Raw genomic sequence first — 72,089 nt, 5'->3', positions numbered from 1 at the left:
GAAATAAATAACTTCGTATATAAAAAAGTAAGAGATATGTAAGAAAAACATACAAAATGAAAATACATTTTTATTAATGGTAATAAGTAAATAAATATAATTTTAACAAAAAGTGTAAAACAAAAAGGGTAAAATGACAACACGCCCTTTTTGAGTTGTTTTACATAAGCCTTGTTTGGAATAACCCATTCCTTATAATCCACAAAGCCAAACAATTGTAAATGAGCACATAATATGCTCAAAAACATATTAAAAAGGCATGGGTGGAGACACCCCTGGCTGTTTGCATTACAACCTCAGCTCCTTCTTGATCATGCTATGATTTCTCTTAAATGTTTTAAATCTTAATCCCAAGGACTAACTACAGCTGAGTGACACTGTTCAAAATAAGATAAACCCTCTCACCCTATGGTGCTATACAAAACTCCTGAAGGGAACCCACATGGACTGGGCCCACTAAACTTCTCACCTGGGGTGGAGGATATGCTTATGTTCTTACAGATTCTGGACGTCTGTGGATCCCCACTCGGTTAGTGAAGCCATACCATGGCATGGTGGATACCCCCAGGATATCTTCTAGTGAAGCAAGACTTCCAGAGAATGACTCTGAGTGAGCAGCCACTGGCCCCCGTTTTCAAGACGGAAGAAGCCTCTTCATGGACTCCTCATCCTAAAGTCACTATACAAATGCAAGTCCTTGACCCTGATATAACATAGGGAAGCCTTAAATACCTAACCAGGCCAGCGTCCTCTTACAACACAATGGTATTGCATACACCGCTGAGTGTAAATGGCACGTTTCCTTCCCTGTCCATGTATATTTCTTGTACGTCTTTCATAAAACTGTATTATAACGGAAGGGAGGAAGCATCCCTTTCATTATACCCTATTATCTTAATGCAAGCATTTATCTAATAAGTCAAATTAGATAAGCACCTAAGTTTTGCACTGATGCCTGTGACATATAATCTTTGTTGAAAGGCAGATTGAACAGTGACTCAGGCCATTTTTGACATCTCAAATCCATTTAACAAAGTGCCATTTACCCCAGAAGTATCCCACAGTCATAACACTCAAGTAGACATCCTTTCTCAGTTCTTTTGCTTAAAGTAGCTTGTTAGCTTCACTAACCCAACTTACAGTCATTTTCTGCACTAGTGGGAATTTCTACTCAGTTATCCCCAGGCTCATGAGTGGCCCAGGTCTCCACTTAAATAAAAAAGCATGCCTGAAAATAATTTTCCTCCTCTATAATAGTGTCCTCATCAGAGGAATCATCACCCCAGGGATCCCATGTCTCAGGGTTCCAACTCTTCCAAGATACAATAGTTTTCACTTCAGTGTGTGGCAGTCTATGTCCATGCATCTTTGCTATCCCATGTGCCATCCTTCCATTGAATTCTTTGGGACATAATGTCCATATTAGAGTAACATACAGGTTATACACATCCCACTCTAAAATCTATGTTTCTCTGGGCTATTGCAATTTTCTCCTTAGTCATAATTTCATTTTCTACTATCTTTCCCTTACCATTTTGGATAAAATAACTAATAATCTCTTGGGCATTTTTGGCATGTTCTTGTACTCATTCACTAGTCTGGAATGCTTAGCCAAGTCTCCCTGACATGGTGATGGCTGCCCAGCTTAGGATTTCATTCATGGACAATGGAATTTCCCCTGGTATGGTCTTCATTTTCAGTATCCTGACAATTGTTAGAAGCTGAAGGAGAATCAGCCTCCAGCCTGAGAAGGCACTTTAATACCAAAAAAATGAAGAAAGTCACTCCATATTATTTACAGTTTTATTCAGGGTAACTTACTGACAGGGACAATCAGGTGGGTGGACAGATGGCCAGGGCACTACACAGCTGTTCTCTGAGCCTGTTCTCCACCTATTCTCCACAGCTATCTGGACCTTAATCTACAGTTTTTATAAAATGAGGGGCATGGTGGTTATGTCCACAGGGTAGTTATCTAAAGTGCCACCACCTATGAACCAGAGGGGAGAACAAAATGGCAGGGGGGGGCAAAGATGGATTGCTATTGTTGGCACTCCTATGGAGCAAAAAAGAAAATTATCCTATCAATTGAACAAATCACAAAACACTGTGATCCCGGTAGACTATCTCATTATCCAGGTTCTCGTGTTTTCCATTATAAGTTCAAATCAGGGTTTTATGGTGGCCATAATGTAATTTCATCTTTCCCTGTTGTTATCCACAGAATGTCAGTATCCTATTGTTTCATTATGGAGTTGAAGACCCACTTCAAAAAGTCCTGATCAGTCTTTACATGTTCTTTTTGCTCATGTCATTAGCCAGGTTGGTGGTGGACATGATGGCTTAGTGCATAGTGTTGATCATTGGTGATTGAGTGATTTCTAGTTATTGTCATCCAGCAAAACTTGCATGGCTCCCTTACCTGCTAGCCAGATGAACCAACCTTCTATTTCCTAATTGGCATTTTGCCATAATCTCCCTCTAACTGCCCTTTTCCCACTCATTTTAAGAGTGCATCTCATTTCATCTCTGAGTAACGAAACTCTCCTAAATCACTAGGGAGTATTTTATCTGTAGTTACCACCATGGGCCAGAAGGAAATGGGTCTGTTTTCCTGGTAGTACAGAAGGGTGAGCAACAACCACAGATTTTAAAACTTTGTGATATCCTTCCTTCTCACCTGTCCTCTATCTCTAGCCATTGATACAACTCAACAGATGTCTCCTGGATGACAGTTAAAAAACACTTGTTTCCTTGCCACTGAACACTTCATCAACTAGATGAAATACTGCTTGCCAGATTCCTATTCCATACCTTGGAAGTATGGAATACTTCCTTTTTACAAAAAGGCACTGTGATCTTTTTCAGCCTTTAAAACTGGGGGTTGAAAATCAAATCTAGCTAACCTATCAGGAGTAGGTGGAGCCAAAGTCTTTCTAATGTGGCCTATTATTGAAACTGAATGGATCAACTTTGCAGAAGTTACAACTTTTCTACCAAGAGAATTCTTTAGTTTGTTAAAGACAGCATTTTTATCTTTGTCAGAGAAATTTAGTGTTCTGAGTCTACCTGTTTTGAGAAATTTTGTGAGTCAAATCAAAGCAGGATCTTGGACTTTTGTGGGGCTTATAAGGTGTTACTACAGATGGGGATCCAAGCCACTAAAATAGATTTTTAAATTGCTAACCAACAAGATATCACTTATAAACTAAAAATTGGGGACATAACAGGAATTTTTTAAAAACACTTCGTAAATGTTTACAGTTAAAACATGTAACATATGAATTCTAATTTTACATTTTTATAATACATATAATTAATCATTTAAGAACCCCATTTACAACATAATTTAACCTATTTTTTCTTTATTACAAAAATTTAACGAAACTCTATTAGCCATTTTTAAACAGAAACATAGACTAATGAGTTTACACAGACACTTCAGGAGTTACTGAGTACCTGCTAGAAAAATATCTTCACAGCTAGAAACTCATGAAATAGGGGTGAGTTGAGGATCAGACAGTTCCTACCAGTTAGTACAACTTTGTATTTACTTTTTTAATTGACATTATTAGTTGCAGGTATACAACATATTGACCCATAATTCTATACATTAATCAATGCTCACCAACCTAAGTGTAGTTATCACACAATGCTATATCAATGGTATTGACTATATTCCCTATGCTGTACTCTCCATCTCTGTGATTTACTATTTATTTTATAACGGGAAGTTTGTATCCCTTAATCCTCTGTATCTATTAACCCATTCCCACATCCACCTTTCCTCTGGCAACAAGTCTATCCTCTGTATTTAAGAGTCAGTTTGTTTGTTTGTTTGCTTTGCTTTGCTTTTTAGATTCCACAAATAAGTGAAATCATCTGGTATTTGTATTTCTCTGATTTATTTCACTTAACATAGTATTTTCTAGGGCCATGCATGTTTTCACAAATGGCAAGATCTCACTCATCTTGCATCTGAGTAATATTCAATTCAAGATATTCAACTCAATTCACATCTTTATCCATTCATCTATCAATGGACACAGGTTGCTTTTATATATTGGTTATTGTAAATAATGCCACAATAGACAGAGGAATGGATATAACTTTTTTGAATTAGTGTTTCCATTTTCTTTGGGTAAATATCCAGTAATAAAATTATTGGACCATATGGCATTTCTTTTATTTAACCATATGTTATTATTTTATTTTATTTTATTTTTATTCCAGTATAGTTAACATACAGTGTCATATTAGTTTCAGGTGTACAATATAATGATTCAACAGTTCCATTCATCACACAGTGCTCATCATGCAAGTGCACTACTTAATACCCATCACCTATTTCACCATTTCCCACCACCCATCAGCCATCTAATAACCATTATATTGTTCTCAATAGTTAAGAGTCTGATCTTGTCCAGAATCTCTTTTTCTTGTTTTTTTTTTCCCCATATGTGGGGTTTTTGCCCTTGGGGAGTCAATAAACCCTCTTCCATATGTACTCCAGGGAAAGGGACAGTTCTCTCCCAATGTGCCTCAGAGATTGCTACACCATGCTATGCACTCCAGGGCCAGCTCCCTCCACTCCAGTGGCATGCACAACAGCTCCCATCTGGAGAAAGTCATGCACTTCCAAAACCTGAGCTGGAGCTCCAAATGTTTGCAAAAAAGAACTGGGACACTCAGTACTTCTCGCTCCCCAGTCTGTGGTCCAGAGAGGTTTTCCTCTTATGCTAACTCAATGCTGCACTTTCTTAATGCCCCCTCTCTCTCCCTTTTGTCTCTCAACAGAAAGTGTTCCCTTCCCTCTGCACCTCTGCCATTTTCCTCCCCCAATTCACATTTATAGACCTATCATCTTTCAATTTGTCTCCCTCCAACTATGTAGATCCTTCTGCCACTCTGAAGATCTATTTCCTGGGTGTTCCAAGTAATCTGACCTCAATACAGTTGTGTTTGATGTACAAGAAAAACCCAGGGATCCCATATTTTCCACCATCTTAACTCCTTCTGTGTTTTTTTTTTTTTAGTTTTATATGAATTCCAGTTAGTTCCCATACAGTGTGATATTAGTTTCAGGTGTACAATATTGTGATTCAATACTTCCATACAACACCTGGTGCTCATCACAAGTGCACTAAAACAGTAGTGACAAAGAAAATAATGTAAAAGTAGCAACAGAATAGAAAACAACTATATACAAGGGAAACCACATAAGGCTAGGAGTGGATTTTTCAGCAGAAACTTTGCAGGACAAAAGTGGCATGTTATATTCAAAGTGCTGAAAAGGAAAAATATGTATCCAAGATTATTCTATCCAGCAAGGCTATCATTCAGATTACAAAGAAACATAAAGATTTCCTCAAACAAAGTTAAAGGAGTTCACAACCACTGAACTAGCCCTACAAGAAATATTAAAGGGGATCTTTGAGTAAAATGGAAAGATCATAAGTCAGAGTATGAAAATTATAAAACAAAAGCAGTAAAAATAATTTTATAAAAATCAGTCAAGGGTTGAAAATATGATGCCATATTCCTAAAATGTCGGGGAGACAGGAGTAAAAAATGGATTCAAAGTTTAAATATAGACTGCTACGCAGAAAATGTGACATACAAAGTTAATGGTAACCACAAATAAAAAAACAGTAGAAGATGTGCAAAGTATAAACAGAAAGGAATAGAAGTATAACACTAAAGAAAGCCAGCCAACGATGGAAGACAGTAAGAGAAAAAGGATTGGAGAAAAACTACAAAAGTGATGACAAAACAAGTTTAAAAAAAGGCAATAAACAAATATCTATCAATACTTTGAATGAAAATGTACTAAATGTTCCAATCAAAAGCCACAGGGTATAGGATGCATAACTGGCTCAGTCAGTAAAGCATGCAAACCTTGAACTCAGGGCTATTTCAAACCCAATATTGGGCCTAGAGGTTACCTCAAGCAAACAAAAAAACACATAGGGTGACAGAGTGAATGAAAAAAAATACCATATATGTGCTGCCTACAAGACCCATTTCAGACCAAAAGACTCCTGCAGATTGAGAGTGACAAAATGGAGAAATACTTATTATGCAAATGATTGCCAAAAGAAAGCCCAGGTGGCATACTTATATAGACAAAATAGACTTTAGAATGAAGGTTATAAAAGAGACAAAGAAGGACACTATGTAATAATAAAGGGGACAATCCAATAAGAAGATATATTAATCAAAAACATTTATGCAACTGACATAGGAGTATCCAACTACATAAAGCAATTAATAACAAACATAAAGGAACTGAGTGATAGAAATACAATAATAGTAGTAGACTTTACCACCCCATTTACATCAATTAACTGATCATCTAAACGGATAATCAACGAGTTCACAGTTCTTTTGAATGACACACTCAACCAGTTGGACTTCACAAACATATTCAAAACATTCCATTGCAAAAGAGCAAAATACACATTTTTTTCAAGTATACATGGACATTTTCGAGAATACATCACATATTTGGCCACTAAGCAAATTCAAATTTAAAAAGATTGAAGTCATAACATGCAAATTTCTGACCACAATACTATGAAACTAAAAATCAACCACAAGGAAAAATATGGAAGAACACAAAAATATGGAGGTTAAATAATATGCTGCTCAAGAATAAAAGGTCAACTAAGAAATCAAAGAAGAAATAAAAAACTATGTGGAAACAAATGAATATGAAAACACAATGATCCAAAAACTTTAGGATGCAGCAAAAGCGGTCCTAAGAGGGAAGTTTATGGCAACTACCTCAAGAAGCAAGAAAAGTCTCAAATAAACCATCTACCCTTACACCTAAAGGAGCTAGAAAAAAGAGCTATAAACAAAACCCAAACCCAGCAGAAGGAAGGAAAAAATAAAGATTAGAGAAGAACCAAGTGATACAGAAACAAACAAATAAACAAAACAATCTAGCAAACAACAGAACAGATCAACAAAAACAGGAGCTGGTTCTTTGAAAAGATGAACAAAATTAGTAAATCCCTAACCAGGCTCATCAGAGAGAGAGAAAGAGAGAGAGAGAACCCACAAATGAAAGAAGAGAAATAACAACCAAAAATCCAAACAATTGAAAGAAAATATTATGAAAAATTATATTCCAATAAATTAAACAACCTAGAAGAAATAGATATATTCCTAGAAATACATAAACTACAAAAACTGGGCAGGAAGAAAGAGAAAATTTGAACAGACTACTAGCAATAAAATTGCATCACTAATCAAAAAACTCCCAACAAACAAAAGTCCAGGAACAGACATCTACACAGGTGAATTTTACCAAACATTTGAAGAATTAATTCTTCTCAAATTATTCCAAAAAAAATAAAAGACAAAGGAAAACTTCCAAATCCATTCTATTAGAACAGTATCAACCTGGTAGCAAAACCTGGTAAAGCTACAACAACAACAACAAAAGAACTACAAGCCAATATCTATGATGAAAATAAGAGCACAAAGTCCTCAAAAAAATTAAAAACAGAATTCAACAATACATTAAAAAAAATCATTCACCACAATCAAGTGGGATTTTTCCCCAAGATGCAAGGGGATTCATCTTTGCAAAACTATAAATGCAATATGTCACACTAAAAATAGAAAGGATAAAAACCATACAATCACTTCAATAGATGCAGGAAAAGCATTTGACAAAGTACAACATCCATTCATGATAAAAGCTCTCAACAAAGCATGTCTAGAGGGAACATAACGCAACATAATAAAGGTCTTAACGCAACATAATAAAGGTCTTACATGTCAAACCCACAGAAAACATCATATTCAATGAGAAAAAACTGAGAGCTTTCCCCCTAAGTTCAGGAACAAAACAAGGATGTCCACCTTTACCATTTTTATTCAGCATGCTACTAGAAGTCCTAGCCAGAGCAATCAGACAACAAAAAGAAACAAAAAGCATTCAAATTGGTAAGGAAGTAGTAAAACTTTCACTATTTGCCAATGACATCATACCACATACAGAAAACCTAAAGACTTCACCAAAAATTAACTAGAACTGATGAATGAATTCAGTATAATCACAGGATACAAAATTAATGTAAAGAAAAATGTTGCATTTCTATACATTAATAATGAAACAGCAGAAAGAAATTAAGAAAACAGTCCCACTTCCAATTGCACTAAAAACAATAAATTATCTTGTAATCAACTTAACCAGAAAGACTTGTACTCTGAAATTTTTAAAACATTGATGAAAGAAATTCAAGATAACACAAAGAAATGGAAATACATTCCATGGATACAAAGAACAGATATTGTTAAAATGTCTATACTATCCAAAGCAATCTACACATTTAAGGCAATCCCTATCAAAACACCAACAGCATATTTCACAGAACTAGAACGAACAATCAAACATTTGTATGGAACCACAAAAGACCCTGAATAGCCAAATTAATCTTGAAAAAGAAATACAAAAATAGAGATATCACAATTCCAGACTTCAAGTTATATTACAAAGCTATAGTAATCAAAAGAGTATGGTACTGGCACAAAATTAGACACATAGATCAATGGAACTGAATAGAAAACCCAGAAATAACCCTACAATTATATGGTCAATTAATCTTCAACAAAGGAGAAGAAAAATACATGAGAAGAAAGAGACATTTCAAAAATGGTGTTGGAAAACTGCACAGGTATATACAGAGGAATGAAACGGGACCACTCTCTTATACCATATACAAAAATAAACTCAAAATGGATTAAAGACCTAAACCATAAAAATTCTAGAAGAAAGCTCAGGCAGTAATGTCTCTGACATCAATCAGAGCAACATTTTTCTAGATATGTCTCCTGAGGTAAGGGAAATAAAAGCAAAAACGAACTATTGGGACTATATCAAAATAAAACGTTTTTGCACAGTGAAGGAAGCAATCATAAAACTAAAAGACAACTGATGGAATGGGAGAAGATATTTGCAATGACATATCTGAAAAGTGTTAGTGTATAAAATATATAAAGGACTTATAAAATTCAACACCCAAAAACCAAATAATCCAATTCAAATTGGGCAGAAGAAATGAACAAACATTTCCCCAAAAAGATATCCAGATGCCAACATTCACATGAAAAGATGGCCAACATCACTTACTATCAAGGAAATGCAAATCAAAACTAGAATGACAGATCACCTCACATCTGTCAGAATGACTAAAATAAAAAAAAAACATAAGAAACAATAAGCAGTGGTATTTGGAGAAAAAAGGAAACCTTGGCACTGTTGGTGAGAATGCAAACTAGTAAAGCAACTGTGTAAAACAGTGTGGAGTTTCCTCAAAAAGTTAATAATAGAACTACCTTACTATCCATAAGTCACACTACTGGATATTTACCCAAAGAATACAAGAACACTAATTCAAAGGAATACATGCATCCATATATTTATAGCAGCATTATTTGCAATAGCCAAGTTATGGAAGCATCCCAAGTGTCCATCGATAGGTAAATGGATAAAGAAAATATGGTATATACACACAATGGAATATTATTCGTCTATAAAAAAGAATAAAATCTTGCCAGTTATAATAACAGAAGGAGCTACAGAATATAAGGCTAAGTGAAATTTGTCAGAGAAAGACAATTACCATATGATTTCACTTATATGTGGAATTTAAGAAACAAAACAAACACACAAAGGAAAGAGAGAGAAAGACCAACAAAGAAACAGACTCTTAACTATAGAAAACTAATTGATGCCTACCAGAGGAAAAGTGGGGAGAGGAGGGAAGATTGGGGTATGAAATAGGGAATGGGGATTAAAGAGTACATTTATCATAATGAGCACTAAGTAATGTATAGAATTATTGAATCATTATATTATACACCTGAAACTAATATAACACTGCATGTTAACTATACTGGCATTAAAATTAAAAATTAAAATAAAAGAAACCATACAATTCAGACCAGCAAGGTTTTCAAAAAAATTAGATCTAAAAATGTTATGAATAAATAAATAAATAATTGCTCATTTTACCTCCTGACAGAGGAAGTTCTGGTTTATGGAAGCAGAGAGGATAAGCAACACTCCCCAGAACAAAAACAAATGTTTCAGATGGATAATTAATCACACACTATTGACTAGACAAATACAAGTTTTATAATTCACCTTAATTTACTATAGTTTGATTTTATTTATTTTTTTAATTCCTGGGGCACCTGGGTTGCTCAGTTGGTTGAAAATATGACTCTTGATCTCAGCTCAGGTCTTAATCTCAGGTTTGTGAATTCAAGTCCCTTGTTGGGCTCCTTGCTAGGTGTGGAGCCTACTTAAAAAAAAAAAATTCCAGTATAGCTATCATACAGTGCTATTTTAGTTTCAGGTGATTCAACAATAACATCCATCCCCTAGTGTTCATCATGACAAGTGCACTCTGGATTAATTCCCATCACCTATTGCACCCAACCCCCACTCACCTTTCATCTGGTAACCATCATTTTGTTCTCTATAGTTATGAGTCTGTTTCTTTGTATCTCTCTCTCTCTTCTATTTCCTTTGTGTGCTTGTTTTGTTTCTTAAATTCCACATGTAAGTGAAATCATATGGTATTTGTCTTTCTCTGACTGAATTAATTTGCTTAGCATCACATTATTCTCTCTAGCTCCATCCATGTCATTCCAAATGGCAAGATTACATTCTTTTTATGACTGAATAATATTCCACTGTATATGTACATCACTCCTTTATCCATTCACCTATCAATGGACACTAGGTCTGCTTCCATAATTTGGGTATTATAAATAATGCTGCTATAAAAATAGGAGTGTATGTATCCCTTTGAATTAGTGTTTTTGTATTTTAGGGGTAAATATCAAGTAGGGCAATTACTAGATCATAGGGTAATTCTATATCTAATTTTTTAAGGAACCTCTATATTGTTTTCCACAGTGGCTGCACCAGTTTGCATTCCCACCAACTGTGCACAAGGCTTCCTTTTTCTCCACATTCTCACCAACACTTGGCTGTTTCTTGTGTTTTTTATTTTAGCCATTCTAACAGGTATGAGGTGATAATGTCATTCCAGTTTTCATTTGCATTGCCCTGATAATGAGTGATGTTCAGCATCTTTTCATGTGTGTGTTGGTTATCTGAATGTCTTTTTTGGAGAAATGTCTGTTCATTTCTTCCATCCATTTTTTAAAATGTTTTATTTATTTTTGAGAAAGAGGAAGATAGACACAGTATGAGCAGGGGAGGGGCAGAGAGAGGGAGACACAGAATCTGGAGCAGGCTCCAGGCTCTGAGCTGTCAGCACAGAGCCCGACATGAGGGTGGAACCCACAAATTGCGAGATCATGACCTGACCTGAAGTCGGACGCTTAACTGACTGAACCACCCAGGTGCCCCTCTTCGACCCATTTTTAATTCAATTATTTAGTTTCTGATTGTTGACTTGTATAAGTTCTTTATATATTTTGTACATTAACCCTTTATTTTGTATATGGTGTAGAAAGTGGTCCAGTTTCATTCTTTTGCAAGTAGAGACCAGTTTTTCCAACACCATTTGTTGAAGAGACTGTCCTTTTCTATTGGATATTCTTTCCTGTAATTTTCTATTGTTTTAAAGCATGTATTTTAATTAAAAATGTCAGTAAAAGTTGATTATCTAACGTATAGTAGAAATATCTCTATTTACAAGTCAGGATTTCATCATTTTTAAGTTTATTTTCCTTCATGCTTAAAACTTTTATTGATGATATAAACTGCAACATGGCTTAGATCCAGTTCTCTCAATTTCATGTGTATACATCCAAACATTATTAAATGTTTAAATTTTAAAAAACATGAAAAAGAAGCTTTCCAATTACAAATTGATCATATGGAAAGAATATACAAGATGTGATTCTGAGACAAGTAGGGGAAATTTCTTTGTACTCTAGTCTCTTGTAATTCCATTTTTGTTTTGTTTTGTTTTATTCCAAATTTTATTTAAAGTCTAGTTAGTTAACATACAATGTAATATTGGTTTAAGAAGTAGAATTTACTGGTTCATCACTTACATATAAACCCAGCGCTCATCATAACAAATGCCATCCTTAATATCCATCACCCATTTAGCTCCTCCCCCATCCACCTCCCTCCATCAACCCTCAGTTTGTTCTCTATAGTTGAGTCTATTATGGTTTGTCCCCCACCCTCTTTTTTTCCTTCCCATATGTTCATCTGTTTTGATTCTTAAATTCTACTAATGAGTGAAATCATATGGTATTTTCTTTCTCTGATTGACTTATTTCACTTAGCATAATACCTTCTAGCTCCATTCATGTCATTGCAAACAGTAGAATTTCATTCTTTTTGATTCCCAAGTAGTATTCTATTTTATATATACCGCATCTTCTTTATCCATTCATTAGTCAAGAACATGGGCTCTTTGCATAGTTTAGCTGTTCATAATGTTGCTATAAAAATTGAGGTTCATGTGCCCCTTTGGATCTGTATTTTTTTATCCATTGGGTAAATACCTAGTATGGCAGTCCTGGATCATAAGGTACTTTTATTTTTAATTTTTTTGAGGAACCTCCATAGTGTTCTTCAAGAGGCTGCACCAGTTTGTATTCCCATCAAAAGTGCAAGAGGGTTCCCCTTTCTCCGCATCATCACCAACATCTGTTGTTTCCTGCATTGTTAATTTTAACCACTCTGACAGTTGTGAGGTGGTATCTCATCATGGGTTGGATTTGTACTTTCCTGATGAATGATGTTGAACATCTTTTCATATGTCTGTTAGCCATCTGGATGTCTTCTTTGGTAAAGTGTCTATTCATGTATTCTGCCCATTTTTAAACTAGATTATTTGGTTTTGTGCTGTTGAGTTTTATAAATTCTTTATAGATTTTGGAAACTAACCCTCTATCAGATATGTTATTTGAAAATATCTTCTCCCATTTTGTAGTTTTGTTAACTACAGAAGTTAACAGTTGTGCAGAAGCTTTTTATGCTGATGAAGTCCCAATAGTTCATTTTTTCTTTTGTTTCTCTTGCCTCTGGATACATGTCTAGTGAGAAGTTGTTGTGGCCAAGGTCAAAGAGGATGCTGCCTGTGTTCTCTTCTAGAATTTTTATTGTTTCAGGTCTCATATTTAGATCTTTCATACATTTTGAATTTATTTTTGTGTATGGTGTAAGAAAGTGGTCCAGTGTCATTCTTCTGCATGTTGCTATCCAGTTTTCCCAAAACCATTTGTTGAAAAGACTGTTTTTTACTCATTGTATATTCTTTTCTGCTTTGCCAAGATTTAGTTGACCATATAGTTATGAGTCGAATTCTGGTTTGTTCCACCGATCTAATGTGTCTGCTTTTACTCAGTACCACACCGTCTTGATGAGTACAGCTTTGTAATATACCTTGAAATACAGAATCATGGTTTCTTCAGCTTTTCTTTTCTTTTTCAGCATTTATTTGGCTATTTGGGATCTTTTGTGGGTCCATACAAATTTTAGGATTGTTTGTTCTAGCCCTGTGAAAAATGATGGTGAGTGTGTGTGTGTGTGTGTGTGTGGAGATTGCATTAAATGTATAGATTGCTTTGGGCAGTATAGACGTTTTAACAATGTTTGTTTTTCCAATCCATTAACATGGAATATTTTTCCATCTCTTTGTGTCCTTTTCAATTTTTTCATAGTGTTCTATAGTTTTCAGAGTACAGATCTTTTACCTCTTTTGTTGGGTTTATTCCTAGGTATCTTACTGTTTTTGGTGAAATTGTAAATGGGATCGATTCCTTGATTTCTTTTTCTGCTGCTTGATTATTGGTGTATAAAAATGCAACTGATTTCTGTATATTGATTTTATACCCTGTGACTTTCCTGAATTCATATATTATTTCTCATAATTTTTTTTTTGTGGAGTCTTTTGGGTTTTCTACATAGAGTATTATGTAACATGCAAATTTTGGAAGTTCTACTTATTCCTTGGTGATTTGGATGATTTTAACTTCTTTTTATTGTCTGATTACTGAGGTTAAGACTTCCAGTACTATGTTAAATAACAATGGTGAGAGTGGACATCCCTGTCTTGTTCCTGACTGTAGAGGAAAGGCTCTCAGTATTTTTCCCCAGTGAGAGTCATATTAGCTATGTTTTGTTTTTGTTTTTGTTTTTGTTTTGTTTTGTATATGGTCCTTATGATGTGGAGGTATGTCCCATCTATACATACTTTTTAAAGGGTTTTTATTAGGAATGTATGCTGTATTTCATCAAAAGCTTTTTCTGCATCTATTGAGAGTATCACATGGTTCTTATTCATTCTTTTATTAATTTAGTGTATTGCATTGATTGATTTGCAGCCCAGGTATAAATCGCACTTGATCATGGTAAATAATTGTTTTAATGGACTGTTAGACTTGATTTACTAGTATCTTGTTGATAATTTTTGCATTCAGGTTCATCAAGAATGTTGGCCTATAATTCTCCTTTTTAGTGGGGTCTTCGTCTTGTCAAAAGAAAGCCTGAGTAGCCATAGTTATGTCAGACGAACTAGATTTTAACCCATAGACTGTAACAAGAAGATGAAGAAGGGCACTATACCATAATTGAAGGGTCTATCCATCAAGATCTAACAATTGCCAATATTTATGCCGCCAGCTTGAAACACTCAAATGTATAAATCAATTAATAACAAATACAAAGGATTTTAATACCCCACTTATAGCAATGGACAGATCATCTAAGCAGAAAATAAATAAGGAAACAATGGCTTTGAATGACACACTGGCAGATGGACTTAACAGATATATTCAGAACATTGTATCTTAAAGCAGTAGAATACACATTCTTCTCAAGTGCACATGGAACATTCTCCAGAATAGATCACATATTGGATCACAAATCATCCCTCAACAAGTACAAAAGATTGAGACCACACCATGCATATTTTGAGACTACAATGCTATGAGACTTGATGTCAACCACAAGAAAACATTTGGGAAGACCACAAAAACATAGAGTTTTAAGAACATGCTACTAAAGAATGAATGGATACACCAGGAAATTAAAGGAGAAATTTAAAAAACATACAAGAAAGCAAATGAAAATTAAAACACAACAGTCCAAAACCTTTGGGATGAGGCAAAGGCAGTCCCAAGAGGAGAGTGATTGCCATACAGACCTACTTCAAGAAACAAGAAAGCTTTCAAATACACAACGTAAACTTACACCAAAAGGAACTAGAGAAGGAGTAGCAAATAAAGTCTAAGTCAAAGAGAAGAAGGGAAATAATAAAGATTTGAGGAGAAATAAACAATATAGAAACAAACAAAAAAAGCCAAAACAGTAGAACAGTTTAATGAAACTAAGAGCTAATTCTTTGGAATAAAATTGATAAACCTCTATCCAGACTTATCAAAAAGAAGAGAAAGGATCCAAATAAATAAAATCACAAATGGAAGATGAGAGAGCTCAACCGACACTACAGAAATACTAACAAGTATAAGAGAATATTATGAGGGGTGCCTGAGTGGCTCAGTTGGTTAAGCGTCCAACTTCAGTTCAGGTCATGATCTCATGGCTCAGGAGTTCAAGTCCTGAGTCTGGCTCTGTACTAATACCTCAGAGCCTGGAGCCTGCTTTGGATTCTGGGACCCATCTCTCTTTCTGCCCCTCCCCTGCTTGCACTCTGTCTCTCTCAAAAATAAATAAACATTAAAAAAAGATTTTGGGGGCACCTGGGTGGCTCAGTCGGCTGGAGGTCGACTTCAGCTCAGGTCATGATCTCGCGGTCTTTGAGTTTGAGCCCTGTGTCAGGCTCTGTGCTGAGCGCTCAGAGCCTGGAGCCTGCTTCCAATTCTGTGTCTCCCTCTCTCTGCCCCTTCCCTGCTTGCTCTCTTTCTGTCTCTCTGTCTCAAAAATAATAAACATTAAAAAAACATTTTTTAAGATTTTTTTAAAAATCACAAGAGTATATTATGAAAAGTTATATACCAACAAACTGGGCAATCTGGAAGAAATAGATAAATTCCTAGAAACACACAAACTACCAAAATGGGCAGAGGAAGAAACAGAAAATTTGAATAGTTCCATAGCCAGCAAAGAAATTGAATCAGTAACCAAAAATTGCGGGGAAGTAGGTTCTACTTACATAAATGGGTTAGAAAAAAGCTTAGGGTGGAAAGCCACCACCATGAGGTGAAAGTGCCCGATGTTAGCTAGCGAGATATTGTAATGGGATCATGAGTAACTTGTTATATCACCTGCAGGAAATTACTTTCCATCTGGCACTAATATACCTTGATCACAAACACCACTTGCTCCCCAGACCCTTTGCTTCTCACACATACAAGATAATGATTACTGATTGTTTTCTTCACATTCACCACATGTGTAAGATCTTGAGAGCTCAATAAATATGGAGACAAAACCACTGTTGAGGGCTCTTGTCTCCTTCTAGACATTAGCCTCTCTTATATTCAATTCTGTGTTCACTCTCTTGCTGGACAAGAGAGAACTCCAGACTCATAGTCTGCAACAAAAAATTTCCCAACAAACAAGATGACTAGATGGCTTCCCAGCAGAATTCTACCAGATGTTTTAAAAAGAGTTGATACCTATTCTCAAACTGTTCCAAAAAGTATAAATGGAAGGAAAACTTCCAAACTCATTCTATGAGGCCAGCATTACCTTGATTCTTCCAGTTACCTTTTAAATAACTTTTAAAATGTACTTAAAGGAGAACAAATAGCCAATATTTCAGCCTCACTTCATGTGTTAACTTACATTTGAAGACAAATTCCTTATTTTTACTTTTGCTATTTTGCTACAAGGATATTTTTCTATTTGATAGTTCTAGAGTATCATTCTAATTCAAAGGCACTATCACTAACATAAAAAATGACAAAGCATTTAATCATTTCCCCCTCCTAACAACCACAGAGCTATCTATTACTACTATTATCAGAAATAATAGAACACTTTGTACTACTTTTTAACAACATGGAAAGCTAATGAAAGATACCCTAAGAATTACATTAACACTTGTAAAGTAAGCAGAGTTTCATCTGTAAAGTCTGACTAAACTTCAAATGATCTGTTTATACAGCTTGAAAGCAATGCAAAACACAATAAACAAAAATAAACTTCTTATTTCTGACATTTAAAGAGCTTGACAGTCATCACATGCATCCTCACAATAAGAATAAAGCTGAACAAACTGAAATGCAACAATTCTTGATTCATCAAAGAATTGAGAACATAAGACAAACTGTGATCCTGAAAACTAAATAATCAAATAGGCAATTATAGAGAATTACAACTTACCAGGAACAGAAGCCCATAGCTTAGGTCAGTATATTTAAACTATAATTGATGAATTTCTGGAGTCTTTGTGCAGACTAAGCTTAGAGCTTAAAACTCTGAAGGAGCCTACTCTTAAGCCCTACACTTTCCATAATTTTTCTTGAAATATCCCTACCAGTTTTCCACTATGAATATCAGAGAAAAAACTGTAGTGCCTCTCACAGGGGAAAATAAAAGCAACCATTCTCAAATATATCCAGAGGTTTCTTCTCCTTAAACGAGGCCTTCCTTCAAGGAAATTATTCTACCATAGCCTAACATAAGAGAATTTTACCAAAGCCTGACAAACCTGGCAAAGGAAACTCCCAAGTCCATCTCTCTTTAGATTTTGACAAAGAGGAAGGAAAATGCATAATTTAGGCCCATGAAAAGAATAAAACCTAATTATAGGACCACACAAGTCTTGCTTACTCTCCTCCCATACATTAAGACCACATCAGTAGAACTCCTGAATAACAGCAGGGGATTATAGCTGAAAGAATTGAAAGCCTCAGACCTTATTATAGGATCTATGGATAACTAAAGACAATATGGGAGACAAAAACAAGGACAGTAGAGGAAATTTTAGCCTCTAACATCACAGCTATAGCAAATAGTAAACACAGTCTAATTTTAGCCAGAAAAACATAAAAGCTTACACTAAAGACCAATCTACTTCAGTGCCTTTCAACTAATATTAATATATATGTATATATATATATATATATATATATATATATATATATATATATCTCAAACATATATATATCTCAAACACACACACACACACACACACACACACACACATATATATACCTGTTAAAGAAAATTACAATGCACACTAAAAGGCAAAATGGTCTGAAGAAACAAAGTAAGCATTAGAACTAGACTCAGAACTGGCAGAGATTTTGGAATTATCAGACTTTGAGTTTAAAATAACTATGATAAATATGCTGATGTATTTAATGGAAGAAATGGATAACATGCAAGAACAGATGGGTAATGTAAGCAGAGACATGAGAACTCTAAAAAAGAATCAAGAGAAAATGTTAGAAAACAAAAATACTATAATAGAAATGAAGAATGTATTGATGAACTCAACAGACTAGACAGAATCAGCAAATTTGAAGATATGTCAATGGAAACTTCCAAAAGTTAAATGCAAAGAAATAAAAGAATAAAAACAATGGGATAGAATATCCAAGAACTGTGAAATAATTACAAAAAGGTCTAAGATATACATAATGGGGTATTAGAAGGAAAGGAGAGAGAACATTAGAAATATTTGAAGCAATAGTGGCCGAGAATTCTCTAATTAACAGACACAAAACTACAGATCTGAGAAGCTCAGAAAACGTCAACTATGAAAAATACCAGAAAATATACACCTTGGAATGTCATATTCAACTTCAGAAAATCAAAGGCAAAGAAAACATCTTGAAAGAAGCCAGTGGTAGTTGAGTTGGGTGTAAAACCTTAGATATAGAGAAACAGAACAAGAAGTACTTTGGACTTCTCTTCAGAAACCATTCAAGCAAGAAAAAAGTGGAGTGAATTATTTGATGTTGAAATAAAAACCACACCAATGTAGACTTTGTATATGATATACAACTTTATACCTACAAATTTTATAACCTAGAAAAAATGAACCAATTTCTTAAAAAACACATTCATTAAGAAAGAGACCTGGGAAGATGGCAGTGTAGGAGGACTCTGAGCTCACCTTGTCCTGCTGATCACTTAGATTCCATCCACATCTGCCTAACTAACCCAGAAAACCACCAGAAGACTAGCAGAATGGATTCTCTGGAGCCAAGTGTAGACAAGAAGCCCATGGAAGAGGGTAGGAAGGGCGGAGAGGCAGTGTGTGCTACATGGACTGGTGGGAGGGAGCTGGGGCGGTGGAGGAGCAGCCCACCACGGCAAGGCAGAGCCCCTTGCAAAAGCAGAGGGGCTGGACTGCCTGAGTTCTGACAGCCAGTGGGACTTAACATTTGGAATGTGAAAAGTCAACAGCTCTGCTCTGGGAGAGTGGGGAGGTCAAAAAGATGCTGGGAGGGAGAGTTGTTGAGCCCTGGAAGACAGAACTCAGCTCAGCAGGGAAACAAAGGTGCTGGGAAGCACCATCTCCCTCTCCCATCTCCCAGCCAAACTTCCAAAGGGAACCAGTTCCTATCACCGAACTTGCTTGCACTGCGCAAATGCCAATGCTGTGCTTCTGTGGCTTCTGTGGATCCATCTCTCTGAGAGGTCAGCCTCCCTCCTGGTTCTGCAGGGCCCCTCCTGCAGGGAACCATGGAAGGCAAAGGGAGCTCAGCCTTCCCCTCCCACCCCTGTGCATCTTGCAGATCCGCCAGCTAATACACCAGATCCCATCAAAGCAGCACCACAAGCCTGGCAATGTGCAAATAGCCCAGACAGGGGCCACATCACTCCACACCCCTGGGAGAGGGGAAGATAAGGTGCACACCAGTCTGACTGTGGCCCCGTCAACCAACACAAGTTTCTCCAGACAGCACAGGGGAAGTGCCCTGCAGTCTGCAGCCACGGCAGGGACTACCACAATGATGAAACGGAAGAATTCTCCTCAAAAGAAACTCCAGGAAGTAGCGACAGCTAACGAATTGATCAAAAACGATTTAAGCAATATATCCGAACAAGAATTTAGAATAATAAAATTAATCTCTGGGCTTGAAAAAAGCATAGAGGAGAGCAGAGAATCTATTGCTATTGCTACAGAGATCAAGGGACTAAGAATACTAATGAAGAGCTAAAAAATGCTATAAATGAGGTGCAAAATAAAATGGAGGTGGCCATCGCACGGATTGAAGAGGCAGAGGAGAGAATAGGTGAATTAGAAGATAAAATTATGGAAAAAGAGGAAATTTAGAAAAAGAGATTAAAAAATCCAGGAGTATGAGGGGAGAATTAGAGAACCAAGTGATGCAATCAAATGGAACAATATCCGTATCATAGGAATTCCAGAAGAAGAGGAGTGAGAGAAAGGGACTGAAGGTGGACTTGAACAAATCATAGCTGAGAACTTCCCGCATCTGGGGAAGGAAAAAGACATTGAAATCCAAGAAGCACAGATAACTCCCTTCAGACGTAACTTGAATTGATCTTCTGCACGACATATCATAGTGAAACTGGCAAGATACAAGGATAAAGAGAAAATTCTGAAAGCATCTAGGGATAAACAGGCTCTAACTTACAAACGAGACACAGAAGAGTAGTGGCAGACCTATCTACTGAAACTTGGCAGGCCAGAAAGGAATGGCAGGAAATCTTCAGTGTGATGAACAGGAAAAATATGCAGCCAAAAATCCTTTATCCAGCAAGTCTGTCATTCAGAATAGAAGGAGAGATAATGGTCTTCCCAAACAAACAAAAACTGAAGGAATTCATCACCACTAAACCAGCCCTACAAGAGATCCTAAGGGATTCTGTGAGTGAAATGTTGCAAGGACCACAAAGTACCAGAGACACCACTACAAGCATGAAACCTATAGACATCACAATGACTCTAAACCCATATCTTTCAATAATAACACTGAATGTAAATGGACTAAAGGCTCCAACAAAAAGACATAGGATAACAGAATAGATAAAAAAAAAAAAAGACCCATCTATTTTCTGTCTACAAGAGACTCATTTTAGACCTGAGGACACCTTCAGATTGAAAGTGAGGGGATGGAGAACTATCTATCATGCTACTGGAAGTCAAAAGAAAGCTGGAGTAGCCATACTTACATCAGACAAACTAGAATTTCAATTAAAGTCTGTAACAAGAGATGAAGAAGGGCATTATGTAATAATTACAGGGTCTATCCATCCGGAAGAGCTAACAATTATAAATGCCTATGCACCAAATACAAAAGCACCCAAACATATAAAACAATTAATCACAAACATAAGGAACCTTACTGATAAGAATGTGGTAATTGCAGGGGACTTTAATACTCCACTTACAACAATGGATAGAACATCTAGACACAGGATCAATAAAGAAACAAGGGCCGTGAATGATACTCTGGATCAGATGGACTTGACAGATATATTTAGAACTCTGCATCCCAAAGCAACAGAATATACTTTCTTCTCGAGCACACATGGAACCTTCTCCAACATAGATCACATACTAGGTCACAAAACAGCCCTTCATAAGTATACAAGAATTGAGATCATACCATGCACACTTTCAGACCACAATGCTATGAAACTTGAAATCAACCACAGTAAAAAGTCTGGAAAACCTCCAAAAGCATGGAGGTTAAAGAACACCCTACTAAAGAATAAATGGGTCAACCAGGCAATTAGAGAAGATATTTAAAAATATATGGAAACAAATGAAAATGAAAATACAACAATCCAAATGCTTTGGGGTGCAGTGAAGGCAGTCTTGAGAGGAAAATATATTGCAATCCAGGCCTATCTCAAGAAACAAGAATACAAAATCTAACAGCACACCTAAAGGAAATAGAAGCAGAACAGCAAAGACACCCCAAACCCAGCAGAAGAAGAGAAATAATAAAGATCAGAGCAGAAATAAACAATATAGAATATTTAAAAAAAAAAACACAGTACAGCAGATCAATGAAACCAAGAGTTGGTTTTGTGAAAAAATCAACAAAATTGCTAAACCTCCAGCCAGGCTTCTCAAAAAAGAAAAAGAAGAGGACCCAAATAGATAAAATCATGAATGAAAATGGAATTATTACAACCAATCCCTCAGAAACACAAGCAATTATCAGGGACTAGTATAAAAACTTATATGCCAACAAACTGGACAACCTGGAAGAAATGGGCAAATTCCTAAACACCCACACACTTCCAAAACTCAAACAGGAAGAAATAGAAAATTTAAACAGACCCATAACCAGTGAAGAAGTTGAACCAGTTATCAAAAATCTCCCAACAAATAAGAGTCCAGGACCAAGTGGCTTCCCTGGGGAATTCTACCAGACATTTAAAGCAGAGATAATACCTATCCTTCTCAAGCTGTTCCAAAAAATAGAAAGGGAAGGAAAACGTCCAGACTCATTTTATGAAGCCAGCATTACTTTGATTCCCAAACAAGACAGAGACCCAGCAAAAAAAGAGAACTACAGGCCAATATCCCTGATGAATATGGATGCAAAAATTCTCAAAAAGATACTAGCAAATCGAATTCAACAGCATATAAAAAGAATTATTCACCATGATGAAGTGGGATTCATTCCTGGGTTGCAGGGCTCTTTCAACATTCACAAATCAATCAATGTGATACATCACATTAGGAAAAGAAAAGAAAAGAAAAGAAAAGAAAAGAAAAGAACCATACGATCCTGTCAATCAATGCAGAAAAAAGCATTTGACAAAATTCAGCATCCTTTCTTAACAAAAACCCTCAAGAAAGTTGGGATGGAAGGAACATACTTAAACATCATAAAAGCCATTTATGAAAAGCCCACAGCTAATATCATCCTCAATGGGGAAAAGCTGAGAGCTTTCTCCCTGAGATCAGGAACATGACAGGGATGTCCACTCTCACTGCTGTTGTTTAACATAGTGTTGGAAGTTCTAGCATCAGCAATCAGACAACAAAAGGAAATCAAAGGCATCAAAATAGGCAAAGGTGAAGTCAAGCTTTCAGTTTGCAGATGACATGATATTATACATGGAAAATCCAATAGACTCCACCAAAAGTCTGCTAGAACTGATACATGAATTCAGCAAAGTCACAGGATACAAAATTAATGTACAGAAATCAGTTGTATTCTTATACAACTAATAATGAAGCAACAGAAAGATAAATAAAGAAACCGATCCCATTCACAATTGCACCAAGAAGCATAAAATACCTAGGAATAAACCTACCCAAAGATGTAAAAGATCTGTATGCTGAAAACTATAGAAATCTTATGAAGGAAATTGAAGAAGGTATAAAGAAATGGAAAAACATTCCATGCTCATGGATTGGAAGAACAAATATTGTTAAAATGTCAATACTACCCAAAGCTACCTACACATTCGATGCAATCCCAATCAAAATTGCACCAGCATTCTTCTCGAAGCTAGAACAAGCAATCCTAAAATTTGTATGTAACCACAAAAGACCCCGAATAGCCAAAGTAATTTTGAAGAAGAAGACCAAAGCAGGAGGCATCACAATCCCAGACTTTAGCCTCTACTACAAAGCTGTAATCATCAAGACAGCATGGTATTGGCACAAAAACAGACACATAGGCCAATGGAATAGAATAGAGACTCCAGAATTAGACCCACAAAAGTATGGCCAACTCATCTTTGACATAGCAGGAAAGAATATCCAATGGAAAAAAGACAGTCTCTTTAACAAATGGTGCTGGGAGAACTGGACAGTAACATGCAGAAGAATGCGACTAGAGCACTTTCTTACACCATTCACAAAAATAAACTCAAAATGGATGAAGGACCTGAATGTGAGACAGGAAACCATCAAAACCCTAGAGGAGAAAGCAGGAAAAAAATCTCTCTGTCCTCAGCCACAGCAATTTCTTACTTGACACATCCCCAAAGGCAAGGGAATTAAAAGCAAAAATGAACTATTGGGACCTCATGAAGATAAAAAGCTTCTGCACTGCAAAGGAAACAACCAACAAAACTAAAAGGCAACCAACAGAATGGGAAAGATATTTGGAAATGACATATGGAAGAAAGGGCTAGTATCCTAAATCTATAAAGAACTCACCAAACTCCACACCTGAAAAACAAATAATCCAGTGAAGAAATGGGCAGAAAACATGAATAGACACTTGTCTAAAGAAGACACCCAGATAGCCAACAGGCACATGAAAAGATGCTCAACGTCGCTCCTCATCAGGGAAATACAAATCAAAACCACACTCAGATATTGCCTCACACCAGTCAGAGTGGCCAAAATGAACAAATCAGGAGACCATAGATGCTGGCGTGGATGTGGAGAAACGGGAACCCTCTTGCACTGTTGTTGGGATTGCAAACTGGTGCAGCTGCCCTGGAAAATGGTGTGGAGGTTTTTAAAAAAATTAAAAATAGATCTACCTTATGACCTAGCAATAGCACTGCTAGGAATTTACCCAAGGGATATAGGAGTGCTGATGCATAGGGGCACTTGTACCCCAATGTGTATAGAACTTGCAACAATAGCAACAATAGCCAAATTATGGAAAGAGCCTACATGTCCATCAACTGATGAATGGGTAAAGAAACTGATGAATGTCCATCAACTGATGAATGGGTAAAGAATTGTATATACACAATGGAATACTAAGTGGCAATGAGAAAGAATGAAATATGGCCTTTTGTAGCAACTTGGATGGAACTAGAGAGTGTTATTCTAAGTGAAATAAGTCATACAGAGAAAGACAGATACCATATGTTTTCACTCTTATGTGGATCCTGAGAAACTTAACAGAAGGCCATGGGGGAGGGGAAGGAAAAAAAAAAGAGAGGCAGGGAGCCAAACCATAAGACACTCTTAAAAACTGAGAATAAACTAAGGGTTGATGGGGGGGGTGGGAGGGACAGGAGGGTGGGTGATGGGCATTGAGGAGGACACCTGTTGGGATGAGCACTGGGTGTTGTATGGAAACCAATTTGACAATAAATTTCGTATTAAAAAACACATTCATTAAAACACACCCAAAATAAATATACAATCTTAATAGGCCAATATATATATTAAATATTTTGATCAGTAGTTAATAACCTTTCTAAAAAATACTTCAGGTAATATTGTTTCACTGGTGAATTCTACCCAAAAATTAAGGTTAAAATGTTATCAATTCTATACAATCCCTTTCATAAAACAGAGTGGAGAAAACGATTCCTAACTCATTCTCCGAGGCCAGCATTAGCCAACTAAAACCAGACAAAGATATTACAATTCAGAAAAAAGTACAGAATACATGAATGTAAATGTATAACCCTTCAACAAAATTTAGCAAAAACTTAATCCAAAAATGTATAAAAGCAATTATGTACCATAACCAAGTGTGATTTATCCCTGGTATGCAAGGCTGTTTTAACATTGAAAATCAGTTAATGCAATCAATGATATCAACAGAATGAAGAAGAAAAACATACAATCATATCAATAGAAACATAAAATGCATTTGACAAAATCCAGCACCCATTCACGTACACACAAATCTCTCTGGAAACAAGGTGCAGAGGGGACTTCCTCAACTTAATAAAGAACACCTGCAGAAACGGGCAGCTAATTTCATACTTAAATGCTGACAAACTAAATGATTTTTTCCAAGATAGAGAACAGAAGAAAGATGTACCCTTTCATTGCTCCTACTCAACATGGTACTGGAAATCCTAGCTAATGCAGCAGAACAAAATAGATAGATGATAGATAGATACATAGATAAAAGGCATACGGATTGGGAAGAAAGAAATAAAATATCTTTGTTCAGAGATGACATTATTTTCTATGTCAAATAATTTACCAGAAAGAAACATATGTAACTAAAAAGTGAATATAGGAAGATTGCAGGATACAATGTCATTATATAAAACTCAATTGCCTTCCTATAAACCAGCAATGGACAACTGGTATTTGAAATGAAAAACACAATACCATTTACCTTAGCACCAAAACATTAAAATGCTTAGAAATAAATTTAACAAAATATGTACATAATCTATATGAGTAAAACTACAACATTCAGATGAAATAAATCAAAGAAGAACTAGATGGAGGTATTCCATGTTAATGAATAGAATTCTCAATATTTTAACATGTCTTTTCCAACTAACTTGATCAATAGATTCACTCAATCGCAATCAAAATCACAGGAAGTTATTCGTACATACCATCAACTGATTCTAAAATTTATATGGAAATGCAAATTGTCCAGAAAAGTTAAACCGGTATTGAAGAAGTCAGTCAGAAGACTGACACTACTTAATGCCCAAAACTACTATAATGCTACAATGATCAAATCAGTGTGGTGTTGGAGACAGAATTAACCAAAAATTTAAATGGAACAGCATACAGAGCCCAGAAATAGACTCATACAAATATTGTCAACTGATGTTTGATCATGGAGCAAAGACAAATCAACAAACAAAAGACAGTCCTTTAAAACAATGGTGATAGAACATTTGGACATCCATATGCAAAAAGATAACACAGACCTTACACATTAACTCAAACATTAACTCAAAATGGATCAGAATTCTAAAAATAAAATGCAAAACTATAAAACTTCTAGATTAAAACATAAAAGAAAATCTAGGTGACCTTGAGTTTGGCAACCAATATTTAGGTAACATCAAGGCACAATCCATTAATGAACAAATTGGTCAGTTTAACCTCATTAAAATTGAAATTTCTGCTGTGTAAAAGAATGTCAAGAGAATGAAGAGAAGCTACAGACTGAGAGAAAATATTTGCAAGAAAATATCTGGTGAAGGAATTTTATCTAAAATATATAAGAACTCTTAAAATTCAACAATAAGACAATGAACAACCCAATAAAAAGTGGATGAAGGAGTTGAACAGATAACTCACAAAATAAGATATACTTATAGCAATAGGCATATGAAAAGCCCAGTGTCACCTGGTATTACAGAATTGCAAATTATGAGATACTACTACACACCTATGAGAATGGCCAAAACCAGTGCAGTGACAACACCTAAAGCTGGTGAAGATATGGAGCAAGGGAAACTCTCATTCACTGCTAGTGAGAATGCAAAATGACACATCCACTTTTGGCAGACAGTTTACCAGTTTCCTGTAAATTTAAACACAGTCTCCGCTACACAATCCAGCATTGTTTTCCTTGCTATTTCCTCATTGCTTTGAAAAGTTATGTCCATGCAAAAGCCTACACACACACACACACACACACACACACACAAGCCCTTTTATTTTGTGATTCCAAACACTTGAAAGCAACCAAGATGCTTTTCAGTAAGAGAGTGTATAAACAAACTATGCACATCCATATAATGGAATTTTATTCAGCATTAAAAAATAAATGAGTTAAGCCACAAAAAGGGAGAAAGCCTAAATGCATATTCTAACTGAAAAAAAGCCAGTCTAAAATATTTTAACTATATGACATTCTGGAAAAGGCAAAACTATTGAGATAATGAAAAGAAAAATGGCTGCCAGGAGTTCAAGAGGAAAAAGCCAAAGGGGAGAGGTTGAATAGACACAGAGCAGGTTTTCCAGGCCAGTGAAACTGTTCTTTATGTTTTAGGGTAGTGAGACTGTTGTTCTCTATGATAATGTAATAATGGGTATTACAGTAGATGAGATTATTCATGTAGCAAAAGAACCATACAACACAAAGATTGACTGCCAATGTCAACTATGGATTTTAGGTAGTAATAATATATCATTCATTAGTTGTAGAAAATGTACCACAATTTTATATACACAATGGAATACTACGTGGCAATGAGAAAAAATGAAATATGGCCTTTTGTAGCAACATGGATGGAACTGGAGAGTGTGATGCTAAGTGAAATAAGCCATACAGAGAAAGACAGATACCATATGGTTTCACTCTTATGTGGATCCTGAGAAACATAACAGAAACCCATGGGGGAGGGGAAGGAAAAAAAAAAAAAAAAAAAAAAAAAAAGAGGCTAGAGTGGGAGAGAGCCAAAGCATAAGAGACTGTTAAAAACTGAGAACAAACTGAGGGTTGATGGGGGGTGGGAGGGAGGGCATGGTGGGAGGGAGGGCAGGGTGGGTGATGGGTATTGAGGAGGGCACCTTTTGGGATGAGCACTGGGTGTTGTATGGAAACCAATTTGACAGTAAATTTCATATATTAAAAAATAAAAAAATAATAATAAAAAAAAAAAAAAAAGAAAATGTACCACACTAATGTAAGATGTTAATAATAGAGGATACTGTGTGTGGGGTATATGGGAACTCTACTTTCTTCTCAATTATTTTGTAAACCTAAAAATACTCTTTAAAAGTCTACAAATAATTTGTTTTTGTGTCCTTAGGTCTCTAATTTGTTAGAGTCTGATGTGTGCATGCATTAATTTTGAAAGAAAGTTTACTCGTGGAAATGCAAAATTGATAAAATTAATTTTCTTACTGTTGGTTATACATATTTTCATGTATTGCGTAATTTTAAAGTTAGCTTACCCACCTCCAACCCCCAGATAAATCCTGCCAAAATATGACTCTTTCTTTTTTTGTTAATGCTTGCCCCGTTTTGTGGTATTTGTTCTATTGCACAGCAATATTCATAAGAGATACTTGTGTATACCCTTGAAACTTTATTTTAAAAGATATACTTCTGGGGGCACCTGGGTGGCCAAGTCAGTTAAGCATCTGATTTCGGCTAGGTCACAATCTCATTTTTGGTAGGTTCAAGGCCCATGTAGGGCTCTATACTGACAGTGCAGAGCCTGTGTGGGATTCTCTCTCTCTCTCCCTCCCTCTCTGCCCCTCCCTGACTTGAGCTTTCTCTCTCTTTCAAAATAAATAAATAGACTTAAAAAAAAAAAGGTATACTTCTGGAGGGGAAGTAAGCTCTCTTTAACCCTCCTCCCACCACCAACTCATTGTCCCTGCTCCCATTTTTACTGTGTATTAAAAATAAATTCAAACATTCTAGATATAGTAAAATGAGCATCGTATGCACATATTACAGATTTAACAATTCTTAACTTTGCCATATTTTCTTTTCTGTTTTGCTGCATTTTAGAAAGTAAATTATAAATATATGATTTAATAATTGAATTTTTTTTTATGTTTCAAGTTTCTATTTAAATTCCAGTTAGTGAACATTTAGTGCAATACTTTCAGGAGTAGAATATAGTGATTCACCACCCACACACAACACCCAGTGCTCACCCCAACAGATGCCTTCCGCAACACTCATCACCCATCCTGCCCATCCTCTGCCCACCTCTCCTCCCAGTACTCCCAGCACCCGCCAGTCCCCACAGTCAAGAGTGTCTCAGGGCCCCTGGGTGGCTCAGTCGATTAAGCATCTATTGATTACGCTCAGGTCATGATCCCAGGGTCATGCTCTCTCCTGCTCTGTTTCAAAATAAATAAGTAAAACTTAAAAAAAAAAAAAAAAAGTCTCCCACAGTGAACCCCATCGCCCTTCTTATCTTTCCTTCCCCTATGTACATCTGTTCTGCCGCTCAAACTCCACATTTCTTTATGTATCTTTAAAAATAAGAACAATTTCCTACATTGTACAAATAATCACACTAACCAAAGTAATGGTAATTTTCCTTTATATTTCTTTTTTTTTTTTTTTAATTTTTTTTTTTTCAACGTTTATTTATTTTTGGGACAGAGAGAGACAGAGCATGAACGGGGGAGGGGCAGAGAGAGAGGGAGACACAGAATCCGAAACAGGCTCCAGGCTCTGAGCCATCAGCCCAGAGCCTGATGCGGGGCTCGAACTCACCGACCGTGAGATCGTGACCTGGCTGAAGTCGGACGCTCAACCGACTGCGCCACCCAGGCGCCCCTTTCCTTTATATTTCTAGTATCTAGGCTATATTCATGTTTCTCCAATTGTAGTCTCTTGTAGCTGTTGTTTTTTTCCAACTAGAATCCAACTGAAAACCATGCTTTGCAATATGTTGCCATGTCATAAAGTTAAAGTCTAATCCACGTATCTGGAGACTTAGGAAAAGTCTTCAAGGGTCAAGTCCAGTTGTCATGTCCCAAGACGCTAATTGCGGGGGGGGGGGGGGGGGGCGGAAGGCTTCTAACATTACTTCCTGCAGTTTCCAAGTTTTGTGGGAAATGTAATCTTTTTTTAATGTTTATTTATTTTTGAGAGAGAGGGAGAGTGTGTGAGCCGGGGAGAGGCAGAGAGAGGGGGAGGGAGACAGAGGATTTGAAGCTGGCTCTGTGCTGACCGCGGGGCGGGGGGGGGGGGGGGGGGGGGGGGGGTGGCGGGAGGCATACTGGACCGCAGGAAGGGTGAGATCACGACCTGAGCCAAAGTGGGATACTTAACCTACTGCGCCACCCAGGCCCCCTGGGAAATGTAGTTTTAAACGTCACGGGCCTACCGCGCAGCACTCTGGGAATCCAGCTTGGGGGCTCATTCTGCGCAAGTGCACATCCAGCCCTATCTCTTTCCGCGGGCCTTCCCTGCCTGAAGAGGACACGATCTCGGCTTCCTTGGGTCTGTGGGGGAATAGAGGCTGCGCGCCGGGGGTGAGAGCACTGGGGACACGGCTTCGCGAAGTGTGGGGCTCTGCTAGGTCGGGTAGGTTTGTGTGCGGCGAAAGCCAGGGGGAAGTTCGAGGAAGCTCCTGGCAGATTCTCCCCTCCTCCAGCCTCTGTGCATGTGCGGGGGGGGGGGGGGGGGGGGGGGGGGGGGGGGGCGGGGGGGGGGGTGTTGGTTCCCACCTACTTCTGCGGAGCTGGTGGGGCTGAGTACCCTGTCTGGAGAAGGTACTTCCTGTGGGTTCTGGGTGCTGGGACTGTGGGCAGTGGAAAGGGAATCCGCCTTTATGATGTTTTCGATGAACATGAGGCTACCAACAGTAGCTTGTGCATTAGTCTGAGAATTAAGTGTGTAAGTTACTGTCACAAGATGCTTTGTTCCCTTTGGTATTTTATTTAAGCCTCACAATTGCCTTTAACATTCCATGTTAAAAAGTGAAAGGAACTTACTGGGGACGGAATGATATACCTGAGGGCACGGCTGGTAGGTGAGAGAGGCTGGAATAAATACAAGTAGATTTTACTCCCTACTTTTTACTCTTTCCAATATCCATTCTGCCCCAAACCCAGAGGTGAAACCTCTGGAGCTCTTAGCAGAGTCCCCAAATTTTCAGAGGAGATATGATTGTGAAGTGAATATGGACAGAACCTCACAATGTGGTAAATATTTCCTGGGATTTGTGGATTCTTTTTAGAGCCCCTCCTTCAGACAGAGAGTCTTGAACCTTCCTGCACTAAGCTATCTCCATTCTCAGAGGCACATTCTGATAATCTAACGCAGTGCTGGCCAGTAGAAAGATAACACAAACCAAACATAATTTAAAATTTTTCAGTAGCAACAGTGAAAAGATTAAAGAGGTGAAATTTGTTTTACTGATGTGTTTAACTCAGTATATCCAAATTACTATTTTGATTTGTGAGTAGGCACACTTCAGGTGCAGTAGTTGCATGCAACTAATGACTACGTTACTGGATTTGTAGTGAATTCCAAAGTCACATTTAGAGTGTTAAATGGAGATTTCAAATGCAGTAAATTTGTTTCTCAGACCTGGATCCCAGCCCCTCTGGAGGAAAGTAGGTCTTAAGATAGGAAAATGAGAGCCCTAGAAACCATTGTCAGCTCTTCTGACAGATCCTTCACTGGAGTTTCAGAACAGAGGCAGAAGGTTCAGGAAAGGCACAGGTCCTGATTTTCTATACCAGAAGCAGTTCTTGATCCCTGTACAGCATGAGTGATGTATATTCAGGAGTATTTTCATGAATTGTGTAATTTTAAACAGCTAGCTTACCCCACCTCCACCGCCCCCCCCAATAAATCCTGCCAAAATATGACTCTTGGTAATGTCATCACACCCCTGAAGCCATCACAGACTGGACAGTGGCACTGGACCTCCTTGCAGAAGGTGGTAACTTGAGGTTGAGAGGGGTGGGTTACTGTCATGCTGCACAGGAACAGGCATGTCACTGGATGGCTGGTGAGGACATGATGCCCAGGGACGATATAACCAGCCGGAACTGGTGAAATCTTAAACAGCACCCAGTTTCCTTCATTCTCCCCTCTTTCCAGATTCTGAGCTGCCCTCACTCTATGTCCATCAGCACATATGGCATCTAGTTATGCGATGCTCCCTCTTTCCTGAATGTAGGTAATAATAAAAGGAGAGTAGAAGAAAGGCGTTCTATATTGGACACTTTGGAAGCCCAAAATATTGGGCCTGAAAGAATGATTTTTGTAAAGACACCCAAGGCAGAATCAAGAACTAAGCACAGTACTGTTTACTTAAATAGATAAGTACTATAGGCATCTTATTAAAAAATATGTCTTATAAGTTGCAACCAAGTTAGAACAAAAAGTTAGAAAATACATTTCTTGCATAAAGCATCCCATCTTTGTTTTGGAGTTTTCTGGGGAAGTTCTAACTCAAGGTATAAAGACAACACAAACTTGATTAACAATCACATCTAAGTAATTTTTTTAACAGTTTAAATGAAGGTAGAAGGTTTTACCTTTGTATGCCTGAATTTGTTTAACCAATCTCCTTTTGTTTTATTTTGTGTTTTTTGTTGTTGTTCTTAATTAGAAGGGGACATAAATTGTTAATTCATCGACTTTTGAGTTACACAGCAGTGAAAAGGAAAGTTTAAGCCGACATAATCATATTGGAGATGCACTTGTTCAGGTACTGCCTCTGTGTGGTCCCTCCTGTTCTTTCTCAAGAATGTCAAAAGGACATTCTTCTATAGGGAAACCTTTTTTTCTAGCTGGTGTTATAGAAATTTTTAGGCAAATGAAAATAGTTGTAAGGCAGACCAGGTTTCTCATAACTCTATTTTTCTTTCCTCTTCCCCAGGAGAACCTTTTCATTTCTTTACATTCTTCAAGGAGCAGCAGAAAATGAACATAGCTCAGGTGAGTTCTGTTTTAATAATCTGTTTGTTTTACAGTAGATTTTATAAGGGCTTAGGTGTCTATTCACATGGAAAAGTAAAAATAGAAATGGATCAGATGCCTTCATAGGTGGAGATACAGATGAAGAGCAGAGCAAAGGTAGCATGTGGATATATGTAGATGCTCTTATATTACAATTTTATCAAATTGGAGCTCTAAATTTATTTTTGAATTTTTGGTAGCCATGTCAGAGTGTTAGACAAACAATGCTTTTAAAGGTCAACACTGATGAGATGATTATGCAAACTGATACCTCATAGAATGTTAAGACATTTGAAGTTCAAAAAAAATCTGTTTATCTTTTTTTTTTTTAATTTTTTTTTTAACATTTATTTATTTTTGAGACAGAGAGAGAGCATGAACAGGGGAGGGTCAGAGAAAGAGGGAGACAGAATCTGAAACAGGCTCCAGGCTCTGAGCTGTCAGCACAGAGCCCAACGCGGGGCTCGAACCCACGGACTGCGAGATCATGACCTGAGCCGAAGTCGGACGCTTAACCGACTGAGCTACCCAGGCACCTCCCAAAAAATCTGTTTTTCGAGTAGGTGATTTAGTTAACAATTTGTCAGTAATAACTCTAAAATAATATAGAACATTGTCTCTACTTGTTCTTCAGTAAAAGTAGAAGACATAATGCTAAATGTGAACTTGGTCAATTCTATTTTCCAGAAATTCAAACATAAGAGTTGAATAAGACATTTTTTCTGATGAATCAACTGAATATCCTTAAAATTACTGTCCATAAATATTTTGAGTACCCTTGGTATTTGGATTGCTCAGCAGACAATTTAAAATTGTGTTCTGTTTCAAATGTTTAAATACTTTCTGTTCACACTTGGTTTCTCTCCCACTTGCCTGTCATATCCAGTGACCAGAGACTTGACTGTAATCACATCCTTGAGTCTTGTCAAGTCCTTTCTTTACCTGACTTTTCTGAGCACTTGTCTCTGCTTCTCACTCTGCCCTTCTGGAAAATTTCTTTGTTAGTGTCTGTGACACCCTCCACTGGCTTTTTCCTTCCCCTGCTACTATCTTTGTGGAGTCATCTACTTTCCCTTGTACTTTCATGTGGCTCATCCCCCATTTTTGTCCGTGGCCTTTAATCTGCTCTATTATCTTGGTATGGTTTTATTCTCTTTATTTTTATCTAAACTTTATTGAGATTCAGGTCATATACCATGCCATTCACCCATTTTAAGTGTAGAATTCAGTGATGTTTTAGTGTAAATGTGCAGATATCACCACACTCAATTTGAAAATACTTTCATCACCTTAAAAAGCACCTCTACATTTTATCCCTTCTCATCTGCTCATTTGCCTCTAAGCCCCAAGCAACCACTAATCTATTTTCTGTCTGTATAGATTTGCTGACTCTATTATTTCTTGTAGGAGGGTTCTGCCTATGACAAATTTTGTTTTTGTTTATCTAGGAGGGTTTTAATTTTTCTATTTTTACTAGTTATATAATTCTTGGTTGACAACTTTTTTTCTTTCAGCATTTGTCATACATCATTTCATTACCTTCTGTCCTCCATGGTTTCTGATTAGTAATCTGTTTTTAATACTGTTGTACATGATGAGTCACTTCATTCTTGCTACTTTCAGTATTGTCTCTTTGTCTTTGTATTTGACTGTTTGATTTCCATGTGTTTAGGTGTGGATCTCGAACTCTAAATTTATCCTACTTGAAGTTTGTTGAGCTTCTTGGATTTGTAGATTAATGTTTATCATGAAATTTGGAGACTTCTTGGCCATTGTTTCTTCAAATATTCTTTCAGACTTTCTGTTTGGGACTCATGCATATGTTGGTAAGCTTAATGCTATCCCATATTTCATTTTCTGTCATTATTTTTTCTTTGTTTCTCACACTACATAATTTCATAATTTCTCACACTTCATAATTTCATAATTTCAGTCCACTTTGTTCATTCTTTCTTTCACCTGCTCAAATCTGCTGTTGAACCCCTCTGGTGAAATTTTGATTTAGTTCTTATATTTTTCAACTCTTGAGTTTCTATATAATTTATATTTGTTATATTTCTATCTCTTTATTGATATTCTTTATTTAGTGAAATTTTTTTTTTATATTTTCCTTTAGTCCTTGGACATTGTTTTCTCTAGGTATTTGACCATATTTAAAATAGCTGATGTAAAGTTATTGCCTAGTAAGTCTAATGTCTGCTTCCTTAGGAGCAGTTTCTATTAATTATACCTTTTCTGCACATATGTCTTTCTTTCTTTTCTTGTTTACTAATATTTTTGTTGCAAATTGGACATTTTAAATAAAATAATGTGACAACTCGAGAATTTCTCCTCTCCACAGGGGTCATTGTCAAAATTTATTTTGTTCAGTGACTTTTTAAAAAATTCTGTAGAGCCTGTTTCTTGTCATCTGAGGCAGCTAAAGTTGTCTACAGAAATTTCTTTAAATGCCTAGAACCAGTAAATTTTCCAGTCTTTGCTAAGGAGATCTGTGCATGTTTGGGAATTCCTTCTACAGTCAGACAGGCAGTTAATAACTCTGCATTAACCTACACTTCCTTCTAATGCCAAACTCAGAGTCACCTAGAATTGACAGCTTAGACCCTTCTCACATCTTTCCTGAGCATACTCACAGCCTTGGGTGTATGCACAGCTCTGTGCAAGTATATGACCTCCTAGATTTCAGGAATATATCAGAGCTTTTCAAAACATTTATGGACATCTCATTATCCAGCTTTTCCTTTCAATCTTCTTAGTTAAGCCATTAATTGCCCCAGCTGTTATCTACCACCTCAGATAGCCATTAAGTTAAACAAATGCCTTTAGTTGTTGTTGTATTTAATGTTTATTTATCTTGAGAGAGAGAAAGCATGTGCATGTGGGAGGAGCAGGGAGAGAGGTAAAGAGAGAATTCCAAGCAGACACCATGCTGTTTGCACAGAGCCATTGCAGAGCTCAATCCCACAAACTGTGAGGTCATGACCTGAGCCGATACCAAGAGTCAGACACTTAACCGACTGAGCCACCCAGGTGCCCTGCCTTTAGTTGTTTTTGACAAATACCTGTGAGAATAAGGCTTTCATGCTCTGAGCTAGCTCAAACAAAGGCATCCTGATAAGCAGGGTCTTTTAGGAAACCACCAAACAGGTCAAATAATGACAGTTTTCTGTGAATGAGGCTTTGATGGATCTCCAACCCAGTTCTGCTGTTGTTGTGGTTGCCAGGCTTCTGGTTGCAGACCATTGGTTCTCAAACTACTGCAGAGTTGGGAGAGAGAGGGATGGGAACAGGGTAAGTTAAAAGGATATGGATCAGCATTCTTATTATGATTCCGCTGGTTTTTTTTAATGTTTTGGAGATAGCCTTTGTTAATTTCTATAATTTTGCCAGTTTTTTCATTGTTATTTATGGGCGAGAGAAATTTCTTAGATCCTTCAACATTTAATATTTACGTCACTTGTTAGCTTATTTTTTTTTAATCCAAGTGATTTCATTAAGTCAGATAGTAAAGAGATTGGCAAAATGAAAGCAATGCCACTTTTCTCACTAATTTTTTTAGTTTTGGAGGATATAATTAAAAAATTTTTTTAGATTAAATTTTATGAGGGGTATTCCTGTTCTTTTGTTTTTTTTAGTTACCAGCTACTACTACTGAGTTTCACACACAGGAGGTACTCACTTAGTAATACCGAAGACATGAATGAACAAATAATTGGATACATAACTGGGGGGAAAAAACTTGCTTCTATCCTATTATTTCTTAGTCTTTTTCTTTTTCTTTCCTATTTATAATTGTGATAAGAACACTTACATGAGATCTACTCTCTTAGCACATTTTTTATGTGTATAGTACAATACTGTTAACTATAGGTGAGCTACACAGCAGATCTCTAGAACTTAATGATTTTGCATAACTGAAACTTTTTACCAATTGAACAGCAACTCCCCAATTTCCCTTCCTCCCAGCCCCTTTGAAGTGCTTTGTTGTGGAAATTTTCCCTTTTCTCATTTTCTAAGATTCTACCCTTTCCTGACTCTTACTACTTTTCAGAAAACTTTTTATTTAGCTTTGTGGCCTATACTTTATTTGCCACCCTCTTTAATATTCAGGCTTCCTCAAATTCTGTTTGGTATTTTTCTTTCCTCAGTCCCATATAGGATGCATAGCAAGCATATAGCTCAAATTGTTGTCTGTTTGCCTCTTAAAATTTTAGGTACAACCCAAATTGCTAATAAGTCCTAAATTCTTGCCTTCATTTTAGACCTCGCTTCTGTGTTCTAAAACCATGTGTATACTAGTTTAAGAGATAGGTCCGGTTTTATGTTCACAGACCCTTCAAGAACAACATGAACAGATCTGTTCACTCAAACTTCTAACATTTATTTTCCTTTTGTTTCCTAAATGTCAGTGTTTAGCATCAACATTCCAGAAGCTGCTCGTACAGTTAGACTAGGTGGTTGCACAAGAAGGTAGTTATCAAATTGGTTTTTGGTGCTGCTCTGTGATTATATCCCTATCATTATATTCATTGTTGTTACTTCAGTTAAAATAATGTTCTCTTATATTGCTCTCTATGGTTCCAACTGCCTGGTAAGTTGTTCTTTGCTCTTCATGAACTCTAGATTTATGTTATCTTTACGTATTTATTTATACCTAAGTTTGATTGTGTAAAATATCTTCACAGCTTACATGTTATCTCTTCTTTGTCTCTCATTATTTACAATGATGATGCCTGAAGAGGGAATGAACATCTTAGAATTCTCTAAATACCCACGGTAATCACTTGGGATGTAGAGGAAGAATTGTAGGAAGCCTCTATACGTTGAATTTTTTTGTCTTAAAAAAAATCTATGGTTTATAAACAGATATAAATGAATTATAGTAAGTTAAAAATCTTGATAACTGAATAACTCCACAAAGACAAAATTAGGTCAGAAATAGATGCCTTTTAAACCATTTGTTTTAAAGCTTAAAAGTAAACAGGAAAAATAGTAATTCTCAAAGATACTTTCTTTTCACTTAATTCTGAATCCGTGAATAAAATGTATTGTCACAGGGGTCTGTGTCATTCGAAGACGTGGTTGTCGAATTTACCCAGGACGAATGGCAGTACATGAGCCCTGCTCAGAGGACACTGTACAGAGATGTGATGCTGGAGAACTATAGCCACCTCATCTCAGTGGGTAAGCATACCTTAGTATGTGACTTCCTCTAGGTTACGTTTACTTTTTTTTTTAAAGTTAACAAAACACATGGACTCTTTGTAGAGATTAATGTTGTACAGGCTTTTGAGTAAGAGGTCCAAGATAACTGAAGCCTTTAAGGAAACAGAAACAATGTTTATGTTACTACTTTCCATGGAAAACTTCAATTGAGCACATTATTTTGCTTCTCTTGCTACTGTTAACTTTCTACACCTTTGGAATCCAAAAAGCCAATGGATCTGGTCTATATATACCCTCAATTGTCATGTTTACAGGGTATTGCTTGACCAAACCCAAGATGATCTTCAGGTTGGAGCAAGAAGAAGAGCCCTGGTCCTTAGAGGAAGAATTCCTAAACCAGAGGTACCCAGGTGGGTGAGCACTGACAAAAGGAAACACTTGGGGTAGTTCAACTTTTAGGGGAATACCTTCGAAAGTTTGTTTTATCCTTTTAAACAGCTCTATTGAGATAGTTTACATATTGGACAATCCACCCATTTAAAGAGTACAATTCGGTGGCTGTTCATATATTCACAGATACATGTAAACATAACCACACTCCCATTTTCATCACCTCAAAAAGAAACCTTATACCCTTTAGCTATTGTCTCCCTTCCTCCTGTCCCCTACAGCCTTAGCAATCACTAATCTACTTTCTGTCTCTATAGATATGCCTATTACATTTCATGTAAATGGAATCACACATTATGTGGTCTTTTATGATTGGTTTCTTTCACATAGGATTACAAGATTCATATGTATCAATATTTCATCCTTTGATTGACAAAATAAGGTCTCATTGTTTGTTCATTCTTCAGTCATTAGATGTTTGGGATTCTACCTTTTGGCTATTATTGAATAATGCTAATAGAAACATTCATTTACAAGTTTTTGCATGGATTTATGCTTTTTTTGACATGTGTTTTTATTTATTGAGTTATACTTAAGAATGGAATCACTGGGTTTTATGGTAACTATTTCAGGAAACTCCAGACTATTTTTCACAGTGCCTGCACCATTTTTCATTCCTAATGACAGCATATGAGGGTTCTGATTTTTCCACATCTTCACCAATAATTGTTATTATCTGACTTGTAGCCATCCTAGTAAAAGAGAAGTGATGTATTATTTAAGTTTTGATTTGCATTTCTGTATTAGTCATCTGGCCTGGCATAATAAAATACCATAGTCTGGGTGGTTTAAATAACAGAAATTTTTCATAGTTCTGGAGGCTGGAAGTCCAACATCAAGGTGCCAGCATAGTTAATTTCAGTGAGGCATCTTCCTGGCTTGCAGAGGACTGCCTTTGACTATGCCTTCATATGGCCTTTCCCGTGTACTTGCATGGAGAGAAAGAGAGCTGTGATGTCTCTTCCTATTCTTATAAGGACACCAACCCTATAAGAGTTGGAGCTGTACCATTATGACTTCATTTAGCCTTAATTATTTCTCCAAAGGCCTTATCACCAAATTACATTGAGGTTGAGGGCTTCAACATATGAATTGCAATTCAGTCTATGACAATTTACCTGTTCACTAGTGATGTCAAGCATTTTTTCATGTGCTTGTTAGTATTTGTGCAAACTAATAAACAATTTCAAGAATTTCAAAAATTATAGTTTCAACATAACTCTTAGAGCAAAAAGGTAAAATCATCCTGAGCGTGTTTACTGAAAGTTTTTGTTGTGAAACTATTAAAACAGATTGCATAACATAAAAATTGACATAATTTTTGGACCATGCGTGTTTCCCAGTCACTAAATATAAATGATTTGATCATATTAGTTAGCTAAAAAAGATATTCCTAAATAAGTATCTTTGAAAGATTGTAATAAAAGGATAGTAAAGTTATTAAGGCAAAAATAAAATAGTTTAGGCGGGCGCCTGGGTGGCTCAGTCGGTTGGGCGGCCGACTTCAGCTCAGGTCATGATCTCATGGTCTGTGAGTTCGAGCCCCACGTCGGGCTCTGTGCTGACAGCTCAGAGCCTGGAGCCTGTTTCGGATTCTGTGTCTCCCTCTCTCTGACCCTCCCCCGTTCATACTTTGTCTCTCTCTGTCTCAAAAATAAATAAACGTTAAAAAAAAAATTTTTTAAAAATCAAATAGTTTAGGGTTTCATGTTATCATTCAGGTTTGAATTTAGGCAATAAATGCATAACTTAAAAAAAAACGCCCTCTAGTCAAGAGCACAAGTTACGCATTTGAATGACTACACCAAACAATATCATACCAATTATCATAAAACACAAAATAATGGAGTACTAAGAATTTAAAATTCACCAGTATTAGGAGGTAATAATGTACTTTATCTGATTATATTAGACATGCTATGAGCATTAAATAAGTATGCCTATATAAACGTAGATGATATTTATATTAAAGGGAACCATATATTTGTACATGTATCCTGAAATCAAAGAACAAGCCTTTCAAGTTCCCATGGATTTATTATAAGATAGTGAAATGCAATATTAGTCTAAAAAAGAAAACCTCAATAAATCCAAATTAGAATCCCATAAATAGTAATCTGAACATATTTTGATAAATCTAGAAATTAATGATAACATGAGTAAAAAAAATCTATTGATATGGATATTTCAAAGATTATCTCTTTTAAACAACATATAAATACAAAAGGATATCAAATCCAAAATTGCATGACATTTATAAAAATAAATATGCATATTATTAACATTAGGATATGTGTAAGTTAATGAACAGAGGTAAATTGGTAGTCTCCTAGTAATAAATTAAGCAAGAACAATAACAAAAATGTACTAATACAAGCAGAATTTAAGAGTGAAATTAAAAATTAATAAACTGGAGGATTGAGAAATTGTCGTATGTTTCTTAGAATAAAAAACAGTAAAATGAATGAGCTAACCCTAACAAAAACAAAAGAAAAGAAGCACTTATGTGATAAATTCAAGATTGTAAAATTTAATGCAATATCAAAGCAAATCTCATTCATAGAAGTGATGTGATAGGATTTGCTCTGTTAGATATGTAAAGCTGTGAGAGTTAAGTAGTATGAAACTGGAGGTGGGATAGTTTAATATAATAGTGAAACAGAAAAGAAAGGTCAAGAAAAACACATATGCTTTATAGATAATTGGTCTTTGACAGGTGGTTCTATTCCCACAGATCAGTGGAGAAAGAATCTTGAGGTAATCTTTTGGATCTACATGAAAAATGGGATTCAGGTGGCTTAAAGTCCTGATTTTCAAAGCAAAACTAGAAATATTCTATATGATAATGAGAATGTGTTCATGACTCTGCTTAGGGAAGAAATTAATAAGATATAAAAAGTATTAACTGGGGGAAAGATGGAGTAATGTATTTTGTTTTACTCTGCCCACTAAGTACAGCAAAATGTATACGTGTGTGTGTGTGTGTGTGTGTGTGTACAGACATAAACATAGACCTATATATATGTATATGCATATTATATATAAAAGTATATATATATATATATATATATATATATATATATATTTGTATGTTTAGAGAGAGAGGGAGAAAGACAGAGACAGAGAGAGAGGGAGAGAGGGGAAATGTAACATTCTGATAGATAACAAAACAATGAAGGTGAACTAGGGGCCTTGGCACTTGATAAAATACAGGGTGGTTAGTGTTAGGAAAATGCTGGTAGGGACCCTGATCTCTTACCCTTCTCCATTGTTAATAGAGCAACCCACTCCTCCAACTCCCAAAGGTGTCTGTGGAAGTTTAGTCCACACTTGGCAGTAGTGAAGCTGCACTCCACTTCTTTTGTTGGCATGATTTCAGAAGAGGTTGGCTAATACTGAACATTAATTTTGATAAGTCCTATTTATTAATTTTTTCTTAAGGATCATGCATTTGTTGTGCTGTCTAGAAGTATCAAAACTCAAAGTAACACAGATTTATTCATGTTTTCTTCTAGAAATTTTTAAATTTCACATTTTATATTTTATGATCCACTTGGTGTTAGTTTTCATAGACAGGATGAGTTATGTGTTAAGTTTAAATTTTTGAAAAGGGGAGTCTAGTTATTCTAGCACCATTTTATTGAAAAAATTATCATTTCCTATTGAATAGCATTTCCATTGTTCTTAGAAAATGGATGAACATATATTTTGTATATGGTACATAAGTATAAATATATGTGTATATTTGTACTTTTATTCTGTACATTTTAGGCTATATATTTCTGTGGTATCTCTATTCTTTTTTATTTATCTACATATTTATCCTTCCCCAGTACCACATTAATTTTATTACTCTAGATTCTTAATTAGACCTTGAAGTCAGGTAATGTGAGTCCACCAATTTTCTTATGTATAAATTTTAAAATGATCTTCTTGATATTTACAAAAAGCATGCCAGCTATTCAACTGGGATTGTATTGAATTTATAGATCAAAAGAGGATTGATATCTTAACAATATAGATTCTTCCAATCAATAAAGAACATATACATATCCTTTTATTTATGGTTTATTTGATTCTTTTTATCAGTAGTTTTCAGCAGATACCAAGTATTTTGTTTTTTGTTTTTTCAGCACTATGGTAAATCATATTCCTTGTCAGATTTAAAATTCCAGTGATAATTGCTTGTATATGATTGGCTTTTGTATATTGGCTTTGCATTTTGCCTTGCTGAAAACAGTTATTAGTTAAGGAGCTCTTTTGAAGATCTTCTTGGGGCTCTCTGGGTAGACTTACTGTGTATCGTTTATTTCTATTCTTGCTTTATTGCATTGGTTGGAACTTCCACAGTCTGGAATAGAAGTGCTGAGGGTAGACAGCCTTGTCTTTTTCCAATCTTAGTATTCAGTCTCTTATTCTTAAGTAAGTCTCTTATTCTTAATTATGATATTAGCTACAGGCTTTCTGTATATTCCCTTTATAATAGGTTAATGGATGGAATTTGAATTTTGTAAAATATTTTTTCCCTTAAATGATGTGATTTGTCTTCATTCTTTAGATGATTAAGATGATGGATTACATTGATTGACTTTTAAATATTGCAATAGTATTCTTGGGATGAACCCCCACTTGATCCTGATAAATCATTTCTTTTCATATATAGTTCTTTTTGATGCTTTTTTTTTGAGGATTTTTACATTTATGTCATGAGGGATATTGGTCTGTAGGTTTCTTTTCTTGTGTTTTCTAGAAGAAATTATGTAAAATTGGTATTTTATTATTATTATTATTATTAGTATTATTATTATTTTTAATGTTTGGCAGAGTTCACTAGTTACTACCATCTGATCCTGGAGCAGTTTCTTGGAACTACATCTTTGTCAATCACATATTCAGTTTCTCAGATGCTGACCTGTTGTGTTACCTCTTCCTTCATGAGTTAATTTGGTAGTTTTTTCAAATGAAATTTGTCCATTTCACTTAAATTGTCAAACTTACGGGCATAGAGTTTCCCCTAATATTCTTTTACTGTCTTTTTAGTATCGTATCAGTGTTTATGTCCCCTCTTGCATTTTTTTCTGATATTAATACTGTGTGTCTTCTCTTTTTTCTTCTTGGTTCTAGCACTTAAAAAAAATCTTCAATGAACTAAGCTTTGGTTTCATTTTTTTCTCTGCTTTTCATTTCCATTTTCATTGTCATCTTTAGTCTTTATTATTTTCTTTTTTCTTTCTTTAGATTTAATTTGTTCTCTTTGTCAAGTTTCTTAAAGTAGAAGCTTAGGTGACTGATTAGAGGTCTTTCTTTTCTAATATAAAAGATTGTAAGCTATGAATTTATCTCTGAGAACTACTTTAGCTGCATCCCACAAATTTGTATATGTTCTAAACAGTTTTTCATTCAATTCTAAATATCTTAATTTCTTGGGAGATTTTCTCTTTGACTAATGGATTAATTGGAAGTATATTAACTTACAAATATTTTGTGTCTCTCCAGGTAACTTTGTGTTAATCATTTCTAGTATAATTTCTCTGTGGCTTGAGATTATACTTTATACAATTTCTGTTCTTTTATATTTGTAAAGATTTTTCTTGTAGTCCATGATGTGGCATGCCTTGATGAATATTTTATGTATATTTAAGAATAATATGAATTAAGCTATTTTTAAAATGTTCTTGGATTTTGAGAGTATAGTTATTCCAAATGCTGCTCCATCCCTTCTAGCTATAATATTGTATTCCTGCCTCTTTTCCCTTTTTTCCTTCCCCTACCTGCTGTGTTGCCACAAGTACCCTAAAACAGATTTATTTCTTTTGCAGATTCCATGGAGTAGATAGGAATGTAGTTTTAGGAATAGTTGCGGTAGTGATTGTTGTTACCATCCCTGAATGTCCTATAAATAGAACTTGCTTAGGATTCTTCATGATCTTTCCACTAAGCTCTTGGTTTGGCTCATGGAAAGAAATTTTGCAAGTGTCCAGTCCTTTGTACCTGTGGCAATGGAACTTTCATTTCCTGTTAAACCTATCTAGAACCACAGGGAAATATTCCATTTTTGTTAGGCTTGAGTAGGGTGCATATTGTCAAAAAGATTTTCTGTTCTGTTAGACTATCTTTATTTCAGACCTTTGGCCAGAAGGAATAGGGTTTTCTTGTAGCTCTTTTTGTCTGTGTGTTGTTGACTTTGGATTGCAGGCTTCTCCAACACTCCAGTACCCCATATAAGAATTATGGGAAACAGAAAAGCCTTGAAATCCTCTGTCATGTCATTTCTTGAGTCCCAAAGTTCCACATTCCATTTTGTAGCATCTTACTTTTTTATTTATTACTGATTGATTTATTGATTTTCCAGGGATATTTTAATTGTAAGAGGGAGGACTTGGGAAGATAGCTACTCCATCTTGGCCAGCACTGGAAATAATACCTGTTTTCTTTAAATAACATGGATGAAGAGAGAGAGAGTATATTTCTTTTTCTCTGTGTGTATGAATTACTAATCTCTGGGAATGTGACCTGTAACAGTAGATTACAATACATAACAAACATATGGCTATAAATTCCTTTCCATAAGAAATGTAAGATACAGAGATGTTTTCTATTTTTCTCATTTTAGGATATTTCAGCATTGATATTCACATTGAGGAGAACCAGGAAAAACAAGAGAAACCTCTGTGGCAAGTAATACTCACTAATAACAAAACATTGAGTAAAGAAGAGCAGAAAGTCTTAGAAAAACCATTTAATCTGGATATAACTCCAAATTCTTCAGGAAATATGCCTTGTAAATATGACTCATGTAGAATGAATTTGCCAGGTGTTTCTGAATTAATTATTTGTGATAGAAACTATTCAAGAAAGAAGGCTGATTACATAGATGTATGCAAAAAATTGAAGCTTGATACTAAGCATGAGAAAACTTACACTGGAGAGAAGTCTTACAGATATAATAAAAATGTAAAACCTCTCAGTTATTGGAAAAATCATCAGAAACTTCAAACCCTGGAACAATCTTTTGAATGTAATGAATTTGGGAAAATTTTGCATGATAAGACTGTTTGTGTTATGGGAGAGGAATCCTATAAGGATGATGAATTTAGGAAAAACTGTGATAACTACATGAGAACTGGCACAAAAGAGAAATGCTTTCATCTTAATGAATGTAGGAAATCCAAAACCACTATTGAGAATTATAATAAAGTTCACATGGCTGTGGCACACTATGAATGTAATGAAAGTGGGAATAACTTCAGCAGTATCTCATCTCTCACTCAATCTCAGAGAACTGCTACAGAACAGACTAGTTTTGCAAGCAATAAGTGTGACGAAAACTTGAGCCAGAGCTCAGCCCATATAGTACAAAAAAAGACACAAACTAGAGATGAATTTTGTGTGTATAATGGATGTATAAATACCTTCTACCAGAAATTAGACCTTATAGTATGTCAGAGAACTCACACAGAAGAGGAATTGTACCAGCGTGGTAAATACAGGAGGTCCTTCCATCAGAACTTAGCCCTTAGTGTACATCAGCAAAGTGAAACTGGAGAGAAGTCATTTGAATGTAATGAATGCAAGAAATCCTTTTACCAGAAAGTACAACTCATTCATCATCAGAGGACCCATCCAGGGGAGAGACCTGAGGAATGTGGGGAATCTTTTTGTTCAAATTCACACCCTATTCATTATCCTGGAACTGATATAGGGGTCAGTCTCTATGGATGTAGTAAATGTGAGAAAACTTTCTGTCAGAAGTTAAACCTCAGTGAAAATCTGACAGTTCACACAAAGGAGACACCTTATGATAATAGTGGATGTGGGAAATCTTACAAGAAGTCTGCTCTCGTAGTATGCCAAAGAACACACACAGGGATGAAACTCTGTCAAAGTAATGTATATGGAAAAACATTCTCCAAGACGTCACATATCAGAGAACATCAGAGAATTCACACAAGGGAGAAATCCTACAAATGTATTGAATGTGGGAAAGCTTTCTCTAAGACATCGCATCTCAGAGCACATCAGAGAATTCACACAGGCGAAAAACCCTACAAATGTGTTGAATGTGGGAAAACTTTCTCTCATAAGACGCACCTTAGTGCACATCAGAGAATTCATACCGGGGAGAAACCCTATGAATGTAATGGATGTGGGAAAACTTTTGCTGATAATTCAACCCTCAGAGCACATCAAAGAATTCACACAGGGGAGAAACCCTATGAGTGTAATGAATGTGGGAGGCCTTTTACCCATATATCTGTTCTCAGAGCACATCAGAGAATTCATACCGGTGAGAAACCCTATGAATGTAATGACTGTGGGAGATCTTTTGCCCATAATTCAGCCCTTAGAGCACATCAGAGAATTCACACAGGAGAAAAACCCTATGAGTGTAGTGACTGTGAAAAAACTTTTGCCCATAATTCAGCTCTCAAAGTACATCAGAGAATTCACACAGGAGAGAAACCATATGAATGTAATGAATGTGCAAAAACTTTTGCCCATAATTCAGCCCTCAGAGCACATCAGAAAATGCACACAGGGGAGAAACTCTATGAATGTAATAAATGTGGGAAAACTTTTTCACAGAAGACACACCTCAGTACACATCAGAGAATTCACACAGGTGAGAAACCTTATGAATGTAGTGAATGTGGGAAAACCTTCTCTCAGAAATCATACCTCAGTGGACATGAAAGAATTCACAAAGGGGAAAAACCTTATAAATGTAATGAATGTGGGAAAACATTTGTTTATAAGGCAGCTCTCATTGTCCATCAAAGAACTCACACAGGAGAGAAACCCTATGAATGTAATGAATGTGGGAAAACTTTCTCCCAAAGGACACACCTCTGTGCACATCAGAGAATCCACACAGGGGAGAAACCTTATGAATGCAATGAATGTGGGAAAACTTTTGCTGATAATTCAGCCCTCAGGACACATCAGAGAATTCACACAGGGGAGAAACCCTATGAGTGTAGTGAATGTGGGAAAACTTTCTCCAAGACATCACACCTCAGAGCACATTTGAGGACTCAGACAGGGGAGAAACCCTATGAATGTAATGAATGTGGGAAAACTTTTTCCCAGAAGTCATATGTTATTGCACATCAGAGAATTCATACAGGTGAGAAACCCTTTGAATGTAATATATGTGGGAAACCTTTTGCCCATAATTCAACTCTCAGAGTACATCAGAGAATTCACACAGGTGTAAAATCCTATGAATGTAATGAATGTGGGAAGACTTTCTCCCAGAAGTCACACCTAAGTGCACACCAGAGAATTCACACAGGGGAGAAACCCTATGAGTGTAATGAATGTGGGAAAGCTTTTGCACAAAATTCAACTCTCCGAGTACACCAGAGAATTCACACAGGAGAGAAACCCTATGAATGTAATGAATGCAGAAAAACTTTTGTCCGTAAGGCAGCTCTTAGAGTACATCATACCAGAATGCACACCAGAGAGGAAACCCTTACATGTAGTGAATTTGGGAAGTCCTAATGGGACTCAGATCTTATTGGATAACATATATTAAAGAAGCTTATGTCACATAGACTGGCAAATTGTTTCCTTTTCCACTAGGCACATCCATAGCTTGTCTAATTTCACAATCTGTCCTTCATTCAAGTGAGGCTGGTCATGGAATATGACACTATTACATTTAATCTAAGTCTAACCTTCAGAAGTCACCTTACATTCTTTCTGTCTTATACTGTATAGAGATATTTCCAGGGCAGACTTCAGTGCCATGTATTAAATATGGTAGAACATAAGGTGAAAGAAGCCAAATCTGAATAACTGGGTGAAACAGCATCTCCACTAACATCTTCACAAGTTGGCTTAAAAGAAAAACATCAAGTTGTACTCTGTTGAGCTTTTACGGATTTTGTTCTATTGGTTAAACACACATAGCTTAGATGATTCTGTTATGGTGGGACAAAACCCTATGAATATAAATGTCAGGAAGACCTATAAAATTCAGCCTGTCACTATGTATCAGAGATTTCATATGAGGAGAAAAGCTGTCAACATCTTGAGTGATCAGAAGCCTTCATTAAAAATTAGAGAAATCTCAGGGAAAAACACAAAAGCCTTTACTAGATGTTAAACATCAAATAATTAAGATTTGACCAAAATCTTATAATTTGATAATTTATATTTTAATGCATATTGAACAGTTGTTTCAGATTTTTTTTCCTGAGGAAATGTATCAGTTTCAGAATTGAAGATAAAATCTTCACCCAGAACTGTTGTACCTAAATTTGTGATTTATATATAACTTCAAGTTTTATAGAAAATATATAATAAAATATTCACCTGTACAGAAACTCACTGTGGAATGTGAAGTTTTAAAGATGGAGGAATAACTTAAATTCTGTGTACAACCGCAATAAATGTTTGTGGCTAGTCTCTGAGCTATGTGGTACATCTGTATTAGTTTGTGTAATAATTTATTATTGGTGATGAGTTCTAGTAGAAGACAGCAACCAAACCTCCTCTGGACCTAATCCATTTTCCTTTTTGATTTATAATTTATGTTCTTCTGTTGGCTTCCTTCAGCTTGATGCTGTTGATGCTGTGAGATTTTGGCCTGCCTGCTAGTGTGGCCCTGTTTTTCTAGGATATTGGAGATCCATAAGATTTCCTAAGTATCCTCGTGTATCTGGATGGGTGAGTGGGCTGAATGTTGATTCTTACATGGTTTTTTGGCCTTCATTATATCGCACTAGTGGCTTATTTTGCACTGTGTAATTATAAAGGAAATCATCTCCTCATCCCTCTTGTATGCATGTAGCCTGGGCATCTCGTGTAGGCTCGTTTTCCAACCTCATAATGTATGCTCACACTGCAGCGTTGCAAACCAGTGTTATTTCTATCCTGCTAGGACAGTAGGTTTTGGAATTGGAATGAAAAAGGCTACTTTCATGTCATAAGTACCACACTGATATTGAAAAACAGACTAACTTGAGAACAGGTATTTTTTTGACAGTGGGTTGTTACCACCCAGCGGCATCACTACCAAAGAAAGCCATTGGATGAAGGCTGTATCATCATAGTACCAGGGCTACTACACCAGCCACTGAATCAGCACTCCTTGTGACAAGGAAGTTCCAGCAGCTAAGAAAATGTTTGCTCTTCCTCAGTCTCTGTGTTCTTCCTCAGTCTCTGACACCTTGATGCAACTTGAGCTTATTGCACAATGTTCAAAGGGAAATGAAGGAAAAAAACATCTCTTTCCACATGTCTGATTTTTTCAGAAAACTGTATGAAAAGGAAATTATCAAATCTTGAATACATTAAAAAAATTAACTTCAGTTTAGAATAGTGTTAGATTTAAATAATTACCAATACTAGGTCCTATATACTCACCCAGTTCCTCTTATTAACATCTTTTATTACTCTGGTATATTTGTCTTAACTAAATAGTGACACTGATACATTATTAACTAAACATCATTTTTCAGATTGCACTGTTTTTTCCTAATATTTTTTTTATATTTCAAGATGCCATTCAGGATACCACATTACATTTAATAGTCATGTCTCCTTATCTTCCACTAGTCTGTGACAATTTTGTAGACCTTCCATGTGTCAGTTACCTTGACAGTTTTGAGAAGGACTTGTCAAGTATTTTATAGAATACCTCTCGATTTGGATTTCTTATATCTTTTTTTTTTTTAATGATTGCACTGGCACTACAGATTTGTTTTGTGTATTCATTTTATTTTGTAGGAAGATCACAGAGATAAAATGATATTCTTACCATATTAATAGTATATGCTATCAACATGAATAATCACTGATAATGCTAAGCTTGATCACCTGGTTTAGGTTGTATCCCTCAAAATTGTGTAGGTGAGCACTATGCTACTTGGTAAAATATTATTTTATCTTATTTAGTTTATATTGTACACAAACTAATATCAGAATCCTTTTTATATATTTCTGATTTTAATGTTGGAAACTATAAATACAGATAGATAAAAATTATAACACCAAGAATTTAAAAACTTCACACTGATCCAGTATATAGTCCAAAATTTTTGTTTTTAGTGTTTATTGGAATATGAATGAATCATTGCCCTTTGACCCTAAGGATTTAATTTCAGAATTTTATTTTCATACATCATCATCAGAGTAGTGTCCAATTCTTCTAAACCATTTAATTGCTAAAGCTTGGACTTTGAGTAATGAAAAGACTGAAAGAAAGTTTGTGTTTCATGAGCTTATCAACCCAGATCATTGCATTAACCCAGATAACAATAGGAGATATGAACAATGACCAGCCATCATAACTAAGAAATCTGATAATAGGAGAAATAAGTAAAACTTAGAAAGGTGGAGTATTAAAAGCTTTTAGCTTGTATAGGGTCTTTCAAAAGCATTGATAAATTGAATGGTACTAGTCAGAAGATTTAAAAGGAATGGGTGTGTTATCATTAGAAAGCTAAGTTTAGAAATACATGCTAAAGCCATAGGTAGATGACATAGATATATAAAGATGAAGGAGCAGGTTACACCCAGATAATAACTAAACAATGGAAGGATCATAGAGAAGCAAGAGCTACTAGTGAAGCAAGAACACATGGGCATATGTTACTGCACACATATAATGCATATTGTCCAACATAAGTGTGAATGAAAATCTAATAGGAATTCTTATAAAAGCAACACTTCTGGGAGAAAACTATGCTGATTAGAGTATATGTGGAAAACAGTTTTGTTGATAAACACGTTCTCAAAACAGGCATATGCCTCTGATAGAAGATAGTAATGCAATAGCACAGGTAGAATGTAATTATGTCCCTATTGAGATAAAGAATAAGACACTTACTACACTACTCTGGAATCCGGAGAAGATTGTTGATGGCCAGAGTGCAGTAAATCCAAGAGAAATAGATCAGAAACCAGCAAGAACAGTGAGAAAGTCGTTAGCATAGAAAATAAGGCAACAAAACACTAAATAAACAACATTAAAAAAAAAAAAGATTATACATGACTTGTGACCAGACAAGAGAAAGAAAAAAGTTACACATTGAAAAATGAATACAAAGTCTAAAATGACAATACTGCCACATTGCCAGAAAATGTGGTGCACTAACAATGACAGTTAAACAGGATTAAAGTGCTGAAGAAGACTCATAGGACCCAAAATGACAATGCTGACAAGTGTGCAATTTATTAAGGGAAAGGGGCGCAATATAGCATGTCATTAAAAGTAAGGATTTGCATCACAGCCAAAGGCTGCTTCATACCACAAGGTTTGGATAATGGCCAGGCATCAGCTCCCATTTTCCTCCATTGTATGAACACAATTTCACTGCCAGAAAAGAGCCATGTGCACAGAATCACTCAGAAGCTCAAAATGGATTTACTGCTGAGGTTTCTTTCCCCTGCCAGATATGTAAGCATATTCTTGCTATGTAATCAGCCCCAAAAGCAGAGGACTCTAAAGGTCTCAGTGAAAACAGGTATAAATCATCAATCACACTGTTATTAATAAACACTGTTGATAAGTTGTTAAAACCTGCCTCCAAACATTTTGGACTGCTGGTTACAAAGAAACATTGTTAATATATTTCATTCCTTAAACAACAGGTAATGATGTGCAGATACCTTAGCTCAGGACTATTCTGGGTCTGCAGGACTTAACCCTCACAGCAAAGTCCACCATCCTGATTTTGGGTCAAAGCCTTTTATAACAAGAGTAAAAACAACAACAACAAAATTCATTCTTAGTTTGATAGCAATCATGTAGATGTGTCTTTCAATAGCATATAATCAAATAGATAATCAAAACACATATACATATTTCAAAGAGTTGTAATAATCAGGGAGGGTTTGTATCATTTAAACCATCCTATAATGCAGCACAAATTGTCTTATATTTTTCCCTTTTGTTTGCCTCCCTGATCTATAGCTATCTGTACTTTTGGTATACATCTATTAAATAATTAAGAACCCTAGTCAATCTATCATCACTTAAGTCTAAATCTGTAGGCCAATTCTGTTTCATAGAATAGTATTCTGTGAAATGAAAACCATAAGAGACAGACACATTAGTATTATTCCACACAGTCATTGTCTGAGCTCTGGTCTATTTGTTGATTAGGAGTACATAAAACCATCCTGGAAGTATGTTTATTAAATTAGCCATTGTACAGCTCCCTCATTTTTTTTTATTAAAACAAAATTTTAATGTTTATTTATTTTTGAGAGACAGCATGAGCAGGAGAGGGCAGAGAGAGAGAGAGAGGGAGATCTAGAATCCAAAGCAGGCTCCAGGCTCTGAGCTGTCAGCACAGAGCCCAACGCACTCGAACCCACGAACCGTGAGATCATGACCTGAGCCAAAGTCGGAAGCTCAACTGACTGAGCCACCCAGGCGCCCCAGCTCCCTCGTTTTTTAGAAGAAGAATTTTGGTAGTCTTTGTCCCAAGGGACATCTAAATCTAAGCTAAAAGAGCATATCATTCACTTGTTCTGAACTTTTCAAAAGGCACCAGAGTGATCTTAGATTTTCCTCCCTTGTAACACCCAAAGGTTGGCGACTTTCCACTAAGCAACAATCTCACATTGTACTCACTTACCATTAATTGAAAAATAAACCTTTCTCCTTGAAGTCAGTGATGGTAATGGTAACAAGATGAGATTACCAGGCCTTATTCTTTGGGCCATTCCCAATCATATAGAGTTGGATTGGATAAATACAGAGAAATATATCTATTCAACCCACTAGGCAACAAAATATTTGCATAGTCAAGCCAAACTAGGTGAAATATAAAGAGAATTTTGTCCATCCCATCAATATCTTGGGAATTCTTGTTATTAGTCAAATTAATACACATAGTTTCTGGTTTTAGAATGTTTTTACACCTTAATTTTAGCCCTGTTAGGGCCTTCCAGATATGGCATTTAAAAAATAAAATTGTAAAGTATAGATGAGTTGTATGTAAACTTATTTTTCATCCCCTATGATATGGACTGAATGTTTGTGTCCCTACCCACCCTCACCCCACCCCTGAATCCATACTTTGAAGGCTTAATTCCCCAGTGTGGTAGTATTTGAGATATGGAGCATTTAGTAGGTAATTAGGTTTAGTTGAGTCATGAGGATGCAGCCCCCATGTTGGCTTAATGTCCTTATAAGGGAAAGAGACCAGAGCCCTCGCACTTTGCTCCATGTCAAGATATAGCATGCAAGGAAGCTATCTGTAAACCAGGAAAAGGACCTTTACCAAGAACCCCCACCATGCTACCAATCTGATCTCAGATTTCCAGCCTCCAAAACTGAGAAATAGATATTTGTTATTTAAGGCACCATATGTGTGGTGTTTTGTTATAGCAGTCTGAATTAAGACATTGTATTCTATCTTCCCAGTACTACCAATAAAACAGTGATTTAACTAATCAAGACTCAACTTTAAGTCCCTCATGTTAAATTGCAAAACAATGCTGAAGGTTTGTAGATTAGTGCTTCTATCTTTTGTTACCCTGTGTATTGAAGCAGATATTTAAATTGCTAATTCTAATTGTTTATTAAATGGTCACTAAATTAACCACACTTAATCCAGTAGTCCAGTTAGTATAACCTTTTAGTTTGGTATATCTTTTAGTTTCATAGGAACTTTCAACCACCATCTTATGCAGTTCCTCCCAATTTTCACTGTCATTTTCTGTTCCCATTTTTGGATTCAGTTCCTGGAGAGAAACGTCTGCCACATTCACTCCACTCCACATAGTCACACTTGGGACACCATGTTCTTCCCAAATCCATCTGTGGCAGCTGCTGGGTTGAATGCCAAGTTTTTTCAGCCATAAAATATCTAAATCTAACAAGATCCAGATTACACCCACTTCCTCTAGGTGACATATGTGGGAATATCTGCTGGGTTGGAAACCATAATTATGAATCAATAAGGGCTGTATGTGACTATCTGAGGAATAATGAATTTGAAGACATTAACATTCCTCTGCACCGGATTGAGATGGCTCTTTCTCTGCTGCTGGCAGACTCCTGTAGTTATCACCACAATCTTAGAACTGGCAGTCACAGGTAATCCTTATCTGTCATGTCACAGCTTCAGGTGTCTGAAGAAATAATGTCCCATGTTGCAGATCCATCATTTCTCCTTTGAGTTTATCTTCCAAAATGCCCACAGGGCAAGCTCATCATCCTGAGGCTTTCCCAAAATACTGATGGCACACACTGTACCAACATCCACTACAGTGATCTTATTGTTTGAGACGGTTGCCTCTTCTACAACTGGTGTAACCAGTTTTTCCTTAAGAGTTGCCATTGTATCCAGGAAAGAAATGTCTGTAAAAGTCATGTGAAGGAGACAATGTCAGATTTCTGGCACTCTTTTCTCAGACTTATAGCCTTAAGAACTATGAAGAATAAATGTTTTTTTTAAGCCATCTAATCTATAATTTATTATAGCAGCCTGAACTAAGGGCCCATCCATATAACCTCATTTTCCTTAATTACCTCTTTTAAGGCCATGTTTCTAAATACAGTGGCATTCTGAAATACTGAGAGCTAGGATTTCAACATATGAATTTAGAGGGGCTACACTTCCCTCCGTAACATAGATGAATCTTAAAAACGCACTTAGTGAGATAAGCCAGAGACAAAATAATAAAAATTGTATGATTTCACTTATATAAGGTACCTACAATAGTCAAATTTATAGAGACAGAAAGTAGAATATTGGTTACCAGAAGGTGGAGAAAGAGAGGAATGGAGAGTCATTTTTTAATATGTACAAAATTTCAATTTGGGATGATGACAAAGTTCTGAAGATTGGATGTTGTGGCAGTTGCACACCAATGTGAATGTACATAATGCCATTGAGTTTCATATTTTAAATGATTGAAATGGTAAATTTTATGCTGTGTAGTTTAGCACAATAAAAAATGGTAGAAATAAAACATACAGTAATGGAAATAAGGGATGCCTTTAATGTGCTCATTAGTGTACTCATTATAGACAAGAAAAGAATAAAAAGAATCTGAACTTCAAGGTATGTCAATACTTCAAAGAAGGAAGGTGTGAAATTAAAATTAAAACTTTAATGTTTTTTCCTTTTAATTGATCTAAAACATGTTTTTAAAAGCAATAGCTATCACAATGTGTTGGGTGATTATAGGATATAGGAGGGTAAAATGAATGACAGGAATGTCACAGGGACATAGGGAGAACTAGGGAATACTCTTATAAGGTACCTATGATACATGTGAAGTCATATAGTGATATTTAAAAGTAGACTTAGAATACATTTTAAGCTGTAGGGCAACCATTAAGAAACTATAAGATAAATATAATTTTTCTTCATATATTTTCCCTCCGCTATAGTGGGTTGTAATTGACAAAATTGTATACATTTAAAGGGTAAAATGTGATGATTTGATATATGTATACTTTGTGAAATGATTATCACAATCACATTAATAACTCATCTATCACTTCACATAGTTGTGTGTGTGTGTGTATGAGAACTCTTAAGATCTACTCTCTTAGCAAATTTTAAGTATACAATACAGTATCAACTATAGTCCACATGCTTTACATTAAACCCTCAGAACTTATTTATCCTATAACAATATTTGTATCATTTTACTAACATTTCCCCATTTCCTCCATCATCTTGGCAACCACCATTTTATTAGTTCAAAAAAAATTTTTTTTTTTTTTTTTTAGATTTCACATCTACATGATACTATATATTAATTGTCTTTGTCTGGCTTCATTACTTAGCATAGTGCCCTCCAGTTTCATCCATGATGTTGCAAATGGCAGGATTTTCTTTTCTTAAGGTTGAATACTATTCCATTGTATATATACATATACTACGTTATCTTTACACATTCATCCATCACTGTACACTTAGGTTGTTTCCATACCTTGGATATGAACATAGGAGTACAGATATCTCTTTGGGGTAATGATTTTGTCTCCTTCAGATATACACCCAGAACTGGAATTGCTGGATCATATGGTAGTTGTATTTTTTTTTATTTTTTTTAATGTTTATTTATTTTTGACAGAGAGAGAGAGAGATAGAACATGAGCGGGGGCGGGGGTGGGGGCAGAGAGAGAGGGAGACACAGAATCTGAAGCAGGATCCAGGCTCAGAGCTGTCAGCACAGAGCCCCACGTGAGGCTAGAACTCACAGACTGTGAGATCATGACCTGAGTGGAAGTCGGAAGCTCAACCAACTGAGCCACCCAGGCGCCCCTATGTTGTTTTTTTTTTTAGGAACCTCCATACTGTTTTCTATTGTGGCTAGATAGTTCACATTGCCACCAAAAGTGTACACAAGTTTCCTTTTCTCTACATTCGCACTAGTGTTTATTATTTCTTATCTTTTTGATAGTAGACATCCTAACAACTGTGAAGTAATATCTCATTGTGATTTTGATTTAGATTTCCCTGATGATTAATAATTTTGAACATCAGTTCATGTCTTGTTAGCTTTGTTATGTATTCTTTGGAAAATGCCAGTCAGGTCCTTTGCTCATTTTTTAGGCAGAATTTTATTTATTTGTTTATTTATTTAGCTATTGAGTCATAGGAGTTTTGTATATATTTTAAATATTAACTCCTTATCAGATGTATGGTTTGCAAATATAATTTTCCAGTTCATAGGTTACATTTTTCTTTTGTTGATTTTTTTCCCTTTGCAATGTAGAAGCCTTTTAGTTTTATGTAGTCCCGCTTTTTTGTCATTGTTTTTGTTTTGTCATTGTTGGCTTGTTTCATTTTTGCTTTAGTTTCCTGTAATTTTGATGTCATACCCAAAAAATTATTGCCAACAATTATACCAAGGAGATTTTTTCCTATGCTTTCTTCCAGGAGAGTTACAGTTTCAGATCTTTTATTTAAATCTTTAATTCATTTAGGGTTAATTTCTGTGAGTGGTATAAGATAGGGGTTCAGTTTCATTCTTTTGCATGTGAATATCCACTTTTTCCAGTAACATTTATTGAAGCGACTTTTCTTCTCCATTGTGTTTTGGTGCCCTTTTCAAATATTAGTTAATCATATATGTGTGGGTTTATTTCTGGGCTTTGTATTCTATTCCATTAGTCTATATGTCTGTTTTTATGTCAATACCGTACTGTTTTGATTACTATAGATTTGTAATATAATTTGAGGTCATGAAGTATGATACCTCTACCCTCATTCTTCTTGCTCAAGATTGATTTGGATGTTTGGGACTTTGGGGTTCCATATAAATCTTAGGAATTTTTTTTCTAGTTCTGTGAAAAATGCCAGTGGAATTTGATGTGTATTATATTGAATATGTATATCACTTTGGATAGTATGATATTTTAACAATATTAATTCTCCTAATTATGCACATGGAATATCTTTTCCTTTATTAATGTCTTCTTCAATTTCTTTCATTAGTACCTTAAATTTTCCATGTACAAATCTCTCACCTCCTTGGTTAAGTTTTTACCAAGGCATTTTGTTGTTTTTGATTCTATTGTAAATAGTATTGCATTCTTAATTTATCTTTCAGATAGTTTATTTCAGATAGCTATTGATGTATAGAAACAACTGATTTTTGTATGTTGATTTTGTATCCTGCAAGTTTATGGAATTTATTTATTAGTTTTATAGTTTTCTGGTGGAGTCTTTAGGATTTTTTTATATATAACACCATCATCTGCACATAGAGGCGATTTTACTTCTTCCTTTTTGATTTAAGTGGTTTTTTTTTCTTTTTTCTTTTTCTTGCCTGGTTTTCTGGCTAGGACTTCCAATACTATGTTTAATAGAAGTGGCAAATGTGGTATCCTTGTTCCTGATTTTAGAGGAAAAGCTTTTAGTCTTTAATTGTTAAGTACATTGTTTGCTATGGATTTATCATATATGGTCTTTATTATGTTGAGGTACATATCTTTTATACTTAATTTGTTGAGTTAGGTGGGGAATGGGCTAGATGGGTGATGGATATTAAAGAGGACCTTTGTTATGATGAGCACCAGGTGTTCTATGTAATTGATGAAATCACTGAATTCTACTAAAACCAATATTGCACTGTATGTTAACTAAAATTTAAATAAAATTTTGGAAAAGGATGTTGAATGCTGTCAAGTGTTTATTTCTCCATCTATTAAGGTTATTACATAATATCTATTCTTCCCTCTGTTAATGTGATATATCATATTTATTGAATTGTGTACGTTGAACCATCCATGCATTTCAGGGATAAATTCCACCTCATTATAGGTTATTCTTTTAATGTGCTGTTGATTTGGTTTGCTAGTATTTTGTTGAGGATTTTTTCATGTGTTTATTAGGGATATTGGCCTATACTTTTCTTTCCTTTCAGTCCTTGTCTGGCCTTGGTATCGGGGTAATGATACTTTGTAAAATGAGATTGAAAGTGTTCCCTCCTTTTTAATTTTTTTGGGAGACATTGAAAGGACTTGGTGTTAATTCTTCTTTAAACGTTTGGTAGAATTCACTAGTGAAGACATCTGGAACAGGCTTTTTTGTTGGGGATTTTGTTACCACCTTAATATTCTTACTTGTTATTGGCCCATTCAGATTTTAAATTTCTTCATGGTTAATTTGGGGTATATTATATGTTTCTAGGAATTTATCCATTTAACCTAGGTTATTCAATATTATTGACCTACAGTTGTTCATAGCAGACTCATTATCCTTTGTAGTTCTGTGATATCAGTTGCAATGTCTTATTTTTCATTTCTGATTTCATTTATTTGAATCCATTTTTCCTTTAATCTGCTAAATGTCAATTCTGATTATCTTTAAAAAAAACAAACAAACAGATGTTATTCCAATAGGAAAGATCTTCTCTATTTTTTTTTCTTGTCTCTATTTCATTTATTTCCTCTCATCTTCATTATTTATTTATTTATTTTTTGCCTTCTGCTAACTTTGGGCTTTGTTTATTTTGTAGTTCCTTAAAGAACTTCATGAGCAAATTATTTTCCTATTATTTTTCTTTAAAGATAATTGAGTGCTTAAACATAACAATATCACATTATTATAATACATGTATAAGTAAAATATATAGTGAACAAAACCATATGAATTGAAAGGAGAGAAGTGGGGTGCACTATTGTAGTGTTCTGATGCTATATGTAAAGTGGTATATTCGTTTAAGTTAGATTGCAATGAGTTTAAGATGTATATCATTACATCTTGGGTAATGAGCTTATAAAATGAGATAAAATGTAACAATAAAAATATCTAATCAAAAGGAAATCAGAAAAGAGGAAAATAAAATAGGTCAGCAACAAAAAGCAAAATGAGCCATATAAATATTGACATTAAAAATATAAGTGGTTTCAACACCACAGTTAAAGTGGTCAGATTGTCAGATTAATAAAAAGAAAGAAATAGAGAAGGAAAGAGAGAAAGAGAAAGGAAAGAAGAAAAGAAATAAAAGAAAAAAGAAAAGGAAAAGAAAAGAAAGAATCAAACTCTATTGTTGGGTGCTTACAAGAAACACATTTTTTTAAACAAAGAAATAAATATTCTTTGGGTAAATACCTACTAGTGCAATTGCTGCATCATAGAGTCGTTCTACTTTTTAAATTTTTGAGGAACCTCCATACTTTTTCCCACAGTGGCTGCACCAGTTTCCATTCCCACAAACAGTCCAAAAGGAGTCCCTTTCTCCACATCCCCACTAAAATCTATTATTTCCTGTGTGGTTGATGTTATCCATGCTGACAGCTGTGAAGTGATATCTCATTGTAGTTTTGATTTGTATTTTTCTGATGATCAGTGATGTTGAGCATCTTTTCATTTGTCTGTTGGCAATCTGGATATCTTATTGTGATAAGCACCAGGTGTTGTAAGAAAGCCTTGAATCACTATATTGTACATCTGAAACTAATATTACACTGTATCTCAACTAACTGGAATTTGAATAAAAACTTAGGGAATATCACATGAGGCATGGGGTGAAATAAACTGGACACCTCCCCCAAAAAAGAAAGGAATAAGCTAAAAGTAAAGGGATGCAAAATACATATCATGTTAACAGAAATCAATAGAGAGCTGAAGTGTAAATATTAATATTAGACAAAGTAGGTTTCAGAGCAAAGACTATAACTAGGGGAAAAAATTATGTACTATGTGATGGACCATAAAATAAACCACAACCAATGGGTTATTTAATTAAATCAATTAAACAAAAAGATTAAATAAGTTGAAAAATTATGTATTTAATTCATTTCAAAATGTAATTAAGTAAGTAACTAAAATCACTTATGTCATATAAAGTATGTTTTCTGATTACAATTAAAATCAATAACAAAAAGTTAACAGGATTTTCTTTTTTTAACTTTCTTATTTTACTTATTTTTTTAAATATAATTTATTGTTCAAATTGGCTAACATACAGGGTATACAGTGTGCTCTTGGTTTTGGGAGTAGATACCTGTGATTCATCACTTACATACAATACCCAGTGCTCATCCCAACAAGTTCCCTCCTCAATACCCATCACCCATTTTCTGCTCTCCCCCACCTCATTCACCCTCAGTTTGTTCTCTGTATTTAAGAGTCTCTTATGGTTTGCCTCCCTCATTTCTGTAACTTTTCCTCCTTCCCTTCCCCCAGTCTTAACAGAAGGCTGTTAAGTTTCTCATGGTCCACATATGACTGAAAACATATGATATCTGTCTTTCTCTGACTGACTTATGTCACTTAGTATAATACCCTCCAGTGCCATCCACATTGCTGCAAATGACAGGATTTCACTCTTTCTCATTGCCTAGTAGTATCCCATTGTATATATAAGCCACATCTTCGTTATCCATTCATCAGTTGATGAACATTTTGGCTCTTTCCATAATTTGGCTATTGTTGAAAGGGTTTCTATAAGCATTGGGGTGCATGTGCCCCTGTGAATCAGCCCTCTTGTAACTTTGGATAAATTCCTAGTAGTGCTATTGCTGGTTCATAGGGTAGTTCTATTTTTAATTTTTTGAGGAACCTCCACACTGTTTTCCAGAGAAGCTGCACCAGTTTGCATTCCCACCAACAGTGCAAGAGAGTTCCCATTTCTCCACATCCTCACCAGCATCTATAGTCTCCTGATCTGTTCATTTTGGCTACTCTGACTGGCATGAGGTGGTGTCTCAGTGTGGTTTTGATTTGTATTTCCCTGATGAGGAGTGACATTGAGCAGAATTCATGTATTGGGTTTAGCAGACTTTTGGTGGACTCTTTTGGGTTTTCCATATAGAGTATCATGTCGTCTGCCAAAAGTGAAAGTTTGATTCTTCTTTGACAATTTTGATGCCTTTGACTTCCTTTTGTTATCTGATTGCTGATGCTAGGACTTCCAACACTATGTTAAGCAACAGTGGTGAGAGTGGACATCCGTGTCATATTCCTGATCTCAGGGGGAAAGCTCTCAGTTTTTCCCCATTGAAGATCATATTAGCTGTGGGCTTTTCATAAATGGCTTTTATGATGTTTAAGTATGTTCTTTCTATCCCAACTTTCTCAAGGGTTTTTATTAAGGATGCTGTATTTTGTCCAATATTTTTTCAGCATCTAATGACAGGATCATATGGTTCTTATCCTTTCTTTTATTAATGTGATGTATCACACTGATTGATTGGCAAATATTGAACCAGCCCTGCAGCCCAGGAATGAATCCCACCTGATCATAGTGAGTAATTCTTTTTATATGCTGTTGAATTTGATTTGCTAGTATCTCATTGAGAATTTTTGCATTCTGTTCATCAGGGATATTGGCCTATAATTGTCCTTTTTTTGGGGTCTCTGTCTGGTTTGGGAATCAAGGTAATGTTGGCTTCATAGAATGAGTCCAGAAGTTTTCTGTCTGTTTCATTTTTTGGAACAGCTTGAGAAGGATAGGTATTAACTCTGCTTTAAATGTTAATTCCCCTGGGAAGCCATCTGGCCCAGGACTCTTATTTGTTGGGAGATTTTTGATAACTGATTCAATTTCTTCAGCAGTTATGGGTCTGTTCAAATTTTCTATTTCTTCCCATTTGAGTTTTGGTAGTGTGTGGGTGTCTAGGAATCTGTCCATTTCTTTCAGGTTTGTTGGTATTTAGTTTTTCATAGTATTCTGTGATAATTGCTTGTATTTCTGAGGGATTGGTTATGGTAAATCCATTCTCATTTGTGATTTTGTCTATTTGGGTCCTCTCTAATTTATTTTTGAGAGTCTGGCTAGGGATTTATCAATTTTACTTTTTCAAAAAACCAGCTCTTAGTTTCATTGATCTGTTCTACTGTTGTTGTTATTTTTATTTTTTGGATCCTACATAGTTTATTTCTTCTCTGATCTTTATTATGTCTTTTCTTTTGCTGGCCTTGGGGTTTCTTTGCTGTTCTGCTTCTAGTTCCTTTAGGTGTGCTGTTAGATTTTATATTTTGGATTTTTCTTGTTTCTTGAGATAGGCCTGGATTGCAATGCATTTTCCTCTTAGGAATGCCTTTGCTGCAGCCCAAAGGGTTTGGATTGTTGTGTTTTCATTTTCATTTGTTTCCATATATTTTTAAATTTCTTCTTTAATTGCCTGGTTGACCCATTCATTCTTTAGTAGGATGTTCTTTAACCTCCATGCATTTGAAGGTTTTCCAGACTTTTTCTGTGGTTGATTTCAAGTTTCCTAACATTGTGATCTGAAAATGTGTGTGGTATGATCTCAATTCTTTTATATTTATTGAGGAATGTTTTGTGACCCAGTATGTGATCTATCTTGGATAATGTTCCATATGCACTGAATATATCTGTCAAGTCTATCTGGTCCAGTGTTTCATTCAGGGCCACTGTTTCTTTATTGATTTTCTGCCTAGATGATCCGTCCATTGTTGTAAGTGCAGTATTGAAGTCACTGCAATTACTGCATTCTTAACAATAAGGTTGCTTATGTTTGTAATTGTTTTATGTATTTGGTTGCTCCAAATTGGGTGCATAAATATTTATAATTGTTATCTCTTCTTGATTGATAGACCCCTTACTTGTGATATAATGCCCTTCTTCATCTCTTGTTACAGACTTTAGGTTAAATCTAGTTTGTCTGATATAAGTATGGCTATTCCAATTTTCTTTTGACTTCTAGTAGCATGATAGATGGTTCTCCATCCCCTCACTTTCAAGGTGAGGGGTCCTGAAGGTGTCCTCAGGTCTTAAATGGGTCTCTTGTAGACAGCAAATAAATGGGTCTTGTTTTTTTATCCATTCTGGTACTCTATGTGTTTTGATTGGAGCATTAATCCATTTACATTCAGCGTTACTATCGAAAGATTTGGATTTAGTGTCATTGTGTTATCTGTAGGTTTCATGCTTGTGCTGGTGTCTCTGGTCCTTTGTAGTCTTTGCAGCATTCCACTCACAGAGTTCCCCTTAGGATCTCTTGTAGGGCTAGTTTAGTGGTGATGAACTCCTTTGGTTTTTGTTTGGGAAAACTTTGATCTCTCCTTCTATTCTGAATGACAGCCCTGCTGGATAAAGGATTCTTGGATGCATATTCCTCCTATTCAGCACATTGAGTATTTCCTGCCACTCCCTTCTGGCCTGCCAAGTTTCAGTAGATAGGTCTACTACTACCCTTATGTGTCTACCTTTGTAGGTTAAGGCCCATTTGTCCCTAGCTGCCTTCAGAATTCTCTCTTTATCTTTGTATTTTGTCAGTTTCACTATGATATGTCATGCAGAAGATCAATTCCTGTTACATCTGAAGGGAGTGCTTTGTACCTCCTGGATTTCAATGTCTGTTTGCTTGCCCAGACTGGAGAAGTTCTCAGCTATTATTTGTTCAAGTACACCTTCCTCCCCTTTCTCTCTCTCTTCTTCTTCTGAAACTCCTATGATACAGATACTATTATGTTTTATTGAATAACTTAGTTCTCTAATTCTCCCATCATGGTTTAGAATTTTTTATCTCTCTTTTTCTCAGCTTCATCTTTTCCCATAATTTTATCTTCTATTTCTCTTTCATCTCCCCTCTGCCTCTTCAATCTTCACTGTCACTGCATCTAGTTTTTTTTACACCTCATTTACAGCATTTCTTAATTTGTCATGACTATTTTTTAGTTACTTGATCTCTGCAGCAATAGATTCTCTGCTGTCTTCTATGATTTTTTCAAGCCCAGAGATTAATCTCATGACTATTATTCTAAATTCTTGATCAGATATACTGTTTATATCTGTTTTGATCAATTCTTTAGCTGTCATTTCTTCCTGGAATTTCTTTTGAGGAGAATTCTTCCATTTTGTCATTTTAGCTAGTTTTCTGTCCCTAATGTGTTTTGAAAGCTTGTTATATGTCCTGTACCTGTGAGTGCTACTATATTAAAGAGGGGTCATACACTCACTGTCCAGGGCCTGGCCCTTCAAGAGGTGTTTTTAGGAGTGTGTTACATGCTGTCTGTTGTTCTGACTCTGGTTGCTTTATCTCCCTACTTGTTGTGATGTTTTGGACCTTCCACCAGGTGTGCTTTTATTTGTTCATTTGATACAGCCCTGGAAAAAAAATTTAAAGGCAGGGAGGCGGGATGATGGTGGTGGAAGAGGCCTTATCCCATACAAAGAGAGAAATGACAGGGTCGGGAAAAATAAAATAAAAAAAAAAATGACCAGAAACTATACTACTTAACGCAGAGAGACAGAGAGGAAAATAAAGGAGATATAGAACAGGTACAAAGAGAATAGATTAAATATGTCTGTTAATAAAACCAACAACCAGAATAACCAGACTAGAGGAGGAAAGAAATAAAAAGGAGAAAAGGAATAAAATATATATACATATATATATACATATATGTGTGTATATATATAAATATATATATATATATGTATATATATATAGTTCAAGAATTGTCCAAGAATTAAGTCAGAAAATGCAAAACTGCTGGGTGTTTTGGAACCAGTGGCAATGCTGGTCTGGAGGAGGGGCTGTCTGTTTGGTCAATTACAATCTTACTCCAGTAAATACCCAGTTACTAGGCATGGAGCGCCATGGTCTGATGTAGGTGGGTTCCCTCCTCCATTGTGGGCCCTCTGTCCAAAGCCCCACCTTGTTGGTGATGGGGGAAAAATGGTGACACCCCAGTCTCTCCTCCCCAGTCCGGATATCCCAAACCACTCTGTTCAAGCAGTCCTCACAGTGCTGTGTGGGCACAAGCAGGCCATTTTTTGGTTTTTGGTTTTTGTTTTTGCACTCCAGTCTCCGGTGCCTCCCTGGGGCTCAACTGGGAATCAAACCCAGATGTCTTAAAAGGTCCCGCTCTGCATGCCCTGGTTCCAGGGAAGTGCCATTCCACCCCACCGATGAAGAGCCTCCTCACAGTGCCTCACAGGCGCGAACAAGGCAGTTTATCCCATTCCACCAACTCCTGCACTTCCCTGGTGCTCAACTGGGATTCAAACCCCGGTGTTTTAAAGGGCCCTGCTCTGTCCACCCCCATTGCAGGGAAATGCACTCTGCCCCACTGATAAATGGCCTCTGGCTGGTGGGTGCAGGCAGGGTCCTTTGTCCTTTAAACAACTATATACCTTCTTCCCACAGCAATAGAAGGAGAGGATTGCTTTCTCCCACTGCAGACTTCGCCTCTGAACTAGTTACTGAGCCAAGGGCTGGCTTCCCTGCTCCCCAGATGTGCAAACAGGGCAGCCAGCACCAGTCCAGAGAAAGCCTGGCAGTTAGAGATTAGATCTTTCGCCAATTTTTTTCTGATCCCTGGTCTGTGGTTTTTCTCTTTTCCAAATACAGTCCTACACTTCCACAACCTCTCTTTCTCTTCTCTTTGTCTCTCTGAAGAAGGGGATCCCTCCCTCTGTGCCTATGCTGCCCATTTTTATCTCTCCCGGTTCGCAGTCACATACCTGTGGCCTGCCAGTTTGTCCCTTTGGACCCCTGGAGATGTCTCTGCCACTCTGCAGACCAGACTTGTAATTCAGAGTTCTCTGTCCTCAAAACTGCTGTGTTTGAAGGACAAGGGAACTTTGGGTCCCCCTACTTCTCAGCCATGTTGGATCTCCTCTTAACAGGATTTTCAAGATGGCATTGGAGTGTGAAGACCCTAGGCTCATCTTCTCCCATGAACACAACTAGATAACAATCACATCATCTTAAATACCCCAGAAATAGACCTGCAGACTGACAGAACATACTCCACAGCTAAAGGGAGAAAAGGTGCAACAGCAAAGAAATTTTATTTTTATTTTATTTTGTTTATTTATTTTGATGGGGGGGGGCACAAGAAGAGGAGGAGCAGAGAGAGAGGAGGAGAAAGAGAGAGAATCCCAAGCAAGCTCCATACTGTCAGTTCAGAGTCCAATGCAGGGCTCAAATTCATGAACTGTGAGATCATGACCTGAGCTGAAATCCAGAGTTGGACACTTAACTAACTGAGCTACTCAGGTGCCTCCAAACCCTGGGATTTTTTTTTAATGTTCATTTATTTTTTGAGAGAGAGAGAGAGAGAGAGAGAGAGAGGCATAGCACAAGCAGAGATAGAGGGAGACACAGAATCCAAAGCAGGCTCTAAGCTCTGAGCTGTCAGCACAGAACCCAACAGGGGGGCTTGAACCCATGAACTGCGAGATCATGACCTGAAACTGAGCCACTTAGGTGCCCCCAAACCCTGGACTTTTAAAGGTTAGCAGGTTTGGTGGGGTTAGAGACCAGTGAGCATTGCCCTGCTCCTGGTGAAAAGGCAAATGACCCAAGGGTAGACAGTGTGGAAATAATGATCTAAAGAATGCCTGGGGCACACAGTGGGCAGATTATTTGCACTTATTAGAGTGCATCCCTGGAAGGCAGAGTTCATGGAGACACCTCTTCAGGAAGAAAGGAGGTGGCTGCAGCCATTTCACTCCCCCACCCCTCAGCATAAACCCAGAGACGCTTGTGGGAAGCAACACAGCACCAAAATTGCCCACCTAACCTGCATATGCCAAGCCCCATGCTCTGAATTCTGGTGGGAAAGTCTTTCTTTTTTTTTTTTTTTTAATTTTTTTTTTTTTCAACATTTTTTTTTAATTTATTTTTGGGACAGAGAGAGACAGAGCATGAACGGGGGAGGGGCAGAGAGAGAGGGAGACACAGAATCGGAAACAGGCTCCAGGCTCCGAGCCATCAGCCCAGAGCCTGACGCGGGGCTCGAACTCACGGACCGCGAGATCGTGACCTGGCTGAAGTCGGACGCTTAACCGACTGCGCCACCCAGGCGCCCCATGGGAAAGTCTTTCTTAATTAAGCTTACTTCAGTCGCAGCATGGCAGGCCCCTTCCCCAGAAGACCAGCACAAAGGCCTGTCCAGACCATGTCACCAGGTCAGAGTTCTGCAGGGCTAAGTTCCAGTGTAGGTAGTGGTAAGTCTTATTTCACAAGCATACCAGAGCATGCCTAGTTAAAACTTGCCATATTCGGGCCAGGAACCAAACACTGCCCACAGAAGTCAAGGAGAGCCTCTACAAATGACTGGCCTGAAGGATAGAGAAGCCAAAACACATTAGCAGACCACATGCAGCACACACTGGAGACACTTCCTGAAGTGCCAGGCCCTGGCACATGACCTCTTCTTCATAAGGCTATTATTTTCAGGAGCAGAAGACATAGCTGGCTTTTCTAATACACAAAAGAAGGCAAAGACATAGATTAAATGCCAAGATGGAGGATTTTATCCCAAATAAAGAACAAGATAGAGCCACATCCAGATTACTAAGTGAAACTGATACAAGTAACATGCCTGATGGAGAATTCAAAGCAATAGCCCTAAGGATACTCACTGGGCTAGAGAAAAGAATAGAAGACATCAGGGAGATTTATCACAGAGATAAAAGACTAAAGAAGAATTAATCAGAGATGAAGAATGCAATAAATGAGATGGGAAACAGATTTGATGCAATGAATAGCATACTGGAAGAAGCAGAGGAACAAATTAATGAAGGCAAAATAATGGAAAGTAATAAAGCTGAACAAAAGATAGAAGAATTATGCAACATGAGAATATACTTATGGAAGTTAGTGACTCAATCAAATGTAATAACATTGATATTATAGGAGCCCCAGAAGAAGAGAGAGACAAGGGGGCAAAATATTTATTTCAGGAACTAATAGCAGAAACTTTTCTAATCCGGGGAAGGAAAGACATGCAGATCCAGGAGGCACAAGCAGCTCCCATCAAAATCAACAAAAACAGGCCAACACTAAGACTATGGTAATTAAACTTGCAAACTATAGCAATAAAAAAATCTTAGAAGAAGTTAAGATGGTGTAGTAAGGGGACCCTGGGCTTGTCTCATCCCTTGAACACAGCTAGATCAACATCAAATCATTTTGAACACCTAGCAAATCAATCTGAGGATTAACAGAACAATCTGCATAACGTGAGGGAGAGAATGCAGGTGGTACACAGTGAGGAGAGGTGAATTGGGGGAGAGAAGAGCCGTGGTGCTGTGGAGGGCTAGGAGCCCCTTTCACGGAAAGGAGAAAGAGACAGGGGAAGATTGAGCAGTACATTGGGTTCACACAAGAAAAGCACTCCCCCTGAAAGTAGCTAGAGAGAAAGAGAGAAGTGAAAACACACACAGATGATTGCACAAAAAACTGTTCCCCAAAACCATTGATGGGGGAACAGGAGAGGGTTTAAATACCACAAGGTTTTATAAACAGTGAAGGACAGAGTCTGAAGTTTCAGAGTTCAGTGCCTGGCAGAGCTCTGGCAAGGAAGCAGGGTGGAACCCTAGGAGTGAACAGCATGGTCTGAGGATCCTCTGGGTTGCATGGGTAAAAGCAGTTCTCCTGTTTGGAATGCACTTGGTAGAGGTAATATGGCCTTTCTGAGGCCAGAGACATGGTAAGCACCGTAGAGCTGCCCCAATCACCAGTATAGGAACAAAGAAGCTGGGAAAGGGCAGCAAACCCTGGTGCCGGCTATGCATTGTGATTTGCCGTAAACTCTGAGCTGCTGCTGCTGTGTGGTCACTTGAATATTTTCTGGGACAAACCAGTACCAGACACAGTGCAGTAAGAACTTCCCTCAGAGGAAAAGTGCAAGTCCAAGCTGTGGAGGTCTCTGAAATGTGGGATTTAGAAAGACAGTCAAGTCTGAAATGAAACACAGAAGAGAAGTGCCACCTGGCAGGCAGAAAGCTCGGACACAGGGGGAAGATTGAGAGCTGATGGAAGTGTGAGACACAGGAAAGGTGATTGATTATGTGTCTGTGAGGCTTGAACTTCCTGTGCTCCAGAGATTAGAGAGTGGGGTGAAGACATTTTCACCATTAGCCCAATACTGATTTTCCCCAGTGAGCTAAACAGTGCCACCAAGTGTAGAATGGAGCCATTGCACCAAGCCCTACTCCCCTGCACCCTCCAAGTACATCTCCACTAAGGCAAGTTGGCCTGAGAATCAAAGCAGCAGGCCCCTTACCCCAAAGACCAGGACAAATCTCTTCCACGCATTTAGTCTACTGATCATAGAGTGCTCCAAAGTTTCAGCTCTGGGGGATTTTGATCTACCTTCATTGAGCTTTTGTTTGTTCATTTGTTTGGGGTTTTTTTGCTTCTATTTTTGTTTTTGTTATTTTTTCTTCTTTTTTTTTTCTTGACTACAGAAAAAGCAAATTTTTTATTTTATCTTATGATTATTTTTTAACCTTTTTCTTTTTTCTTTTCTCTTTTTTTTAATCAAACTTCTCTTAACAAGCAGGCCAAAACACAACTAGGATCTAACTTCCTTAATTTTTTTTTAATTTTTACGTTTTTATTTCATTTTATTTTCTTTTTTCTTCCTCCACAATGACAAGATAGAATAATTCACCTCAAAAGAAAGAACAGGAAGAAATGATGGCCATGAATTTAATCAATAAAAATGTAAGTAAGATGTCTACACTAGAGTTTAAAACAACAATTATAAGGATACAAGCTGGCTTTGAAAAAAACATAGAAGACACAAGAGAATCTCTTTATGCAGAGATAAAAGAACTAAAATCTAGTCCAAAAGTAAAAATGCTATAACCAAGATGAAAACCCAAATAGAGGGCATAAAAAATGAGGATGGACAAGGCAGAGGAGCAAATAAGTGATATAGAAGATAAAATTCTGGAAAAAAATGGAGTTGAAAGGAAGAGGGAAGCAAAGGTCATGGATGACAAAGGCAGACAAAGGGAACTCAGTGACTTACTAAAACATAGTAACATTCATATCCTAGAAGATCCTAGAAGATGAAGGAGAGAGAAAAAGGAGCAGGTTTATGTGAGCAAATTATTGCCAAAAACTTCTCTAGTCTGGAGAAGGACACAGACATCAAAATCCAAGAAGCACAGAGACCCCCCATTAAATTCATCAAAAGCCAATCATTGCCAAGACATATCATAGTCAAATTCACAAGGACCCTCAGGGCTCTATCCCAGCCATTCCCACTGACAGTTAAATTTCCAGGCTTTTAGCACCACTGGTTGTGAGAACTCAAAACAATTAGCCCCTCTCATTTTCCCAGCCACTGGCTCTGGGGAAATACTCTCCTTGTGTGTTCCTTGTGTGCTCTACTCTCTCTCACCCTTCTCTGTGACCATGGCTCCCTCCCTTCCTCAGTACCCACAATTCATTTCTCCCCTAAACCACATCTCCACACCGCTACCTTCTTCAATGTGGCTTCTTCTCTCCCTTTAGTTGTGGAGTTTGTTCTATCAGTCTTTAGGTTGATTCTGGTGGATTTAGAATGATTTTATAGTTATTTAGTTGTATTCATGGGATGAGATGAGGCGAGGGTCCTCCTATTTTGCCACCATCTTCTCTTCTTCACATTTCCTTATTTTTTATTTTTTAGGGCTAAAAAATATTCCAATGTGTGTGTATATATCACATTTTATTTATTCTTCCATTCATCAATGGACACCAATTGTTTCCATACCCTGGCTAGTATGAATAATACTATAATGAACATAGGAGTAAGGATATCTCTTCAGGATAATGATTCCCTTTCCTTTGGATCTCCACAAGTGAGATTGTGGGATCATATGATATTATTCTATTATTAATTTTTTTCATTTATTTCATTTCATTTTATTATTCTATTATTAATTTTTTGAGGAACCTCCATACAGTTTCTTATAGTGGCTGCACCAATTTACATTCCCACCAACAGTGTAGGAGAATTCCCTTTTCTCTACATCCTTTCCAGAATATGTTACCTTTGCTTTTTTGATAATAGACATCCTGATAGATGTGCTATTATACCTCACTGTGGTTTTAGTGTGAATTTCCCTGGTGATTACTGATATTGTGTAGTTTTTCCTGTACTTGGTCACTTGTTTATCTTCTTTGGAAAATGTCTATTCATGTCCTTTGTCTACATTTTAAGTGAACTGTTTGTTTTGTTGTTATTGAGTTGTATGAGTTCCATGTATATTTTGGATATTAACCCCTTATTGGATATGTGATTTGTAAATATTTTCTCCCTATCTATAGGTTGCCTTTTCATTTTGTTGATGGGTTTCTTTCTTGAAAAGAAGCATTTCAATTTGATATA

The 72,089-nt window shown here is 36.4% G+C and overlaps 1 protein-coding gene and 1 pseudogene across 8 annotated transcripts; one reads left to right on the top strand and one right to left on the bottom strand.

The window, feature by feature from the left end:
* Positions 1–30,424: 30,424 nt before the first annotated feature.
* On the top strand, positions 30,425–48,983 carry ZNF658 (zinc finger protein 658). Of its 8 annotated transcripts, XM_042913412.1 has the most exons (7): positions 30,429–30,503; positions 32,867–32,925; positions 34,619–34,772; positions 37,356–37,416; positions 38,004–38,130; positions 38,427–38,522; positions 45,176–48,983. In XM_042913412.1, exons 5-7 carry the CDS (start codon positions 38,061–38,063, stop codon positions 48,067–48,069), a joined length of 3,060 nt encoding a protein of 1,019 aa, XP_042769346.1. In that variant the 5' UTR covers positions 30,429–30,503; positions 32,867–32,925; positions 34,619–34,772; positions 37,356–37,416; positions 38,004–38,060; the 3' UTR covers positions 48,070–48,983. The 8 variants fall into 8 exon arrangements, with proteins under 8 accessions (XP_042769341.1, XP_042769346.1, XP_042769344.1 ...); XM_042913407.1 differs by lacking the exons at positions 34,619–34,772; positions 37,356–37,416 and adding an exon at positions 32,597–32,695 and having other exon boundaries at positions 30,425–30,503; XM_042913410.1 differs by lacking the exon at positions 37,356–37,416.
* Positions 48,984–54,108: 5,125 nt separating this feature from the next.
* Positions 54,109–54,869, bottom strand: LOC122204543 (annotated as a pseudogene).
* Positions 54,870–72,089: the final 17,220 nt, after the last annotated feature.

This window comes from Panthera leo, chromosome D4 (genome assembly GCF_018350215.1).
Source record: "Panthera leo isolate Ple1 chromosome D4, P.leo_Ple1_pat1.1, whole genome shotgun sequence".
Lineage (NCBI taxonomy): Eukaryota > Metazoa > Chordata > Mammalia > Carnivora > Felidae > Panthera > Panthera leo.
The sequence above is the reverse complement of the archived record's forward strand: the minus strand, read 5'-3'. Positions and strand labels throughout refer to the sequence as shown.

Excerpts from the sequence above, each read along its gene's own strand:
- ZNF658 (XM_042913407.1), top strand. Across the intron at positions 38,131-38,426 it reads TAGCCACCTCATCTCAGTGG|GGTATTGCTTGACCAAACCC; the intron begins GTAAGCATACCT and ends TCATGTTTACAG. Across the intron at positions 38,523-45,175 it reads CCTAAACCAGAGGTACCCAG|GATATTTCAGCATTGATATT; the intron begins GTGGGTGAGCAC and ends TTCTCATTTTAG.